At 42.3% G+C, this 72,089-nt stretch overlaps 3 protein-coding genes, 1 long non-coding RNA gene and 1 pseudogene across 9 annotated transcripts; 2 read left to right on the forward strand and 3 right to left on the reverse strand.

The window, feature by feature from the left end:
- The first annotated feature begins 7,496 nt into the window (after positions 1-7,496).
- hook2 (hook microtubule-tethering protein 2) lies at positions 7,497-24,475 on the forward strand. Its single transcript, XM_083780004.1, has 22 exons — positions 7,497-7,676; positions 8,643-8,725; positions 9,423-9,495; positions 10,303-10,353; positions 10,501-10,633; positions 11,232-11,299; positions 11,508-11,573; positions 11,775-11,855; positions 13,266-13,429; positions 14,065-14,205; positions 15,454-15,655; positions 16,803-16,913; positions 17,421-17,508; positions 17,659-17,719; positions 18,299-18,436; positions 19,149-19,236; positions 20,053-20,087; positions 20,180-20,262; positions 21,158-21,261; positions 21,524-21,631; positions 22,013-22,084; positions 22,266-24,475. The coding sequence occupies exons 1-22, from the start codon at positions 7,632-7,634 to the stop codon at positions 22,392-22,394; spliced, it is 2,124 nt and encodes a 707-aa protein (XP_083636130.1). The 5' UTR covers positions 7,497-7,631; the 3' UTR covers positions 22,395-24,475.
- Positions 24,476-31,017: 6,542 nt separating this feature from the next.
- On the reverse strand, positions 31,018-33,129 carry LOC310869470. The gene is made up of 3 exons (XR_014570161.1): positions 32,530-33,129; positions 32,053-32,188; positions 31,018-31,135 (listed from the first exon to the last, which is right to left on the reverse strand). It is a non-coding gene; the product is annotated as an uncharacterized lncRNA (long non-coding RNA).
- Positions 33,130-35,807: 2,678 nt separating this feature from the next.
- On the reverse strand, positions 35,808-44,962 carry gcat (glycine C-acetyltransferase). Its single transcript, XM_083779456.1, has 9 exons — positions 44,676-44,962; positions 42,274-42,404; positions 42,077-42,178; positions 41,678-41,824; positions 41,301-41,455; positions 40,806-40,888; positions 39,996-40,167; positions 36,565-36,686; positions 35,808-36,189 (listed from the first exon to the last, which is right to left on the reverse strand). Exons 1-9 carry the CDS (start codon positions 44,905-44,907, stop codon positions 36,038-36,040), a joined length of 1,296 nt encoding a protein of 431 aa, XP_083635582.1. The 5' UTR covers positions 44,908-44,962; the 3' UTR covers positions 35,808-36,037.
- Positions 44,963-45,432: 470 nt separating this feature from the next.
- LOC310868612 (ubiquitin-like modifier-activating enzyme ATG7) lies at positions 45,433-47,093 on the forward strand (annotated as a pseudogene). The gene is made up of 2 exons: positions 45,433-46,164; positions 46,256-47,093. The product of its transcript is annotated as a ubiquitin-like modifier-activating enzyme ATG7 (transcript).
- Positions 47,094-48,226: 1,133 nt separating this feature from the next.
- tom1 (target of myb1 membrane trafficking protein) lies at positions 48,227-55,381 on the reverse strand. 5 transcript variants are annotated; one of them, XM_083779415.1, is made up of 16 exons: positions 55,255-55,381; positions 54,535-54,619; positions 54,360-54,438; positions 53,822-53,971; positions 53,423-53,551; positions 53,113-53,226; positions 52,726-52,842; positions 52,293-52,423; positions 52,115-52,178; positions 51,892-52,021; positions 51,702-51,768; positions 51,270-51,339; positions 50,769-50,834; positions 49,502-49,564; positions 49,274-49,313; positions 48,227-49,178 (listed from the first exon to the last, which is right to left on the reverse strand). In XM_083779415.1, the coding sequence occupies exons 1-16, from the start codon at positions 55,304-55,306 to the stop codon at positions 49,084-49,086; spliced, it is 1,452 nt and encodes a 483-aa protein (XP_083635541.1). In that variant the 5' UTR covers positions 55,307-55,381; the 3' UTR covers positions 48,227-49,083. The 5 variants fall into 5 exon arrangements, with proteins under 5 accessions (XP_083635541.1, XP_083635542.1, XP_083635540.1 ...); XM_083779416.1 differs by having other exon boundaries at positions 52,136-52,178; positions 52,293-52,426; XM_083779414.1 differs by having other exon boundaries at positions 52,293-52,426.
- Between the last annotated feature and the right edge of the window lie 16,708 nt (positions 55,382-72,089).

Raw genomic sequence — 72,089 nt, forward strand, 5'->3', positions numbered from 1 at the left:
TCCAAAATACGCCTACTGCATCGCTACTACCTTGCCTACAGTAATGCTTCCAGAAGCCACAATAACTGGGGTAAATGACCTGTGGAGTGCTAAGGTGGAGCGCAGGGAGATTACGACAAACCTATCTCTGCGAGGTGGAGTGCATGCGGTTCTATTGTTCGGTTCAAATGTGTGCATGTGAAGTGTGTTTGCTAGTTTGTGAACACGTGCTAGCGAGAACAGGCTTAAGTAGAGAACTGCCTAGCCTGTCATTAGTCGTACTCTGCAATTATTGCATTTATAATACCTAAATAACAGTGCACTCCAGCTCCATTTAGGTAGACGTTAAGATGTGTTATTTGTAACCGATGACAGGGTTATCATCTGCGCCCTTCATACAAATAACATAAACAAACAAGAACCTGTTGTTTTTTTGTCTCTACATTAAACGCTCTATGCGTAGTAAACTAGTACTTAGATGAGCGGGTTTGGCTCTGTACTTGGTCTGCTCTCCCCCTTTACACCGAAAATAGCCCATCTACAAGCTCACAACACGTTGTAGATGTGCTGTCATCAAATTTCCCCCCTAAAATTGGGATGCCTGACTGATTAAACAAACCAGAAGTTTCCATTAATCAAGGGGATTTGACATGAACATTAATTAATAGTATACTAATATCATCAATATTGGCCAAGTGCCCATACAGTAGGTTGTATTTGTACAATGCTCAGCTATAATCATCATCCTGTCAGCATAGTGTGAGTGACATTTGCCACCATGGTTGCTACTACTACTGGTTAGGTTCTGATGGTATCTATCAGACGGTGACCATGTCAGTTAGTACCAGCTCCATATTCACAATGCACACACTTTGCCCGGCCCAGGTGGCAGGGTCCTAAAGTCTGTTAGAACCAACATCAATTCAATATCCCCATTATTAGATGCACTGCAAACCACACAGCACACCAGTGTGTCATATGACAACGAAAGCGCAACAGCAACGAAAACGCGATGGAACTAGGCCAGAAACAGCTGCCTCTTGGTTCTGATACAGTTCAAGTTCCAGAAAAAAGAAGAAGCGCCTTTTCATCTCTCGAGGTGTTTGTATCATCTTTCAAGTGTGCTTGGCATGTGCTCGTTTTTCATTGTGAGCCTGGAGACAATGGATACCATGGGCTCACGTTGCCTTAAGTGGCAGTGCACCTGATGCCCTCTGGGGCTTTGGCCGTAATCACAAGGACACATGGGGGGACTCTCCCAGGACGAGGCACTTGCTACTAGGCTGAAATGACTCACCCCGCTAGCCATGTGCTGCCTCTGGGGGGGGGGGGGGGGGGGTAGAGAGAGAGAGAGAGAGATAGCTTTCTACTTGTTTTTTGTTGTGCCGTTTGATTGTTTGTCTTTGTAGCTGGATGCAGCTGCAATATCGTGCCAAACTGCCAATAATGCATAGAGAATAGACTGCTCGACTGTCAGTAAGCTTACTCTGACACAGTATGATATCTCACCTACATGTGAAACTACAGTATATGCACACAGCTCTATAGGTTCTATAGTTGTTGGTATTCTACCGCTGCGCCTGCTTGTACTGTACTGTGTAGATATCAGTTACTATCTGCTGCTACGCTAACTGCCTCATTACATTTTCTTCTATCCATGTACCGTGTGTACTGAATGCATGCCATGTACTGTATATCTTTTACTCTAATCATATCAGGAATATTCTGATCTGTTTTCTTTGTTCATTCTTTCTATCGCTATTGTTCTTCCCTTTTATGAAAACTAGTGCAAATGATGAGAGCTTGTATGAAAAAGAATTTCACATGCTGTAAAACCTGTGATGCGGCAATACAGTAGTTGAAGAAGTTGAGATGAATTCAAATTAATTGAACTGAACTGACAGATTGGGAGAAGACAGTCAGAGAGGATCACTTCAGTATGTAACACTGAAACCAATCCCCTTTTTTCATTCGCAGTGAGAGTAAAAACCAGACGAAGCACACCTGTTTTCTTTGTGTACAGATGCCGCGACTGTGGTAGGTTGATCCGCTGTCACTGCCCACTCAGCACAGCTGATCGCATAGTAGCCCTCCTCCTTCTGCCTCGCCTGTTCCGGGGGCATTTGGGGTGGTTTGGTGCTTCTGTGGGTCAAGCCCATGGTCACGCCTGAAAAAAACAGAACAGCCTGTGTTACAGTGCTGCTGTCATGAGTCATGTGTGGATACTTAGATCGATAAGTTCGATCACCAGCTCATGCATTATTATTACATAACCGTGGCAAAGCTTCACTGTATTGAAGTGTCCTAGACGTAACACTGACTAATCACTGAGTCACCAGTGGTGTTCTGAGACCACTGAACCACCCTGATGTATACAGTACACACTAAGCACTCTTATCATCGTACAGCATCATACATCATCTCATTCCGGCCAATCAGAATTTGCGTCCTCACCTACACTAGGTGACGTAAAATGTACACTATGACGTAAAATTGTCCATTCAGTGTCAATGGGAATTTAATGTTTGTGTAGGATAGTTTGTGTACACACTAAACGCTGTACAGGGCCCCTCAAAAATGGACCCAAATGGATCCGTAAGAGTCTTAACAGCTTAAAAAGCCCTTTTCTATGTCTCAGCAACCAGTTTGGCCCTGCCATCTGTAGTTGTTCATGTGCATGCACTTTGTGATAAACACTCCCTTTCCCAGTTTCATAGGCGAGGTTATCGAGTGCCTGCCAATGCCAAACACATAAATGTGTGGTTATAGGTGGTGAGGGAGGAGTGTGCTGATAAGCATGAAAGAGTCTTAAATCTCAGTCGTTTTGTTTGTTTTTCCCTTTTTTCCCCCCTCCTTTTAATACAGGACAATAAAGAGCCAGGAAACAAAGGCCACAGAGGGAGAAGTACATGCAACACAGGTCTCCAGCCAGAATCAAACCGGGGACTTTGTGATTATGTGGTTGACGCACTATCCGGTCAGATACCGGCATGCCCCAGTGTTGTCTTATCCCCTCTGTGTTTTTCTCTGTATCCACGTGTGTCCCTGTGGATGATCTAATGTCTAGAAATGGCCGTTGTGATTAACCTTCTGTGCATTCTTCATAAACTGCCCCCCTCTCTTGTATTCACAAGCCCCACAGTGTATTCCAGATTTAGGTTGTTTTCCTGCCTTTGTAACACCTGGGAAAGCCGTAGGGAATAAACCTCTGCCAACATTCCATCAGATTCCAACACCAAATGCCTGGGCACAGCAGCAGATTGTTGGCATTCTTTTACTTAAAGGTGCAGCGTGTCTTTGTTCCTATAAACCACAGCCCTCATTCCCATGTAGGCGTTTTTTTACAGCTTTAGAAGGCCTTCACGTTGTTCTTATTTAATGTTTGACTGAAGTCCTGCCAGATAAGTTCTGACACGAGATTCAGCAAGTGAGGACTTTGTGTCAAGTTCTAGGATAAGAAATGTCAAACCTCGATATCGGCTATGGTGCATTTATATTTTGTGCTATGTACATATAAATCATTTAATATTAGATATGATATGATTAGATAAGAACGGAAGTATATGTGACCTTAAATGTTTGATGTAGTATGACATAGGTGATTAGTTCTTTATGAGCCACTATTTGAGGTTTTCAACATCAAGTAAAAAAAAAGGAACTATCCCCAATTTCTTTCCAGGCGAGGAAGTTAAAAGGAATAATTACTCAATCTTAGCTGTTGGCCCTCCCACCTTCCACCCTTCTCTCCAGTTCCCCAGAGCGATGCAAGTGCGTCAGTGCGGCCTCGGAAAAGAGGAGAACTACTGCTTTTTGGACTTTCAGGAGGAAGGAAACACATCTGGTCAACAAGGAAAGAGAGAACGGGTGAAAAGAGGAATTAGCGTGGAGGAAGAGGAGCAGGCCAAAAATAGCCAACCTCATCGCAGGGCCCGGCCAAAAGCCGGGCCACACCTCCCAGCCACTCCAGTGTTAGTCACATAAACCTTCCCTCAGCGGGTGACTAACCACTCCACTGACCCCCCCAACCCCAACTGTAATGACACCCCCCCCTCTCCGGTTATGAACCTCACTTCCTCTCAGGTCTCATAATCAAATGCAGGGCTACCTAAGCTGAGACCTCCCCATTGCTCTCTCTCTGCCACCCTCTCTCTCTTCAATTCAATTCATTATTATTATTTATTGGCAGTTACTTTTTCATAGTGCCAAAGCATTGGCATATAAATAAAGTTGGATATGAGACAAATAAAAATCCATTAAGACAGTAAAAATTATAATAAATTGGAGGGAACAAAAAGCAGGAAATGCAATCATACCCTAAGTGTTACTACTTACATTGTTTGTATATAATGTTATGTTATTACCAGTGTGGGAATAAATAATGTAGAATCAACATCAAATATCAAGATTCAATCAAATCAACCAACCAAGGAACAATGAGATAGTCACATCTGCGACGTGTTGTGAGCTTGTAGATCAGCTATATCCGGTGCATGACACCGCCGTACAACGGAGCATACATTGGCATTACACCTGTGTCGATTGTGCATTGTGTTCACATGTGTTCCGTTAGCCTGTGTGCATGTGTATATAAGCCCTTCCCTGCCCTCTTGCCATGTTGCCCGATTGTCTGTTTATGTTAGTGTACTCCTGTACTCCAGTACTATGCCTGTTCTTGGATTCTATTCTTCTGTAGATTTATAGTTGTTATGCCGCCTGTACAATGCCTGTTCCTAGGCTGTGTATTCTATTCTGTAGATTTATAGTTGTTATCCCGCCTGTACAATGCCCGTTCCTATAGGCTGTGTATTCTATTCATTCATCCATAGTTGTTTTTCTGCCTGTATTATAGCTGTTCTTGTTGAGTTCTAGTCTGGAGATTAATAGTTGTTTTCTAGCCTCTACTATGGATGTTCCTGTATTCTATTCGGTAGATTCCGTTGTTATCCTGCTTGTACTATGCCTGTTCCTGTATTCTATTCTGTAGAGTGTTACTGTATATATGTCTGTTCCTGTATTCTGTTCTGCCTGGTCTGTCTCCTCAACTCATGCCTGCTCTTTGCTGTGCTTGGGTGCAGACTGTTGTGAATGACCCCACGACACTCCCTGCCTAGTCTTTCCTGTATTTGGATCCTGCTTTATAACACTTACAATTAGGCTTTAGGGACATCTCGTTCTCATAATATGGAAGGGACATGCAAGGGACATTTTACCTAGTAGAAAAAGCTTACATGGACAATGAAAGGCCCTCCAGTGGACGTCACTCAACAAGGTGAATCCAAGTGCTGCGTTGAGTCTATATGGGAGAGAGAGGTGGTGGTGTGAGATCAATAAGCTAACAGTTGACAGTCAACAGTAAGAATTTATAACGTCCACACACAAGGAACATAAACAATCACGGACTAAGATCGACTGTTAAACGACAGTGTATGTGTTCCAACCTGTGCAATAACAACCACAGGGAGAGGCATGGGCAAACACGCATGTTGCATTGGCAACACCTAACAGACAAATACGGAGAACGCCACAGGTAAGGCAGTGCTATAAGTAAGCAAGACAGCTCAGTAAGACAGTTCAATAAGGTGTTCAGAAAGCACAGGAACCATGGTGGAAGGAGGAACACAGAACCATGGTGGAAGGAACACCACCGGCAGGCAGGCATGCCGGGCAGGTTTACTTGTTGTACTGGCCAGATCAAACAAGAAGTGGGTGGAAGGATAACATTTTATTTGAATTGTGAGAGAGACTGAAAGCAGGGGAGAGACGTGTGCAGATTACCAAGGAACTCTGTGTGTGTGTGTGTGTGTGTGAGAGACTGTGTGTGTGTGCGTGCGTGTGTGCGTGTGCATGTGGGCGTGTTTGTGCGGCTGTGTGAGAGTAGGCACGTTAATAATAGTGGAGACGTGCAGCCTTGCACAGAGTGTAATAGAACCCGGTTCTATAGCCTACTAGGCTACCCTTGAAATAAATATTTGGTTGTCTTTATTGAACAGCATAATCAGCCTATTTGGCGCTGCACTGTGGCGACATGGACTAGGGCTATGCTTATGCGGGCCCTTTGTCTAAGACAAATTTCTTCCTCGGGAGACTAATAAAGTATATCTCATAATGATCAATAAATATTTAAAAGTCATTTAAATTGATTCCATTTATCTTACTGCACGAGTGAGTACCTCCATGAGATTTGAGGGCATCCCACACCCTGACCTGATGCCATGTAGGTCTGCTGGGGCTGTAGGCTATCTGAGGCTATACAATACTGGCTATTTGTCAACTAGAGCCATCTAGTGGTGATCTAAAATGTGAAATATCGATGCCAAAACAAAAACACATGTGAAAAAGTGCCCTTCCGGGCACAGGTCTCCACCAGGTTATCCACAGATCCGTGCAGTTAGAGGTAAAAACACTTTTCGGCCAGTTATAGCGCCACCTTGAGGCTGAGTTGAAATTGTTCATGTGGCATTTCGTCCTCGGCCTAGTGGGAATGTGGGTGCACAATTTCACGGAAATCACGCGATGTGTTCATGATTTGCAGCATTTTGTTTGAAACTGAGCACTCCTGTGAACTTTGGAAGCCAATCTTAACCAATCAGGATGGAGTCTGATAAATCTGAAAGACCCGTTTCGTTGAATGGCTCTAGAGAGACTGTGTACCAATTTGCGTGATGTTTGGACAAAATCTGTAGGTGTACTGTGCAAAAACGTGTTTTGCACAAAGCGGCCTCCTGGTGGCGCTATAACAGGCCGTTCTGGAAAGTTTGGGGCAGAGGTTCATCGTTGGCATCCAGGGAGTGTGTGTGCAAAATTTGGCATCGACCGGGTTGTTTTGCACAAAGCGGCCTCCTGGTGGCGCTATAACAGGCCGTTCTGGAAAGTTTGGGGCAGAGGTTCATCGTTGGCATCCAGGGAGTGTGTGTGCAAAATATGGCATCGACCGGGTTAACGGTGGCCGAGATTAGCTGTTCACGGACACACGGACGGACACACAAACGGACGGACACACAAACGGACGGACGGAGTGCAAAACATACTCTCCCCACATGCCTTCGGCCTGGTGGAGACAATCACTGTCCTGCCATTAAAAAGGGGAAATTATACAAAGTAAGAATTCCAGTTGACATGGATTTTGTGAGTGATTTATACATGTCTATTATCCTCATTTCTGTATTTACTCAATGTAAGTGTAATTCATGTCTTTGTCTTAGTTTTCAGTTGTACACAACACAACATGAACAATATGGGTTCAATAAGTCTTAATAGCATTGTGTTCTTTACTTAGTTTTCATTAGATTTAGCCTGCTGAAAGTCTGTTTTCCATCTCCACAAGTGTTTCTCAATGTCCTTTCCTTCAAAAAGGAAAGTTTTCATCATGTTTTTCTTCTTTGTACTGATGACTGAATAACACAGATGACCAGAAAAGCAGCAGACAGACTTGTGTCCCAACTAATCCGTTGCCATGCCAACGCTCTACGGAAACTCGCACGGACAGTTCAAAAGCAAATAAGTCAAGGACCAAAAATTACAGGAGGCGGCCATAGTACAGTCTGACGTGGAAACAAAGTCTAGGAGGCTCAACAAAATATTGTCCAAAAGGCTTGAGATTGGAATCCATCTCTCCAGTCTGCAAGCCGCTGGTTATAAGCGGACAAAACAAGATGAGTTTGGACAAAGCAGAGCTATGCGACTCACTGCTAAACTGGGTAAGTTTGACGTGGCTATAAGCTAGCAAAGCTATGGCTAATAGTGACTGCAGATGTCAACAGAGATGGTGGGGGGAAAATACCATAGTATAATGTGTTAACATGCATTAAATAACCAGATAACTTAAAATATTTAATATACACCTGTAACTTGTTGACTAGTTGCGTGTGAAGTCGACTGTCATTAAGCCCGGGTTGTACAGTTCGCCAATAGTGCATTAAGTTTTATTTTCTTCAGTTTGTTTTTCTTATCTACCAAAAGTTATGTGTCAACATACAGACATAACACAGTTCCGTTCAAGTAGAGTGACTTCTAATGCAATTATTACTTATTATGCTGCTGCTGCAATAGTTATTAGTTTGTCCGACATACCTCGATGGAGTTCAGACGATCAATCCACCTGTTTGCAATCACTGAAATGATGACGTAACAGAACACAGACCGTTTGTAAACTTCTCTGACTGGACGTTCTGTTCAATGCGTATTATTATGCACAATTTGCAGATTACAATTATTGCAGCCTCTGAAAAATACATGCCATCTAATATATGTTCATATAAAATGTATCCAATTATCCATATCTTTGACTGCTTAGAAACTGTTTAGTCATTAAGAAGATTTAAAGAGATTTTGTCCAAAGCCCTTCAATTGACTTATGTTAACTTCTAACTTTAGGATTATGTGCTTTCTCTACTCCATGCGTATAATCACCTTTTGATTAAAGCTCTATGTTTTTAGCTTTAAACCTTTTTGTAAAACTAATTCCTATATTCACGGCAATCCTTGAAGGACTACTTGTTGCATATAAACAGTAAAACACTTGTTCTTGGTTCATGAGTGTACTTTCTGGCAGTGCACTTATGGTTGCAGTGTACAACTAAACTAATGTGTCATGTACTATAACTGTATTCTAGGCCTATGAGGTTCAAGTCTTGTATTCCTTTGATCTTATTCCATCTCTCCAGCTGCAAACGTTCCAGGTGCCTTCCTGTACCAGCAAGTATGATCTAACCAGTGGAGTGGCTGTTGCACATGTTCTACACAGAATGTAAGAGAACAATTATGTCTGTTAAGAAGAAGTTCATTATTGTATCACAAAGTCAACTTCAATGAACAGTTACACTAACCATACAAAGTATGTTTGCTGTAATTGGTTATCTATATCTATGGGATTTGGAAGTATGAATTACACAATAGTATTATCTATGCAAAACAAAAAGTCTGAAAGATTTAAAATTGATTCACGAAGGATTTGTGTGATTTGCATTTACAATCCTAACATTTGAATGTGTTAAAGCCTTGAACCGCTATAGGTGAATTTGTATAAATGGATACCATGTTATGCAAATATCCATATCTTACTGACTTACTGTATGTCCTAGCCGATGACTACACCGTGGTGGTGTTTTTATTTTATTTGTATTTATATTATTATTAATATTATTTATTATGTTTTATTTATATTTATTTTGTCTCAGTACACATATCTGAATGAGAATTGACACAGCTGGTTTTGAAGGTTATTTATCTGAAGGTCAGTTTAGTTTGGAGTAGAGCGTTCTTCATGTTTGAGTGTGTTCCTACCAATCTCATGTGTGCCATAATGGTAATGATGACCTGTCCTAAAGAAATGCCCCTGGGCTCAGTGGAATGGAAGCAAACTGCTGTATATGATCTACTGTAGATGTCCAGAGATGGTGGGTCATCCTCTTCATCAATGCCGTTTCCTGTTCTCTCATTAACAGAGACCCCTCCTGGTTTAATAAGACATGGCTGGGCATGATCAAGGAGGAGAGTGGGGCCAACTGGCGCCTCAAGGTAATTTGTGAAATGGTAGGATGGGATATGACGGGGTAGAGTAACCATCACAGCTAATGACTAGTTGTTTTGTTCCCCGTTAGCTTAGACAATACAAGTTCAACTTTATTGTGTTCATAATAATACTTCTGCTCTGGCTCTCTCTGCCTTAACACAAAGGACACACCATCCCGAAACCAACAAAAACACTACAGATATACATGGGCCGTGTACTCAATGCACTTGTACTCTACAGTATATACACCATGTACAGTACACGATAACATGTACTCTACAGTATGTACAGTACATGATAACATGTGCAGACTACCTACAAAAAGAAACTGTTACAGATTTTCTTTTTTTTTAACAATATATTTATTGCATTTCTTTTTTTTGACAAACGGACAATACAACAAAACAATACATAATACAGACAATACAATTACTTAAAATGAAAAACAAACAAAAAACAAAACCAAAACATACAATACATACATATATAAATACAGTATAATAAAATAAGGGCACTTAGAATGGTAACAACAACAGAGTCCTTATGGCCACAAGACCAAACAGCGTTACAGAATTTCTTTAGGTGAGATGGAGCCCTGGTGTCCCTATTTTGGTCAAATATTCAAAAGATTAAAAAAAAAGAAAAGTAATTGTTTTTATGGCAAATCTCTGAGCTTGTAGAATAGACTTTTTTTCTATTTGTACTATGACGAAGTCTATAGGGCTTAGGCTTATGTTGGGCTTTACTTTTGCAGCAACCTGGTGAAAATGTTACGTACTGTAGTATGTACTAATGGACATGACTAATTTCAGGTGAGCAACTTGAAGAAGATTCTTCAGAGCATGCTGGAGTACTACCATGATGTAAGAATATATCATATTTCTGCTGTTGGAAATTTCCCTCACTGACACTCCCCCTATTCCTTTCCATTTTACTGACTGCTTTCAATCTAGTCCCGGCACCCAGTGTCCTATTAAATGTCTTCCCTCTCTTCGTCTTGTCACTGATAGGTGCTCGGTCACCAGGTATCGGATGAGCACCTACCAGACGTGAACCTGATTGGCGAGATGGGAGATGTAACGGAGCTGGGAAAACTGGTCCAGCTGGTGCTGGGCTGTGCTGTCAGCTGTGAAAAGAAGCAAGGTGCTTAGAGGACAAGGCCTGTCAGGCCTTTAATGCAGTGGTTCTCAACTAAGTCATGTCAAGGACCCCCTGGATAATGTATTTGGCCCAGGAATGTCATTTGATACGTTTTTGTGCCACGGACCCCATAAGAGAAGATTTGTGTTGTTAGAAATGTTCTAAATTATTCCACATTTTTCACAATTCTCAAAAATAGACGTACAAAACATGGTTAAAGAGATTTTGATGGTATATTAACAATTACGCATCACATACATTCTTCTGAGGATATAAACCATACCATGGGACATGGACAGAGACTTTAAATTCCTTTAAAGTCTCTGTCCAGCAAGAGGCAGCCATCTGTGGGATTAAAGATGAGGGATTACCTCCCGACCTCCTTAAAATCATATGACTTGTGGAAAAGTTTCATACTGTATGTACTGTGAACATGGTTGATTACATTGCATAATATCATGCAATTATATTCAGACACAGTAAAAAGGGGTTGTTCAACAAGCAGTTTATGTGGAAAAGAGGGCCTCACTGGTGGATCTCCATCTAGTAAATGTGGGTTTGGCTGAGTCGTAGCATCTCTCTATTGTCTTCTATTCCACAGAGCAAATCCAGCAGATAATGACTCTGGAGGAATCCGTCCAGCACGTCGTCATGACGGCAATTCAAGAGGTGAGCTCTGTCACGCTTTTTAGTCACGGTTTTATTCAAAATAAATCGTATCCGGATAAGCACAAGTCCTAGTGTCTCTGCTCTCAGTGTCTGGCAAACAATATTCTTCAGTGCTTATGCTCATAAACATGCAATAGATCACCTATTGTCTGACAGTAACACTGATCGCGTGATCCTGTTGTCGTGTGTGTGTGTGTTGCCATTACAGCTCTTAACCAAAGAGCTTTCCTCCGAACCGGGAAGTCCGGAGACTACTACAGACTTCGACTACCAGGTGAAACCTGCTCTATTTTTCCACCCAGTAATTTTTCTCAACCCAACGCTTTTGTAGCCCTCTGTGTACACCGTTCAGCATATCACTTACGCCTGTCTTTTGTTCTTCTCCGTCTCTTCCTTTCACTCCTGTTCACTCCCTCCTTGCTATGCCTGCTGTGACACCTCCACTGTCTCTCATGTCACTTCTGCACGTCTGCAGTCCAGGAAATATTACTTTCTGAGTGAGGAGGCTGGCGAGAAGGAGGACATGAGCCAGCGCTGTCGAGACCTTGAGCATCAGGTAAGCACAGGGAATGTCAAACATGCTTTGGGAATAATGACATCAGCCACTTGACATCAGTCCAGTGCTGCAAATAGTTTAGAGGCGTAGCCTAGTTATGCTCTAGTGCTCTGCATGGCAGTTCATGTGTGTGTCTGACTGCTCTGGCCCATAATATTGCTTAGCTTTGCTGAAATTGGGTTGTTATTGTTTGCTATGACAGTGTGTTGTGTAAGAGAAAGAAATAGAGTCCGCAAGACCGCAACACTGGTAAGGAATAACTCGGCTCCACTGGTTTTGGCTCCGTTTCTTTCTCTTGTACTGCCATTTGTCCAGCAGATTTTTTTTAAACAGTTTTCTAACATCATGATGACATTGAACTGATTTCAATGGCATTGAACTGACTCATTTCTCTTGGGAGCATGGGGTCACATGAGTCACCAATAAACGTCAATACTGCTCTGAAGTCTCAACCCACCTATTTGTTCTTTCACCTGCAGCACATGCAAAAACTAGCAATTTGTGTTTTTGTAATGCGATTAACTTGGACTGGTCCTAAAGCATGCAATCTGTCCTTAAAGTTCAGTGAAGGGTATTGCTGTACTCAAACAGGAGAGATGGCCTGCTGGTAAGTATACAGTATACTCACCCTCTTTATAATATGAATGACAGCGTCAGCTTGCCTAACTGCAACCCCACATGTGACTGCAACATGTATTGAAGGCCATCTGCAATCCCAGAGCTCACTCTGCATCCTCTAAGCATCAGTGTTGAAACTATCCATCTAAATCTCTCCACCTCAGTCAGTTCAGTCTACATCAACCATCTACAGTACATTCATAACGGAATGTTCTACAACCATTTGTAACATTAACCAGTGTCATCTGGGGTCCTACTGTAAATGGACCTCCAGTACAGTATGTGTTCCTCCCCATCGTCCTGACCTCAGGGAAATGCTAACAACTGCACCATTGAGAACTTTCCATCTGCCTGAGACCACAGCATACCAGCTGACTAACCGGCCATTGATAATTTGCGCATGTGAACTGGCAAAAAAACATCTCATGCATGTATTTTCTAAATGTGTCTTGCACCGAGTGCTGAATTTGTCGCTGTATGTTTCTCTGAATGTAATCTGTTTGTCGTTCAGCATTTTCTGTAGGACGTGTGAGGCTCCTTTTCGCCTGACCACGTTCAGTGTTCTTCTGAAGAAATGTGCGCGCCTCTTCGTCAGCCCATGGCACTTTATTTTTTCCGACCTTGAGGATCTGTTCTTCATCTGCACCTTGCCTCGTCTTTCTCTCTTTTTGATTTTGTGCCACTCTGCGTTTGCGTTTGTCGTCAAATAACTGTAAAATCTACCCCTCTACACATGCTTTAGTTTACACCTTTCTCACCCTGTCTTCCTCTCCTCTTGTCTTATCTGCTCAGTTGTCACTAGCCCTGGAGGAGAGGTCGTCCCTGCAGGTCGAGACACGTTCGCTGAAGGAGAGACTCACTCGCTCGGACTCCCAGGAGGGCACCACCGCCATCACGGGCAAGAAGCTCCTGCTGCTTCAGAGCCAGATGGAGCAACTCCAGGAGGAGAATTACAGGTCATTAATAGACGTTTTTGGCCTAGATTGTACAGTACTAGTCACAGGGGGGCCCCAGACTGCGTGTAATATACAGATTTTTACATGGGGAAATACATGAGGCATGATACAAATGTAGATAAAGTGTGGGTAAACGCTAAGAGTATAAGTATATGCACACTTTCTATGACTTTCTAGGACAATGTATATTTTCAGTGCTGTCTTTCTGAAAAGTTGTTACTTCTGGTCATGGAAATTAATTTAGAAGCTTATGGAGAAGTCGTTGCAATGCATTGATTGTAGGGGTGCACGATTATGACCGATATCCGACCTCTGATTATTTGCAAGGTCATATCTGCCGATACAATTCTGACCGATATTATACAGGGGACCACAATGGCAACAAGCCTACACCTAGAGGCTTGGCCCAAAGCCTGTTAATAAAGTTTTCAATCAATAAATAGCCTATACCCTTTTCCAAGTGTCTGTTCTCACAACTGAATGACTACTGAATGAGACGAGTACACAAATTAAGTGTAGAAAGTAGAAACATGTATGTTTATTTTTACTTAAGATTTTACATATTTGGCTTTTGTTCTAGATTGCATTTTTCATTATTTGTTTTGCTGGTGAAAACCGATTTTCCGTTTCCTCAGACTGGACACCAGCAGAGATGATGCACGAGTACGAGGGGACATTCTGGAGCGTGAGGTATCTGAGCTGCGCCACCGCAACGAAGAGCTCACCAGCCTCGCACAGGAAGCCCAGAACCTCAAAGACGAAATGGACATCCTCAGGTGAGTCCTACTTGCCATCGCTGGTTTACTTCCCGTGTCTGTGTGAGACCTGAAGCAGATTGGAGTCTATTCATTCCAACCGAAGAGTGAACGTAAACACGGCAAAGCTTTCTTTAGCCCCATGGTGACTGAACTAAATATCGTCACAAGCCACACAATCTTTCTAACATTTTCATACTGTGACAAAGCTAGTCACAACCCAGGGCAAGGAAGGACACAAGACACGGCAGCTTCCTTGAGTTGACAGTTTTTATTCCTTTCATGTGCCGAAAATCATACACAATAATATCCTTTTACTGAGTGTTTGTGGAGGTGACTGATTTAACCTGTTGTGCCTTGATCAAGTCCATGCACAACAGGTGCGCAGCCACACCCAGCTCTGAGTCCAGTTCTAGTTTGACTCAGGCCAGGTGTGACTGCTTAAATCAGTCACTCTCCCTCTCACACATACGACAAGATTTTTCAGAGACAAGATCAGGTGAAAATCAACTTTATAATCGACCTTTCTCTGTCCCTGCAACACACACTCTGGATCTAGCACCAGCAGACATTTGCATAATTTGCCGTCAGACACCGGCGCCCACTTAGGAGACCATTTGTAGGATTTGTGTTCCTTTTCGCCTCGATGGCGGATCTTTGTAAATTAACCATCTTTGGTCCAACTAACCATATTCCCACAATGGCCATTTTGCTCTTATATCATACTCTGCCATACAGCCTCTCATATTGAGAAAAGTGATCTCAATTCCCTTTTTACCTGTCATGCTAAAAATCTTGTAATGTGTACTGTATGTATATGATACGTTTCTGAGCGCACAACCTCATCAGAAACATCTGCCGTACTCATCATCATGAATGTTCCATGAATGAATGAATGGTTAAACGCCTTATAGCGGATCAGCATTCTTGCTCCAAGACACTTGTATAAATGGATCACATCCCACAAGGGAATGCTAAACTACCATCATGCCTGTAGCAACAGCTGGGGATTTAACTGTACACTGTGTCAGCCCATATTTCTGACTACTAACTGTGTGCCATACGTCACAATGATCCATGTTAATACGTTGGATTTTGCGTATGGATATTGACTTACACCCAGCTTAGCTAATATTCATTGTTTAAGAAGAGGACAAATCCCGGAGGAGACGTTTTGTTTAACCACCACGTCAAATGCAACGCGCCTCCCACACTCTCTCGCTCTACCTCTTGTCAATGTCTCTCCATGGTCTCTCTCTCTCCTTCCAGGCACTCGTCGGACCGGGTGAGCCGGCTGGAGGCGCTGGTGGAGACATACAAGCGTAAGCTGGAGGACCTGGGAGACCTGCGCAGGCAAGTGCGCCTCCTGGAGGAGCGCAATACGGTGTTCATGCAGCGCACGTGTGAGCTGGAGGAGGAGCTACGCAGGGCAAACGCTGTGCGCAGCCAGCTGGACACCTACAAGAGACAGGTGGGCATTTTTGTACATCGCATCGACATGTGTATTATGTCATTGTACTTTATTACAGACTAGGGTACCTACTGAATAGTGAATATACTGTAGGTTGTCTGTTTTTGATGCCACCACAGTGAAGCCATGTGTGGGCATTATTACCTTTGCCGGTGGAGTTGAATCTGGGTTGTGTTTTCACCCCATTGTGTTTCGTTATCTGTTCACAAAATATCGTTGGGAAGTTTTGGGGGTCAAAGGTCAAGGTCTGTCGGGTAGAAAAATAGTAGTTGCAAAAAGTGTTGCTAGATTTTTCATGAAACTTGGTGGGAATGATCATTAAGTAGACTGCCCAGGAGAAATGTTCACAATCACAAGCTCACAATCAAGCTACATTTGAGTGGATTTCTGTGGAAGCTAGGATCAATAGACTGTCCCAAGAGATAATTAACTTTAGTGTTAACGGTCAATGCCAAAGTACATAATCACTCATCTCTATTTTGACAATTGGCAGCTGCACAATGCTTCTAGTAGTCTGTCTGTTCTTTTCTTGGCTGGAGGGAGGAACGGAGGGAATCCAAAGAAGGAGAATTATTTCACAAAAACCATGCAGTAATCCTGATCTCTAAACTCCCTCCCGCTGGCGTGGGCCGTGGCTCAGCGGTCCAGGCACCTTGGCCCGGTAGTCCGAGCCTGGCAGTGTGCCGCGCATTGCCGGGTTCGACTCCTGATCCCGACGGCCTTTACTGCATGTCACTCCCCCATCTCTCGCCCCCATTTCCTGTCAGCCTATACTGTCTGTCCCTCTATAAATAAAATAAAGGCGAAAGCCGCAAAAAACCCATTTAAACCAACTCCCCCCTGGCCAGCCAGGGAAAGGAACTGGTTGGAATAACGTGTGCCTTCCAAAAAGCAGCTTGGACTCCTCATGCATGGACGGAGGCATGAGGTCAGTTGCCCTCCCCAGGTTGGCATAGGGAGTGTAGCGCCCAGTAAGTGGTAAGACAGAAAGTGGGTTACAAAAATCGTGGGATAAAAAATTGTGAGGGGGAAAAACATTTGAATTATTGAAGTTATTGCAACTGTTTATTTACTGTACTGTATGTGACTATGCGTACTCCTCTGAGAAAGGCAGTGAGACTCTTGTAGTAAATGGCTTCACTCACAGGTACACGACCTTCATACCAAGCACTCTGTTGAGGCCATGAAAGCAGAGAAGTGGCAGTTTGAGTACAAGAATCTTCTCGACAAGCACAATGCTTTGGAAAAGGAGAAAGAGGTGAGTTGGTCAAATGTGTGACTCACTGACAGTCGCAAAATATCAAGCACTTAACAGCTATACTTCATCAGTATTGGACATCTGCATGAATTTTAAGTAGTTAAATTGTTTTGAGCATTTGTGACATTTATGGATTTTATTTATTTATATATATACTTTTTTTTTTTTTTAATACCGGCTGATACTATGCGAGTACGCTGGGTGGGAACTGTTACTTAAAGGGGAATTCCACCCAAAACGGTTTTTTCACCATTTTCTAATGTTATGTCCTCATCTGTTTTACATTCCCCTGGCATGAAAACCGTGTTGTGATTGGTTGAAAAAGACAGCTTCCTGTAGAAATGAATGCAACTGAATTCCCACCCTATAGATTTTTTTTTTTTTTTTCGCAGATAATTTCTGCTAAAAATAAAAATAAAAATCTAGGAATGGGGTCTGGTTACTAAATGTCTTAACACGGTAAGATAGAAATGTCAAAGCTGATCTAAGTCTGTTTTGTTTTCCCAGCGTTTGATCTCTGAGAGAGAGACACTTCGTGAGACCAATGATGAACTGAGGTGTGCACAGATCCAACAGCAATGTCTTGGTGAAGCAGGTCAGCAATTATGGACAGAAAAAACCCACATTTAGTCACAACTTTGAAGTGATTTAGCAGATTTCTCATCTCCTGACTTTGGCTTCTCAGTTCAGTCTGAATGGACCAACAGCAGTCATTCTGACAACTTGTCTCTTTTCCTCTCCGCAGGAAGCAATAACTCCGGTACTGCAGGAAGTCTAGCGGCAGAGATAATGCCCACGGAGTTCAAGTACGTCTGCCTAGTAATTCTTCAGTGTGTATTTGTGCCTCTACGTACACAATGGCAAACAGCATGGTGGCATTAGGCATGACCAATGAGATTTCACCATCCGTTGCCTATAATAGACACAAGATCTCGTTGAAATCACTCACCCACTCCTGCCCTATATATTCATTTATTCTGTAGTCTAGTGTGACAAATTGCTTTGATGTGACGGCACTGGCGCTGCAGATTATTTTTAGAACGAAAATGCGCAATTGGCTCCGAAAATAGAGACAAATGGCACTGCTATGTTTTTGGCCCCAGAGAAGGGGGGGGTGGGGGCTCAACACAACACGGACCTATTGCCTTTTGGCCATCCAACCTTGACCTCCCACTGCTCCTGGTTCCTTTTCTCATGTTACACCTTTTTACACTTGCCTGCCGGTGTCGTGTCAAAAATGGATCTACACATGCCCACAATTTGACACACTGTGGCTTGTACGACGGAGCATAAATTAAGCCTCAGTTTCTTGTGTTGTTGCTTTCCCCCAAATATTTCCTCTCTCTCTTCCTCATCATCCGCTTCGTGCGCCTCCTCATCCCCAGGGAGACGGTGGTGCGTCTGCAGAGTGAGAACAAGATGCTGTGCGTCCAGGAGGTGACCTACAGAGAGAGGCTGGCCCAGGCGCAGGTCCAGCTGGAGGAAGCCCAGCGGAACGAGAACACACTGGAAAGCCAGAACAGGTACTGTAGAGACGAGTGCAGCTGCTGGTTGTTGTTAGGATGGTGGGGTACTGTTGTTTAATTATCATGTTTGCCTTTTCTTCTTTTTGTAGGTCAGCACATCGTGTCATGTGGGCACGAGAGCGCATGTGTCCCCGAACATTAAGACCTGGTTGTGGCTTGTTGATTTCTCACATTTGGCTGATGGTAGAAGTGCTCTAGCTTAAATGTCAGCTCACCCTCTGGAGTGAGAGTGTGTGTGTGTGTGTGTGTGTGTGTGTGTGTGTGTGTGGGGGGGGGCTGCAATGGGAGGACGTACAGCAGAAGGCCAGATTGTCCCTTGGTTTGTGTGTGTGTGTGTTTACAGCACATGCCTGTGGCCATGTGGACATGTGGGTGGACTGTGTACGTGAATGCATGTTGCACACAAGCCCATGGTGTGGGAGGCATTTTGAGCAGCAGAAACGGGAGGAATGGAGAGAGAGAGACTGTGAAATAGATGAACATTGCCCTGCAGCAGATGTACGAGGATTATATGACCTCTGCCTCAGTTTCCAACAGGATAGCTTTCTTTCCCCCTCTTCTATAATCCCCCTCCCCTCCCCATCTACCTTGTACATTGACTTTACTCGTCACGTTTTTCCCTGGCTCCTTTCTGTTCGTTTTGTATCCTCTCTACAACACGTCTCTCACGTACGTACGCACACATTCACAAGCCTGTCTCGTCATCCAGGTTGAACCAGCAGCAGATGTCGGAGCTGCGAACCCAGGTGGAGGAGCTCCAGAAGGCTCTGCAGGAGCAAGGCAGCAAAACGGAGGATGTGAGTGGAGGGGAGGGATGAACCGGCTGACCTGCACCCCAGACCCAGTCCTTTAGTCACTGGCCACAGTGTTCTCTAAATCAAGCTGGTAGAGATGCTAGGAAAAAATATTAAACTGATCAAAGGACGTTGGCACCACCCACGATGCAACCACAAATCGTGTTTTGGACTCTGTGCATATTATTGGTTTGCGCTCATGTTCAAGTCAGTGATGTGCATGGATGCATGGTCTCTTAAGTACTGTAGGTGAAGACACAGCATCTAGGTCTGAAATGTTCTGTGAGGCTTTTGCAATCCTTGAAAATCAACCTATAATCACAGTGGTGCTTCTTCATACTCTCATATGGTGTGTATAACCTAATACGAACCTGGGTAATGATTAGTGAAAATTTTATATATATTTCAGCTGGCACAGTAAACCTGTTGCCACTGTATACATTGAACAGTGGGCCTTTTCGCTGAAAGCTCTTGGCCCTCAAGGATTGCAATGCAGCTCTCCTCCTACTCTGGGTGCTCTTTGTGTGGGATATGTAACCCATATGTTTGCTGTGGTGATTCATCGTTAACGCCTGGCCCTGTCTGTCTGTCTGTCTGTCTGTCTCTCCCTCCGCCTGCCCCCCTCCCCATCGGCCGACACTGCCAAAATCAGGCCATCGTAAGTACGGCCCACTATCTGTGCACCTGGCCAATGATTTGACTCTTGACGGCTTGTGTTTTTGTAGTTTGTTTGTGCATGCACTTAATTTCATTCCAGTACAGCATATACTGTAACACCCATTTTTATGTATTGGTAAATTATTCCTTTTCTTTTTTTAGTCGTCCTTATTGAAGAAAAAGCTGGAGGAGCACTTGTAAGTACTGTCCAGTCTGCTTATACCATTGGTTAAAAACAACCTGCATGATCTATGAGAAGCACAATGTTCTCCTTCTGTGGTCCTTCCAGGGAGAAGCTCCACGAGGCCCACTCCGACCTCCAGAAGAAGAGGGAGGTTATTGACGACCTGGAACCCAAAGTGGACGGCAACAGTAAGGCCCCTTTTCCACCGGGGTTGAACCAGTTTGGTTCTTTTCCCCCACTTGATATTGAACCAGAGTGTTTCGACTGAAAATTAATTTGTTCAGAATCCTAAAAGTTGGTTCAGAACTGGAACAAAAGAATGCCCATCGGTTCCATGAAAGCAACAAGGTTCCAAGAATCTGGAACGGAACATGTTCTAGAACCAAAGTTATTTTGGTGGAACCGGGGCCTAAGGAATCTCCAGAGCTGTCTCTGAGCAGCTTCTGTTCATATTTAACATATTTCCTATCTCCACCCTCCTGATTATGGTTTCATCCAAACACCCATATGTGTATGTAAGGAGATGAGCCAAAACCCGCATCTGTTCAGCTGTTGGTTGGTTAATATGAGCTTGTAGTTAACATGAGCTACCAACTGTACGTTATCTATCATCATCAACCAGTTCTTTAACATTGCCTAACAATACTAGGTTGGGGATAAGAGACCTCTACGCACGTCCTTTTTTCTCATCATAATAAACATTATAGCAAGCTAGCTATAGTAAGCTACATGCTGACTAACGAAGCTATTTGGTATCCAGGAAATGGAACAACGGTCGGTAACCATGCTTATGTGACCCGGTTAGATCACTCCAATGTGGGTATCCCTCTGAGGAGTGACACCCATATTGGAGTTCTTCAATGAGGGGGAAACCGAACAGAAGTTCATACGAGTTGACACATTCACTGTTAAAATCAGTCCGTTTGAAACGGACAACCAACTGTAATTGTGTCAATTTTATACCAAGGCAAATTTCTGCACAGCCATGGTCAAGTAGAATAAATTGATACTGATTTGTTGGTCTCTTGTCCATCCCCTCGACTCTCTTTTTTTTCCGTCTGTCACTCCTCCCTCTTATCTCAGTGGCAAAGAAGATCGATGAGCTCCAGGAGATCTTGAGGAAGAAAGACGAGGACATGAAGCACATGGAGGAGCGTTACAAGCGCTACATGGAGAAGGCCAAGACGGTGGGTTGATCCGGACTAATCCTGTTTTAGTGCAATGCAATCAATGAAATGTTCTGTCTTATTCTGAAGGATCATCCCATTCATATTCAAAATTGACCAGTAGTAGTAGTTTTATACAACATGATGTACAATATTTGGATAGCCATCCATGGCAGGTCTGACTAATACCTACTGTAGACTTGAGTTGAAGGAAGTATAAATCCTTAGACTTGAGGATTAATGTTGTATGTCATTGAAGATGTTGTGTCTTCCCTCTGTGCAGGTGATCAAAACGTTGGACCCCAAACAGCAGCCCCCTAAACTGAGTCCTGATATTCAGTCCCTGAAGAACCAGCTGACTGATCGAGAAAGGAGAATCCACCACTTAGAGGTACAGTACACTGTGCGTGTGTGTTTAAAGGAGTACTCGGCCATTTTTTTATTCTTATCTCCAATTATTTATTGTGGCGTCGTCTGCTGTCCACTGTCCACATCAGTGTTGTATTTCTTAGGAAGAATACTCAAGCTCATACATGTATGACTGTGTACATACACATGTACTCTGGAACTAATGCCGGCATTGGAATCACACGTTGAAAATGCAGCCACATAATTCATTCATGACTAGCTTTCACCCCAAGTGATACACAAAGGCAAAACTTGAAAAGTGCTAGAGTGCTCCTTTAAAAGTTCAGATTGGATTGTTTTAATGGTGATATTGCGCACGCTCCTTCATGCATGATATCCTGTGAGTTTGTGTGTGTTTATTCAGCATGACTATGAGAAGAGCAGGGCCAGACATGACCAAGAGGAGAAACTCATCATTAGTGCCTGGTACAACATGGTGAGTGTGTGTGTATATATTTATATATGGATGATAAAGTGACACTCGCAAGACCATGTATAATAAGCACGCTATACACTGGACTGGACGTGGTATCTTGCCAGTTGTTTTGACACCTGCCTGCGCATCGCTGCGTTGCAGCATTCTGAACACGTCTGTCTCTCTCCACTCCTCGTTTCAGGGAATGGCCCTGCATCAGAAAGTGGCTGGGGAGCGTGTGACTTCATCCAACCAGGCCATGTCCTTTCTGGCTCAGCAGAGACAGTCCACCAACGCCAGGAGAGGTCTGACACGCCCTCAGCCCAGATAAGACTTAAACAGAGGAGAACTGGGTGAGAGTGTAAAGAAAAAGAATATGCTGGAAGGGAGAGTTTCTGTCCAACTCCCAATCACATTGCCTTAATGCCCTTTTTAACACCAGAGGAAACCCTCAAATGTTTCCCACTTCTGCCCCCTGCTGGCTCTCAACAATATGAGTTTTGTTTCCTCTGGGAGTCCCAGAGAATCAGAGGTACTACTGCTGTTTATAAAACTCAAACTGTTTCCTTTTGAACTGAGAGGAAACGACATTGTGGAAGGAACTGAAGAGCTTTTGATGTCTCTGTTCCATGTCCTCTCAAACGTCTGGACTCGTCACTTTTTTGTCTTTAATTTTTTTGTATATAGCGTTTTATGTCTTTTATGGTATAGAATAGTGTGCACTCAGTGCTTGGGGTTCTCTGTTCCAATAGTGCTTGTCTTTTTGCTAGAATTACAGAGAAAGTAACATGTCATGAGCCTTGTGAAGCTACACAGATGTACCCAATACCTCTCGCATACAGACAGAACAAAGACGCCTCAGTCCATAACAATCTCATTTTTCTTTATTTAATCATTTCTTTTGGAGTTTTTCCTTAAAGCTACTGTTTTTTTTGTTGGTTTTTTTGGTTTCTCACTGGTTGATGTTTTGCTAATTGAAGGACCTTAAGAATATGGGATAAAGATACAGATGAGATGTGAAGTGGCTTTAGTCTTGATTCTGTTTGATTTTTCACAAGTTTTCATTTACACTGCATTCACCAAAGCACTTTACTGTACAAACGGTACAAACAGTGGTTCTGTTTCAGTGCCTCACAGAAAGACCTCGGAAAATCCCCCTCAGTTATAACAAAGTACTTATAAAGAACGCAATTCTGTTTGGAAATGACTCAGTTAATTAGGCTTAAATCCCCCTCACCACATGAATTTATCTTTTCAGAGATATGGTGAGTCAAATAAACCAATATGGAAAATTGCATATACGCTGAGAGACTTTGCCAGCAATGTCTCTCGGTGATGAAATATCAATGTCCCTATGAATTTTATTAATTTTTTATTCCTCCCATAGATTGTAAACTTTTTTTTCACCATAGTTGTGTGTAGCGCCTAATCGCACTCACCACTTTCTATGCTGTCTGATTTGAATGTATTTAAATATCGACAACGGCCTTCAGCTTGTTGTTCTCAGAGTCCATAATGGCATGCATTAATTCTCAGCTCAACATTAAAAGTGAAACTTCCCCCAGTGGAAGTCACTGGTGCGTATATGAACCCAAGCTGCTCAGTTAAACTGGAGAAAATGTTTCCTGTGCAATACACTGGATTAGACCTGGTGCTTGACTTGGAACTCTGGTGTCCTTATTTTGGGCATCTCATTTATAGGCAAACATTTCAAAAGAATGTCAGTCTTTTAGTTTTTTCACAGCAATATGCAAGCTCGCAATATGTTCTGAGTTGCTGTTTTCATTCACCAAGCGACTACGAGTGTATAGGGCTTAAGTGGATAAAGCCAACAGGGCTTTTGCTTGTTGGATTGGGAGTGAATCATGTTTTACCTGAAATCAAACATTTTGATATCTAATTGATTGTGTGATAGATTGCACCTTATGTATAACCTTATGTATAGACACTACACGTAGCATATTTTATGTTAATCAGCTGTCCCCTTTTCCAGATGTGCTAGACTCTAGTCTGTGATCTCTGCTGTATTAGAGCTGCGCTCTTGTGACTTGACCCCCTGTGAATACAGTATGTATGTCATTATCTGTACAAAACTGAAAAACTACAATGCATGTACACTTTTTAATGTTCCAGTCTGCTCTTGTTTGAAAGTAGATGGTTATGTTGTATTTTTAAGTATTTGTTTTCACTGTGCTTTTTTTCGTGGCTTTATTGGGGTTTTGGTTTGGTGTTTGTTTGATGTTTAGGTTATATAACCTGTTAAGATTATGGCATACTACAAAAAAGGGGTTTGGAACAAGTTGTAGTAGTTCTGACTTTTTTGCACTACAAATAAATGGGGACATTTAAGTGATAAGTGTCTGGTCTTATGTTTTTAACACTCACATATGATTAAAAGAAAATCTCTAACCAACTTTTTATACCAATGAACTGTTTGCCTACAATGTATATTTTATAAAGCGTTTAGGAGGACAGACCTGTGTGTGTGTGTGTGTGTGTAATGAGGGCTTGAAAAAGTGACCATGGAAAAAGAATATGGTCAAAATGTACTTTCTAAAATAAAGTCCATCCATCTTCAACTGCTTGAAATAAAATCTAGTCATGGTCAGTATCTAATGTCACTCTCGGGGTCAGTGTTATGGTTAAGACCCGGCCTAGGGGTCATCCTGGTGTAATACATTATGTACTCCGTCCTTTCCAGTCCCCAAACAGCCAGTCAACAAATCCAAAATACCTCAGGGTGGCCCCTGGACATAAACTACATACATATTGTGGGGTCTCGTGAGCGACACCCCGCGATGGTAAGTGCGTTGCCAGGGCAACCAGACACGCTGTCAGACAGAAGACGCCTCGGGCCGGTGGGAACGCCCTCGGCCGCCTGACAGGGAGTGTGTACGTCCCGAATCACCTCCTCCGCCAGATTGAGCTGATTGACGGACCGCGCCCAAGTCAGCAAGCGGCCACACCCGTCATATAAAAGGCAGAATCAGTCTGCGTCTGACAGCGGCTGGTTCACACACACGCTCACGGAGGCACGCACACCGTCGGGGGGTAAGCAGACACACACACTTCCACCGAACACACACTCATGTGTATAGCTCTGCATGTCTTAACTGTCACTCTCGTCACAGGCTTTTAGGATCCGTCCAGGATTATGTCCGAGGGACAGAATCCACGGGACTGGATGAATGAAATATAGGATCCGTCCAGGATTATGTCCGAGGGACAGAATCCACGGGACTGGATGAAGGAAATATAACATTGAGTTCCAGTTCTCACGTATCGGGCTCCGGGAGGAAGGCAGCCCCGCCAGCGACGGCGACGTGAGAACTACAGATAATAAGGTCGGGAAGAAACCTATAATTCTTTCTATAACATTGAGTCCTGTCTGGCATACAGGACAGGAATCCCAGTTCCACGTATCGGGCTCCGGGAGGAAGGCAGCCCCGCCAGCGACGGCGACGTGAGAACTACAAATAATCAGGTCGGAAAGAAACGTATAATTCTTGATAGAGGAACGGGAGTTCCAGTTTCCACGGAACACGGACCATTTAAAAATAAATACTGATGACGTCACGAAGCAAGGCATCGCCGTCACCTCTTATCATTTATTAACAACCATAGCCCTCGAGTGAGGAGAAGAGCTATAAGAGACTGCATAACCTGAGTTGAAGCTAACATTTGTTCTCATCCTTCTCCAGGCTGTGGAAGACGCCTGTGAAACAAATAACACTGTCTGGAATATAATTTGCGGAGAAACCTATGTGGGGTTTCTCCTGTCTGTAAATCTCCTTTTATTTGTTGAATTGAAATAAACCAGCGTTTGAAAGTGCTGCAATCCCTTGTTCCGCCTGTTGATGACCACAGAGACGTCACAATATATAACCAATTATATCGCATCACCTAAAGGAAAAACAAGGAACCAACTGATAGAAGGTAGGCCACCCACCCAGTACTGGCAGTACCAAGAATGTATACCAATCAATCCATGTTAACCCAAATCAGTGTTGTTGCCAGATGGGAAATGTTCGTACCGGAGGCTTACAATTATCATTTAAAAGAGAATTATCGTACAGACAAATAAATAAAAACGTGTAAATATGTAATTTCACCCAAAGAAATGCATATTTAGTTGTATTTAAGGTTTGTTTGTCTTGTTTTCTGTTGTCCTTTTTCTTTGGGGTGAAAATTCAATGTGTTTACTCTTTTATGTCATACTTGTGGGGTTTATTTAAGAGAAGCTGTTAATGTTAATTATTATTTTTCAAACTTTCAATAATGCTTCTGTGAAAAAAACCAATAAACAAAGTTATAAAAAAAAAAAAACTTTTTTGACTCTGTGACAAACGCATCACATGCTAATGTGGTAACAGGCAATTTCCTGGACCTTACACAAAAAAAAGCCTGAAACTGTACTTGAAAGACGCAACTGATGTTTTTAATGCCATAAAGTACGTGATCTAGGGTAAGATTTCCTAACTTATTTTGGAAGGCAAGCCGGATCCCAAATCAACAGCCAGGGTTTAGTAAATTCACACTTTTGTGATATGGTGAAATTATGAATTAAGAATTATGTTGATTGATCGATCCAAATACATTATTGTACATCTGACACAAATTTTAAGTGCCGACACAAACGGCCACAGAGCTGGTGTGGTTGGATGCTGGCCAGTGTGTAGCAATACTCCAGTAAAGTAGAAATAAATTGTGCCTTGAGTACTATTGTACTATTGTACTTAGTACAAATTCAATGTACTAATAGTTACTTTCCACCACTGGCACTTGAATTGATCACAATATAATTTAATAATAAAACCCTAATTGTGTAAAACAAGCCTAGTGTTATCTAATTCATCTAATCTAAAGTACCGTAATATGGAAAACAGCAGATACTGTAGGCTAATGTTTTAATGTTGGAATTTGTGTACAAATAGCCAAATAGTTTGATAACCACTGCATTACTTGGCACGGCTTACCCCTGCCCATAATAGCCACCTGGTTGTTGTATTGCTCCAATTAATAGAGTCCAATGCAGTACATTATCACAATAGGTAGTTGACAGCACAGTGTTGCAATTTGACATCAGATGACACCTGCTATCACAACAACAGAAGAGGACAAAGCAATGTCTGAAAGAAATTATTTCAATAATCTCAAAGTTCACAGGCCAACATACGTGAGTGTGGAAATATAGTGGCCCTTTGGAGTGAGTGGTGAAATATAGTGGCCCTCTGGAGTGAGTGTGGAAATATAGTGGCCCTCTGGAGTGAGTGTGGAAATATAGTGGCCCTCTGGAGTGAGTGTGGAAACATAGTGGCCCTCTGGAGTGAGTGTGGAAATATAGTGGTCCTCTGGAGTGAGTGTGGAAATATAGTGGCCCTCTGGAGTGAGTGTGGAAACATAGTGGCCCTCTGGAGTGAGTGTGGAAATATAGTGGTCCTCTGGAGTGAGTGTGGAAATATAGTGGCCCTCTGGAGTGAGTGTGGAAATATAGTGGCCCTCTGGAGTGAGTGTGGGAATATAGTGGTCCTCTGGAGTGAGTGTGGAAATATAGTGGTCCTCTGGAGTGAGTGTGGAAATATAGTGGCCCTCTGGAGTGAGTGTGGGAATATAGTGGCCCTCTGGAGTGAGTGTGGAAATATAGTGGTCCTCTGGAGTGAGTGTGGAAATATAGTGGCCCTCTGGAGTGAGTGTGGAAACATAGTGGCCCTCTGGAGTGAGTGTGGAAATATAGTGGTCCTCTGGAGTGAGTGTGGAAATATAGTGGCCCTCTGGAGTGAGTGTGGAAATATAGTGGCCCTCTGGAGTGAGTGTGGGAATATAGTGGCCCTCTCCATCGTCAATGTTGCCCACCTCTGTACTAGAGGAACACTAGCTCCATTTGGAACCTCACTCTACGCTTCAGCTCTGAGAAGAGGTTCCGTCCGTGTCAGGATATCCCTGCATCGGTGGAACGGGGGTTGAGCCGTCCAAAAACAGTGGCCAAAACCCTTTTTCGCAGTATCGTTTCCAAAAAGTATAGATATGTCTGGCTAGCTACTGAATGATAAACTTAGGACATGCACATACATTTTTGAGACAACTGCTTAAATAAGGCTTAAATTGCACATTTGCCGATTGCATTGGGAAAACATGGTACTGGCTGACTTCATTGATTTCGCTCCTATGGCACCAAAAAGTGGAATTAAGACATGTAAATCCCTTGACTCCTTCCAAACCGCTCTCAAAGGGCACCTATACGGACGGCTGCAATTCGAATGTCCTTGACATGAAAAAGTTTGGGAACACTGCTTTCCACCACTATGTTATTTCCTCCCATATGTGTCTCTGTGAACACTACAGCAGCAGTGGGTGGAGAGAGTGAGTGTGTTGGTCCAGCATGTAAGCACCGTTCTGTCCTGTGTTGATCTGGGGGAGAGTTTAACCGGGAAACAGAGCAGACGTGGACCTTCAGAGTGGACCGAAGAAGGAGATATTAAACTATTTGGGCTTTTTAAAAGAGAGATGTCGTCCGACAGCTTTCAAGCTGCAGCATCAGAGAAGCAACAGATGGACCAGGGAGCCATGCTGAAGCAGCCTGTGATAGAGTTACACAGTATAGGTGTGTACATGTTTTTATGTCTCTGTACACATTTATTTCAGCTTCAACAGAAAGCAGATACACAGAAATGTTGTCGGTACTCGGTGGAGACTAGTAATGCTTCCTCCCAGCATGAACACACTGTGCGTGTGCGTTTGCGTGAGTGTTGATAGGGAATGTCACTTTAATTCTATGCAACTTTTAAACACTGTAATTTCTCTTTTACTCAATCCACTGATATGCAAGAGTGGACATTGTGTGAGTGTTAGTTAGTTTCAATTTATTGAAGCTGTCATAGTGTTTGTGTAAAGCCAGCTACAGTAAGTACCTTCTAAGTGCCTAGCAGTGTCACCCAGTGCCTAGCTGTATCAGATTCCTTCTACTGCTCCTCCTTAACCTCAAGGTCACTGCAGGCACCAGTGGTTCCTTGTTTATGCCCTGTTTATCTCTATGTGAGCAACCCCTCCCATTCTATGATCCTCTCTCCTGGGAACGATATATACTTTGTGCACTCCTCTGTTCTGTGTGTTACTCACAACAGCTTCGTACTGAGTGCGACTTCCATCATTTGTATGCATACAATCCTGCGTATTAAAGCCACAAAGACAACTTGCTCCGATTATTTAATTTTTCTTATCATTTCTGGTATTTACATCAAAGATTGCCTCCACAGTGTGCGTGCGCGCGTGTGTGCGCGTGTGTGCGTGCACATGTGTGTGTGGGGTGGTATGTGGGTGGGTGTGAGGGCCCGGGGCGGCACAAATTTAGTCAGAAGTTATAAGATCTGATATGATTTTCTTTTCATGAAACGTCTATGGCCGTTTTTAGCAAGGAGTGTTTTTGTGTGAAAAACTCTAATGCTTGGAATGGATTCAGAATCATGAAAACCCCCTAGTTTGACATGTCACATGCTACTTGAAGCATACGGAAAGTTGGACATTTTTGAAAATTTTGCCATAGGATGTTAATGTTAGGGTCACATATAAACTCCTATATAAAAAAGCTCAATGCTGACAGCCGGTCAGCAAGTGGACTCATGAATTTATGTATATAGACAATATTTTAGGCCAATAAAAAAGACAATATACCGAATTTTGCACTTTAAACAAAAGAAGCCTGTTGGCTGCCAGACTAAAGGTTGTCAATACTGGAATGAGCTCCCTGTCACACTGAGAGATCCCCACTTTCACAGCTTTTAAAGGGCAATTGAAACAGTGGTTAAACAACCAGTCTTGTGATCACATAGTACCCTAGTAATAGTTTAAATCTTTTCGTATTCTTCTCAATTTCTTATTTTCTCTTTTTACTGTGTTTGAAATGTACTCTATTTGCTGTCCTCTCGTGTCTGGTTATGTAAGTACTGTTTAGTGTTAAATGTCTGGGGACTACGGATGGAAATTAGCATCGCTTCTAAATCCGAAAGGTGTATTTAGGCTACATTTGTATGTAATGTTCATTAATATGCTCTGACCCGTCCAAATAAACAACTAAAGTAAGGTAAAGTAAAGTAATTTAGAACATTATCAGTTGGTATTACAACACAGCTTGCATGTTATTTCAAAACATTTTATGTTTTTTCTGTCCTCATTCTCCATCCCAGATGTCTTTCCTGCCCAACTCAAACATATCTACAGCAGAAATAGACATCTCAAACAACACCAGAGAACTCAGCCCTACACTTGTGACCAGTGTGGGATAAGCTTCAGCCAGAGCAGTACTCTTAAAAATCACCAGAGAATCCATACAGGACAGAAACCCTACTACTGTGACCAGTGTGGGATAAGCTTCAGCCAGAGCAGTCATCTCAAACAACACCAGAGAATCCATACAGGACAGAAACCCTACTACTGTGACCAGTGTGGGATAAGCTTCAGCCAGAGCAGTCATCTCAAACAACACCAGAGAATCCATACAGGACAGAAACCCTACTACTGTGACCAGTGTGGGATAAGCTTCAGGCAGAGCAGTCATCTCAAACAACACCAGAGAATCCATACAGGACAGAAACCCTACTACTGTGACCAGTGTGGGATAAGCTTCAGCCAGAGCAGTCATCTCAAAAGTCACCAGAGAATTCATACAGGACATAAGCCCTACACCTGTGAGTGTGGAATAAGCTTCAGCCAGAGCAGTAATCTCAAACAACACCAGAGAATCCATACAGGACAGAAGCCCTACACATGTGACCAGTGTGGGATAAGCTTCAGCCGGAGCAGTCATCTCAAACGACACCAGATAATTCATACAAGAGAGTAGCTCTGCACTTTCCTCTTATGTTAGATAGATCAGGTTCTTGAGCTTTACAGTGCTGTTACAGTAGCTAAGCTGTCGTGCTGCAGTGCATCTACATAGTTGGCTCCCATAGTCAGTTTACTTGCCTCTAGTTCTGGATGCCTGACACAGTGTCCAACCAGCCTCATCCTTCTCTGTCTGTGACAGTCCATGTGACACCTTGTCCATCCATCCATCTCCAACCGCATATTCTCTGAATGCTATGAGTTTGAAAAAAAAACAAAAAAAAACAGAGCTGTTGATTAAAGCCAAAGGAGCAGAATATCTGACTTTCAACTGAAGATGGTATCACCATATATCAGTGCAGGTGTAACAGGCTGTATCAACTCTGTATAATAATCTAGACGAGACTGGCGTGTATCCTTATGTGTGGCTTTATTGACAACTCTTATTAATGTTAGGTTCCTATGCATATCTCCACAAGTGGTTCCTAAACTCTTTCCATTATTGTCAATCCTTTATTGATACTATAATTAGCCCACGGACCCCCATTTGATTTTCACCCCCAGTTTGACATGTATTAGTCCCCCATTTAATGGCATTTCTATCTTTGGGAGTCTGGGACCCCCAATTTATATTGTAAAACCAATGTTAATTTAACTCTGAACCCCTGGAACTCCCTGAAGTACCCCAGGTGTCCCCGGACCCCACTTTGGGAACCACTGGTTTACATGACATCACGTGTCAGAGCAGGTTCAAGACAGCCATTTAGCAACTGTTCTGTAACTTCTGTAGCTGTCATGTGGGCTATTTTTACATAATTAACCATGACAGTACTCTATTAGTAAACTAATCTATTCAATACCCCTGTTGTTGTGTGTTGAATAGAGTAGTTAACCTTTCGACCTTTGTGTCAAGTTCAAGGCCTTCTGTTTTGAACTTGACACTAGGGAATCTGTGGGGGGTTCAGGGGAGGCCCTACTCAAATAATTTATTTGAAAGACAACAGATCAACAATTTCACAGGAGGGGTAAAATGCAGAGGACGCATTTCTGTATATAGCCGCCCTAAATGGTGCATTTATATAGCACCTATATCCAAGGCGCTTTACATATATTGTGCATTACATTCACCCATTCATACACTGACGGCGGAGGAAAACATGCAAGGCACCAACCTGCTCATCGGGAGCAGTTAGGCTATTCAGAGTCTTGCTCAAGGACACTTCGACACTAACTCTGGGGGAGCCCGGGATCGAACTGGGGACCTTCCAGTTCCCAACCGGCAACTCTGCCCCTGAGCCACTGCCGTCCCTGTATAAACAGGATAATGACACAAAAAACAGCTTGTAGATTGCTATTTAAAAAAGACGTGACAAATGAAATGAGTGAAATAGGACTTCATTGGGCTTCACAACTTCACCTGTTTGTGTGAATAGTCTTCTTAAAACCACAAAGAGCATCAACCAGTTTGATAACCATTTTCATTACCAGATTATCCCCCCCGTCTCTGGAAAACAGAATGCTCCCTCTGATCCAGCACATTTCTTTGTCAATGTGAACTTAAAAAAAGTAACTTACTTAAACTTAAAAGTCCACTAATCAAAGTTTACTGGAGAAAGAGTACAAAATTATTGGCATCAAAATATACTTACTTAGTTCTGGGATCTTGCCCTTGCACCTTGAGACTGGGAGGTATAGAGGAGTTACAGAAGAAGAACGTATTTGCACCTATTGTGATATAAATGATATTGAGAATGAGTTCCATTTTCTTTTCTATTGCCCGTTGTATCATGAGCTACGTCAAAAGTTATTTAACAGATGTAAAAATATAGATCTGATGTGGTTAAGTGATGCGGAGCGACTGAGATGGATTTTCGAACAGAAGATATTTGCATTAGCAGAATATATAGAGAAAGCTTGGGACATACGGACAAAGAAAACGTATATGTGATGTATTTTATTTTTATGTTATTGCTTATTTCTGTTTTTGTTTTATCAAATACATGGTGTAACTTCTGTGTGGGAAGTGAACGTGATATTGTTTATTTATGTTGTTGGTGTCTTTGAAAATGTCAGATCTACATGCTCACTTCAGCAATTTGAAAATATCTAAAGTGAGCTTGTAGATCTGATCATTGAGCTGATAATCAAAATCTACAAATAACAAATGGTCAATATCATGATCAGTATGACCATATCTGTATAAAAGTATAGTTTGCTTAAAAGTGTTGTTTTTAATTAATTACAATCAATGAAGTTTGATTTAGCTTTTAATGGCCAAGTCCTCATGCCAGATGAAAGGAATTATAAGTGAATTTCTGTAGTTCTGTCCAGTATAATATACTGTACATTTCCTTTATACTATACTGCCATCTAGTGCTGACATCTTGATCACTCTCTTCAAAAAGTAAGTGTAATAAAACAAGGAGTGTTATCATTTAGAATAAGTTTCACCCCACTTGGTGGGCCACTGTGCTGCAGCCATTTGTCACTTCCATGTGTCACTTCCATCCAATAAAGTACACAGCAGCATGGCCTGAATTGTGGGGTAGTGGAATAATGGGCATGGTTTCCCAGTGGATGGGCACGTGGCCTATTTAGTTATCTATTATGTGAGTACTACAGTGTCATAGTCATCTCCATATTTGGGCAAAGCATCAGCCCACCTACTCCACATTCTCTGCAATTGACTTCAACTGTAAAATAAAATAATTCTCTGTCCAGTTTCTGGCAAGACTTCCTGTACTGTTCTACATAGGTTTTATGTACAGTATTTGACTCTGTATATTGCTATTTATACAGTGGAGAAAAAAAAGGAAATAACAGTTCAACCAGCATCTTGGAAGCGAAGAATCACTAGTCAACCAAATTGACAGAATGTACTCTATTTGGCTTAACGGAAAGAGTACTGCCATTTTAAAAACATGAAAACAGTATATTTATGCAAACCACAAACCCTCACTATAGTCCTGCATGTCAGGACTATAGTGTTTTGACCCTCTGGAATAAGAGGACCACTTTGCTCCTCTCGGCTCCTGGCAAGCATGATGGTGCCACAAAGGGAGAGGTGCCATCCCATTATTCCTGGGCTCTGCCCTTGATTTTGATTTGGATCTCTTTTAGCCTTTCGGCTAATCTTCCAAGAGTCCAGAAATAAATTAAAACATAACAAAACAAAAAACATTATATTACATTACAAAATAGTACATTTCATTTCAAAAATACATTTCAAATTGCACTGATGCTAAACGACAGCAGTGAGTCAAATGTTACAGCATAATAAAAATACGTATACCTCTAATCCTCAACTCATACAGCTGCACACTCACGCACACACAGGCACAGCATATGCCTGCCCACAGACAGATACGTACAGTTCATTCACCTATCTATGGTGGACTATGCATGGCAGGGTCGTCCTCTTCCCTGAGCCAGCTGAAAACCTGACCACATACCAACACATAAACTAGAACTAAAAAACAAAGCTTAACAGAAATCACAACATAATAGTGTATCAATAAAATCAATCTCTGGTGGTCTTCTTTGGACATCACCTGGAGAATTTAACATAGAATCCCTCAGATAATTCCCTTTGAAGTTTGCAACACCTTGAGAGCTTGATCCAACTCCCTGGAAGTTTGATCAAACTCTTTGAGAGCTTTATCACTCTACCTTGGGTGACCACGACCATAAAAAGGTTAAAAAAAAGACATTTATATAAAAATATATGAAACAATGTATAGAACTGTAACACACCCTAAATACGTATGTTGATGACCAAGAACATCAACATCTCAACAAAGGTGTCAACACCGTGACATCATTATTGATGACATCAGTATGGATTATGATGATGTCCGTTTCTAATCTGTTTTTATTCTGACCTGTAATTATTCACCAGTGTGACAAACATCTCATCCTCAGGAGGAATACATTCCTCCTCCTCCAGGTTCTCCAACAAGCAGGGAGGCACAACAACGGGGAAAGGCTTCATACCATGATCGTCATTCAAGCCAACATGTTCCTTAGCGAGGCCTGGGTCAAAGAGCACTTGTAACTCGGCCGTCTCTCCCCTGCCTCTGTTCCATATAGATGTAGACTGACCTCCACCAATCAGAAGACAGATTATCAGGATGATAATAGTTAACCTTTTGATCGATAGCAGTATCATTGTCACGAGAGTTAATCTAGGTATACTACCGTTTATAAAAGGAGGTTTGTGCAGCAATACAGAGTGAGAAAGCCGGCGATATAATCGGCTATATATTCTACTGTATGTTCAACAGTTACGTCACTATGGGAGCTTTACGTCAGTCTTATTATAGCCCAATAGCAATATGCTTTTAAGTATTTTTTACTGTCAATGAAAATGTGGCCGGTGGGTGGCCGATTGTGCTCAAATATGCACATGACAGACTAACCTAACGTCATACATCACTGTTATACTATACTTTGTTGTGCTTGACACTTAACACATGTCTTTTGTTTTTCAAATGTTTTTAAGTTGGTCCCTTCCTTTCCTTGTGCTGCATTCAGACCTGAATATATATATTCGCCTCAGTTCCTCCAGTTTGTGCTGCGCCAGGTCGCGCCGCGCCCGTTTGCGCAGTTCTCGTCTTTGCACTGACTTTGTATGCAATCGCGCCGCTCTAACCATCCAAGTCTGAACGCACCTTTATGTAATAAAGCGACTTTAGGTGACTAGAAAAGCTCGGAGTCAGCGCAAACTGGCCCGACATTTGGTTTTACATCAGAGATGTACTTGTACAGTTGGAATTAAACATTTAAACAGTTACAGTCTATGTCCAGCTTTATTTTTGACAGTAGCGAGAGAGAGAGAGAGAGAGAGAGCTCTATCCCTCTTAAGCAACTGTTCACTTTTCCACTATACCTTTTTAAGGAGGAGAAGAAAGGCAAAAAAAGACCTCACCTTGTTAGCAAAAGTCCTTTATTCAGCTAAGTAACGCGAACACAAAAAGATCACGTTAATGCCAACTGACCTTCCAATGTAACTACATTTTTACAAGTCTTGTTAGTAACAGTCCATGCTCTGTAACAGACCAAATGTTCTACAAGCGCAAGAGGATCCATTTTTCATTAGAATCCTGTCGATGGATGCATCAGCTTCCTCAGTAGTGCTTTGTTTAGGATACAACTCATTTAGGATACAACTCCATGTTTTCTGCCTGTCTGTATGAAGGCGTCAACGCAGCGGTCAATGTCCTCGTTAGTGTGGGCTGCTGAAATCTGAACACGGATTCTGGCCTTGCCTTTTGGTACCACGGGAAACGAAAACCCAACCACATATACACCTGAGAAGAGAACAAAACCAGCTATAAAACTACTATTGGCATTATAAGATCACATACATGATCATAGTTTACGGCCCATTTCCAATACATGAGTTTCTATGTGATGCTATTATTGAAATATGTCACTGTGGTCAAGGTTGGAAATTTGTAATGTTTCAAACAAAGAGTGAGTTGCTAATCTGTGCTTATTTTGTGAACCAAGTCTCCCTCTACTGGTCGACACAGATCAGTGCATTCATGAATCCATGAAAACTGGCAGAGCCACAACACCTTCCACTGCTAAAAAAATAAAACAAAACACAACACAATGTCCCATTAATTTATAGTTCAAAAACACACCCAGCCCCACAGGCCAAATACTCATAACTGTCTCACCCAGCTTCAGCATGTCATCAGCCATGAGAGAAGCCAGCTTCGCCTCCCCGAGCATCACAGGAGAGATGGGGTGAGCTGTGCCCGAGATGGTGAACCCAGCCTCAGTCATCCGGTTCCTAAACCTGTGACAGGGAGAGAGAGAGATACAGACACAGGGAGAGAGAGAGAGAGAGAGAGAAAACCAGGAGATTGCTGCAGGAGATATAGACCATTTTGTAATACATGTATCATGTGGTAGGTACTGTATGCTTGTATGAATTAATGTGAAAATTTGGATTGAGGGTTAAGCAAAGTTAACTTGAGATGCATGAGAAACAATTTATTATAAACAATATAACAAGAGGAAGGGTGTGGGTGTTCTTGACTCTTTAACTTTGACGTGGTTGAGTCAGATAAGAAACAGAGCGATTCCTCCCACATGCTTACAACAACTCTGGCCTAGCACAGTCACATATGGATTATGAAGTTCCCTTAACCCTCTGAAGTGTTCAAGTCAAATCCCATGTTGTTATTGCTTTTCTCTATGGAAAATATGCGTTTTTGAATGATTTATTGAAAATTCTCTGTTGTGACTCTGCGACAATAAAAGACCTTCAGAGAAAGCTTGACAAGTTTGCTTCCAGGAAAAAAATGAATTGAGTTGATACAATGTATAGTTTTTGTGTTGGAAGCCATTTAAAAAAACGTGCGCTTACACCATGTAGTGTTTTTAGCACATGAAAAAAAGATACAGCGATTTTAAGGTTTATTTTGGTAACAACTTTTTTTCTACAGGGAGCACATACCTATGACATATCTCATTTTAAAGGGTGAGTTGTCTAGTTCAATAATAAAAAAATAAAAAGTTTGCCACATGTACCACTGTAGATATTTTGCCATCTATAAATAGCATAGTCACTCCTGACCAAACTGCACCAACCCATATAAAACTGCCTACTGCCCCCTACTGGAACAAGATAGAAACTCATTGTTCTTTTTTCATCAAACTTGACTAAATTACGCATATTTTGATATATAATATGTTTACATTGTCTTACCAGTACCCTAGTCTATTCATTCATGCATCTCAAAAACCTGTTATGAAGAAACACAGTTTTGATAAAAAACACATCCAATGACATAGTTTTCCGGACTTGGTACCTATGATATGTATAGAAATGTAGACTTGAATGTATACTGTATTATATTTAAAAAAAATGGGTTCTTACCATCTACCGTTACAGAGTAAATCACAGTTGAAACTCGCTTAGTCAGAACATAAACCTCAGAATAGTGTAAAAAAAATGACATGTATCTCGGATTGAAATAGTGCATTTTTATTTATTCTGACTACCAACATAATAAAATTATAATACATATTACAGAAAATAAATAGGCCTACAGCCTAAAACAATTTAAAAAGAGGCTCAAACAGGAATTATTGCATAGATATAACCTGGAATGAGGCGGGGAGCTGAGCCTTGTTTATGCCATGTATAGTGTTGGACTAAGGTATAACATTGTAGCTGTTTGTCTTTTTTCCCCTCCTTGTTTTGTTTTCTCGTTGTCTGTTTTGTTTTGTTTGTTTAATTTTCTATTCTTCTATAAATGTCATTTGCTTTTGTTGTCATGTTGATTGTTATGCATATCTTCAACAGTATTTTGGAATACGTTGAGATAAGGATAGGCACTAATAAGCTTTAACTTCTGCCTATGCCTTTTCGATCACAAAAGAAAAAGTAAACTGTTTTTGTGTAATGTCTCCCTCTCAAAAGATCGAAATAAACTATTCATTCTACATACAAAACAGTTACGCCTCCCCCAGTGTCCCCAAACCACTGCAGTCCAGTTATTGACGGTGTGTACTGTGTAGGCTAAATAGAAATCACAACTGCCCCCTGAAATGAATGAATGTATCTGGTTCAGTGTCGAAGTCCATCCCAGCCTCTTTTTCTTCTTCATCATCATCATCATCATCATCATCGTCGTCGTCGCGACTCGCCTGATGTATATACAAATAAAGAAACATTTAGCTGTAGTCAGTGCTCGATCGCTACGATGTCCATTACATGGTGTTTTTTACCCGCCTGGTAGCGATCAAATACATTTATTGTGCTGCCGTGGGCCGATGCTACAAATAGCTAATAGTAATGCTAACTAATTAGCAGCTACATGGTCGGTTTGGGCTAATACCGACCCTTATATATTCTCCGATGACTGCTAGCGATCAAATGATTTTATTGTGCCGAGTCGTCGCTACAAATGGATGATTGTATAATTAGTATCACGTATGTATGTAACCATTTGTGCAGCGTTTGTTTTTTTTAACTTTGCAGAGCTTCTGGAGCGCAGGCCGCAGCCTGTAACGCTAGCTACGCTCCAGAGGCTCGGCAAAGAAAAAAAAACAGCGATCTTAAAATAGCGATCTGAATATATGGGAGGGGAGGGGGAAGTATTTCTCATAATATATAGCATATAAACCACGGTACAATACGTTCATTTGATCATGTAAGCTCAATACAGATCTATTGGTTATTGGTTATACATTAGCTCAGCGGCCTGCCTTACCCCAGCGGCGCGGCAAACAGCGATTAGAAACTATAATACACACTGAATAGATATAGCATATAATGTTTCAGACAATAAGATTCTTACCATAGAAAAATCTGGTCACCCGTCCAGATCGTAGTACGGTGTCATCGCTCGAGCCAGGCCGGGAAGAGCGAACTCGGAAAGCCCGCAAGCAGCTGGCTTGCTCCCCATGCAGGCCAGGCATGCAGATCCCCAGGGGGCGGGCACGTTTTATAGCCAAGATGTGCGCGCGTGTTACGTGACACGGGATTTCTGGGTATTGTAGTTGGAATTTCAACAAAGGGACTTCACACAGCGATGCGGAGGTTATTAATATATCGATATTAATCAAGAAACAGAATCACGGGTTTTCCAGTGATTCCCCATTTACGGAACGCTATTACTTCACGGGTTTTCCCGTGATTGCTCTTCTAAGGGTTAAACAGGAAGTGAGCTCAATATCGTTGGGGAAAAAACATAAATGGACTCCAAAAGCGGTACAGTTTCTCCTCTTAACCTTCCATCTTACCTTTTCATTCCAACTTGTCAATATGTATTCTGTGCAAAAACAAACTCAAGTGAGGCTTATCTGTTTTTGTGGGCCTGTGTAAACTATCGCACAATAATGCCGTCAGGGAAAAACTCCATATCTGTCCTTCTCAAGATAAACATCTTAAAAAGGACAAGAATGGCTAATGGGCACATGAGCCATTCATGTTTTCACCATAGTCATTTGATACAAAACATGAAGATCAACAAAACCAAAGTTAGGTTTCCAGTTCCACCCATGGCAGTGATAAACTGTGAGCTAGCGTCTTCCTCCTTTCACCAAACCATAAAGTTCTGCCCGCCACTCCCCCACCCTGTAAAACCTACTGTACCTCATGGTTTTGGCCGTCATGCTCTGGGCGATCTCATTGGACGCGAGCAGCAGGTCCACGGCCCTGGTGGCACAACCCACCACGGGAGGGGGGAGGGAGTTGGAAAACAGGTATGGCCGAGAGCGCTGTCTGAGGAGGTCAATCAGTGGTTTGGGGCCTACCGTGTAGCCGCCTGAAAGAATGCAGAAGGCCGTTATGTTCACATGAAATGTAACTACTACTGATATTTGGTGGCAACAGCAATTCCCACTGATAAATCAGCTGATATTTGCACAATTTAGGTTTGGTTAACTCAAGAGCTACTGTACGTGGCTTACAACTTTTAGCAGGTGAGTGTGAGAAGCATGGGTGATATTGATATCATATCACGGTTATTGTTGGGATTATACTGAAAAGGGAGTAACTTGTAAATGATAGATTTGTTTACTGACTTCCCATCGCTCACTGACAAAATCCATGGAGAGGCTCTTTGTTTTTGTTTATTATTTACATAGTGGAAAGAGTTCTGGACTCTGGTCAAGAGAGTATTGCAACCAATATTACAAATGGTAATAATGGTGACACCGTTTTACAGAAGTGCTTCTTTCTGTATTAGGTATTGCATTTTATTTCAATATCATACAACATATTCACCACTATCGATTTGCAATAAGCGAATATCAGCTGATAATATAGCGACCTGCCTCTTGCCTTGCCACGTAGTCAAATCATTGTTACAGTGATGTTCCTTGGGCCTCATGAGCAGAAAAAGGAATAGGTTGTGTTATGAAAAGTATGGTTATTTATTTCAAGTGAAAAGGAGGCACATACCAGCTGCTCCTCCCAGCGCTTTTCCCAGAGTGGAGTTTACAATTTGAACTCTGTCCATCACTCCCAGGAGCTCATCTGTTCCTCTGAAAACAACATTTAACACCACTGTTACTGTACCGTGGATCTCCTTACATTAGCTTCTGTAAAGATTGTGGTGTGTGGCATATCATATGCCATTGATTACAATACGGTTAAGTGGTTTAACTAGTCAATGTATGTCCCATGCGCCTTGCCTGTTCTGGGCAATAAATGTACATATGTACATATTCCCAAAGAAGCCATTTTGTTATAATGTCACATACCGGTACATATGGCCAATACTGTACTATACAACATTTTCTATAATAGTCCTGTTATTCCTCCTATGTAACATAATGAGGTCCCTGCAACAACATTGCCAAGATACATTTCTGTATAGTTACTATACAATACAGTGACCCAGTAGCATCACTATGTGAAATTGTTGTGAAATAATTCTCAACTCAAATCAATTACCTGCCCCGGGGCCCCAGGAAGCCGGTGGCATGGCATTCATCGATGAAGACCATGGCTCCATACTGCTCTGCCAGGTCACAGATGGCCGGTAAAGGAGCGACATCTCCGTCCATGGAGAACACACCATCTGTCACCACCAGGCGCATACGAGACGACTGCGGAACAAAACACAAATCAATGATGTTCAAACTCATAAAAAGGTCAGATCACATAAGTAAATGTAAAACAATAATTGACTCAGACTATCTCTCCAGTTCACATCCAGATTATACCTCCTTGTGTGTGATTTCCAAAATTAAAAAACCACACAAAAGATCACATTAATTTCCATGACTGTTTCTGCAAAACGTAGCAGTGGACCCGTTTTGTTTCATTACCTGGGACTCTTTTAGTTTGGTCTCCAGATCACTGAGGTCCATGTGTTTGTAGCGGAACTTCTTGGCACGACAAAGTCGGATCCCATCGATAATGGAGGCGTGGTTCAACTCATCAGACAGAATTGCATCATCTGGGCCCATCAGAACCTGTATAGTGACCAAGGCTCAAGCATTACTGCAGGTTATTTCAAATGGATGAGATGAAGCCTGATGCAAAACACTTCTTACAAGTTAACTAGATCACTGGACCACAGGTATGTCCAACTCACTAGCTGAAGTATGTAGTTACTGTACTTTACATTTAAACTGTCAAAGCATACACCTGAATACAGTGATAGATATATATGATTATTTGTTAAAATGCTGGCCACACAGTGGCAAACAGTCTTAAAGCTGTACCTCAAACAGCCCAGCATTGGCATCAAAACAGCTGGCATACAAGATGCAATCCTCCCTCTCGTGAAACTGTGCCAGCTTCTGCTCCAGGTTTTTGTGTATGTCCTTGAAGATCACACATGAATTATAAATGAGGCAGTCAATAAACGCCAGCGCATGAAACAAAATGTGCTGACTGGTCAGTATTGAGGGCATCACACCTGCGTGCCGCAGATGAACCTGACGGAGCTGAGTCCAGCGCCGTGCGTCTGCAGCGCCTCAATGCCTGCCTGTATCACATCTGGATGACTGGAGAGGCCCAGGTAGTTGTTGGCACAGAAATTCAGTATGCCTAAGAGTTAGAGTGTGCGTGAGAGAGAGAGAGAGAGAGAGAGAGAGAGAGAGAGAGAAAGAGAGATTAAGACTTAGATTATTTTCTTTCCTCCACATGATGCAACACCAATGCACGTAGGTTGCACACATACGCATATTACGAATGACCGTTAAAAACAAGAAAAAACTGAAAACCAAAAATACAGAGAGATGTGAAAGCAATAGCAACCTACAAACAAAACAAAAAGAGAAACAAAAGAGAGAAATCTAAAACAAAAGTTATGTGGAGTTCAATTACCATATACTGTATGGCCTGGCATCTAGCTGTCATAGATATAGACTAGACTAGAGCGCCCTCAACTTGCTGAATGACCACCCCCAATTCTCCCATTAACGGTGTTTAAGGAGGATAAGAGGGAATTTATACATGAGGTGACTCAGGTGAGTTGTTCTAGTGGGCCAGTGTCAGATTGAGTCTAAGTTGTTAAAGTAAGTGATGAATGGTTGCCACTTAATTGCCAGTAGGCCTACTTGAAAAATGTGTTAGTTGAACCCCTAATTGTAAATTGGATATTTTTTTCAATTTCAGGAATAGCATGACATCTTGTAGCCAAGATGAGGTTGGTGGAAGTTCGCTACCTTTCCAATGGAATAGAATTTGGCGAAGGGCAATGAGAGAGCAGAATGAGATGACACTATAGCTTGTTTAGAGGTTATGTGTACTGTAAGTCAACGGAGAAAAAATGTTTTAATTACATAGTAGAGAGAAAACATATTTGTATTTACATAGTATAGGAAACACATGGGCAACATATACGGCCCGGCATGTGTGGCCCTTCGCTCACTTAACAAACTCTGAGGTAAGAAGCAGGCCATTGTCAGCATCAGGTGTCCACTGTCTAAAGGACCTGATAGTGGTACTTGCTATAACTGTTATTGGACAGGGATACAGTAAGATTTATCAGCAAAGGTTGAATGGCAATGACGGAACAATTAAAGCCAGCACGACATAAAAGATGATAGGGAGACGTAGTGTCAGCTGACTTTGTGTTGACTTTGTCTATTTTGTGTCTCTGAGACAGACAAAAGACAAATTCACCAAAAAGTCAGCTGCATGAACTTCATGACATACCATTCATCAGAAGAGCACTGTCAGTTTTTCTCAAAGGTTTATGAGTAAACAATGACTGTATGGCACGTTAGCAAGAATGCTGTCTATACTCTCTGACTCAGTCACTCACTGACTGATTACTCTGTAGCATCCACCAACCTAAGTGGCAGTCCTGAATCCCAAAACATGACTGTCAAAGAAGCACGAGTCATGTGAACCATATGGCTGACAGGATGGTTTGTGATGTAATATTGCCTGACTGGATAAATTAAATAAGACTGTCATCTGGTGTGCCGTGTACGTACCTGATTTTAGTCATAACAATAAATGGAAAAAATGTTTGCTGTATAGTTACAGCCAGGAGTTTGTTGTTTTATCTGATGCTGTGGCATGGTCCTATAGCTCCTAGCTCTGATCTATAGCCCTAATGCAGGGCAGAATTAGCATTAGGGCTATAGACCAGAGCTAGCATGGTCCTAGCCCTGTAAACATGACCCTCGTATTCATACGAGGGTCATGACGTAACTTCACCCTGGTCTTTGCAGACGCTACATTTACAAATAATTAAAATATATAAACATTCGCATTTCAAATATAAAGTACTCACAAAGTTTCCCACGGGTGTTAGTTAGTAGCAGCGCGAGCGATTAGAATTTCTGCATCCCGCGTTGTTTAATAAAAAGCATTTTTATCCGAGGTGTTATTTTGCCATTGGCTTTCAACTACGCGCCCCTATCGGTCGGGAGGATGGTGGCACTCGGTGTGTTCGATATAGGTACGCTGACCGCCCTGCCAATACAGACTAATAGGCGAGTGCGCTCTCGGTGTGCAACTGTGGATTTCCCAAACGAACCCCGTTTGAAAAAAGTAGCCGGAGAGCTCGGACAAAAATGCATTTTATTAAAGAACGCGGGACGCAGCAATTCTAATCGCTCGCGCTGCTACTAACTAACACCCGTGGGAAACTTTGTGAGTACTTTATATTTGAAATCTGAATGTTTAAATATACGGAAATCTTGTAAATGCAGCGGCTGCAAAAAACAGGGCAAAGTTACTGCATGACTGTCATGATAATTATCATGGCAGTCATGTTCCAGGGCTAGCATGGTCCAAGAAGTGTCAGGAGATCAATGACAACAAGAAGTCAACAACGCTTCCACCATTGGAAGCTATACTCACTGCCACGACTACCGTCCACGCTGATATGAGGACCTTGCTGGGACGTGATAATTCTCTCTCCCTTCCACGTTCCCGCAGCTCGGATCGCGTCAAGTTCATTCTCCAAAACCACTCTCGCCTCTGCAACAGCAGCGGCGTAACCCCGTTTCGAGGTAGCGGCCGCAGAAGACCTTAAAACACACTTGAGGGGGTTAACAAACCCACGGACAGCTGTGCGGACTCGGAGAGACATGATCTGTCAAATATTGCCCACACACAACGAGGAAGATTACAAGCGCATGCCGTGCCTGACGTCAGTCACGTCACAGGATACTAGTAACTTTAGTGGGCGTACCGTGGTCGTCCAATTAAAAGCCAGAGAATCTGCCGTTTCCCTTTTTTTGTCCAATCACATTTCAGAGAACAGTGTTATTCAGTGTGCCGGGGACCTGTTGCCAAGAATATTTGCGTGCATGTCTAAAATCAAATATTGGTAGACTGAACTGGATACTACACTACACCAGACCACGTTGACTGCACTTGAAGTCAAGAGAGGTCAACTCAATACACTATACGGCTTTCTGGTTTCCTGGCTTTTCTGGTGCTCTACACCAGACCATGTTGACTGCACTTGAAGTCAAGAGAGGTCAACTCATACATAAGGCTTTCTGGTTTTCTGGCTTTCTGGTTTCTTCCTACTGTTCAGTCACACACACACACACACACACACACACACACACACACACACACACACACACACACAGTCAGTGACGTTCCAATGAAGCAGCGTCCTCCCTTCTGCAGTGCTCTGGTCACAGGCTTCTGGCCCCAGCTCACCCAGAAGAAGCTAAATGATTACAGGCTGGACGAGAGCCCCAAATGTATCAAAGGATACTATACTAACGGTGACGCAGTTTACATGTCTGACTTTGGACTCGGAGTTCAGTGATGCAGATGGTCGGACCCCAGGTCGTTGCTGTCCAGCTGTAGGAACCCTGTATAACACAAACACACTATGCCTTCAAGACTTCAGTTCAGACAAGAAGGCTTCATTGGAGAAGGAGGCAAAGGAGATATGGGATGCTGTGCAGTCTGGGGCTGCACTGAAGGACACCTCGATCCTCTCCAAATTAATTCTGCTGACCTTCGCAGATTTGAAGAAGTATCATTTCTACTACTGGTTCTGCTTCCCTGCACTCTGTTTCTCAGAGGGGATACGGATCGTCCAGCAGCTATCTCTGCTAGAGCAAGTCTTCTCAGCTAAACAGGTCACAGCATTACTAGAGGCCTATAATGGGCTGTGCAGCCAAAGTGGAGCCAGCGCTGTTCCATACTTCCTGATGAAGTACACAGAAGACGACATTGAGGTGGCTCCCCTAGGGAACTGGCTGGGACATATTCTTCACCAATACCAAGAAGGTTACCGTGGGTGTACATGATCCATGCACTCTGTCACAACACCCGGGCTGGCCTTTGAGGAACCTACTGATCCTTATCACATACAGATGGGGTTCCAAACTGAGACAGAATGAAAGGAAGCCACTCTATTCTGCACAGCATTTTCTTCCAGGTCAAACTGCCTCAAATCTTCCACAACACAGCCCTTGGAATGAATGCAGAGGGCTACAACATGAGCATCCCTATGCCAGACTCTGTCCCAGGCGCAGAAGGATGTGGAGCAGCTGGAGAAGCTCATCTCTGAACACGACGTGGTCTTCCTGCTCATGGACGCCAGGGAGAGCCGCTGGCTGCCTACGGTCATAGCCGCCAGCAAGAGGAAGCTGGTGGTCAACGCAGCGCTGGGCTTCCACACCTTTGTGGTGATGAGACACAGACTGAAGAAAGCGTTGGCCAATCAGAATCTCTCTGCGGACGGAGAGTCCTCCCCTGCGTTCTCCTCCGCCTCCTCACTCCCGTCATCTCTGTTCTCCAACATTCCAGGACACAAGCTGGGCTGCTACTTCTGCAACGATGTGGTGGCAGTCTATGGGTGGCACCAGGGGATTCAACCAGGGATCGAACTCTGGACCAACAATGTACGGTCAGCAGACCCGGTCTGGCCATGGAATCGATGGAGCCCTGGCTGTTGAGATGATGGTGTCCATTCTACAGCACAGTGAAGGAGGCTATGCAGTGGCCAGTGGCAGAGATGACCGAATGAATGAGCCCCCCACCTCCTTGGGACTGATGCCGCATCAGATCCGAGGCTTCCTGTCCAGGTTCGACAACGTCCTTCCAGCCAGCCTGGCCTTTGACAAATGCACAGCCTGCTCAGACATCGTCCTGGAGCACTACTCCACTCCACTCCGCTTCCACTTCCTGTCCCTGGTGTTTAACTCCTCGCACTCATTCCTGGAGGACCTGACGGGCCTCACGCTGCTGCACCAGGAGACACAGGCTGCAGAGATCTGGGACATGAGTGATGATGAGAGTATCTGAGGAGGTTGAGGATGGACCCCACCGTTGATGTATACAGAAGAGAAGACCTGATGTGACAGACTGGACCCGCCTCCGTCCTATATGTAGTCTAGTATGATGGGTGTCGCTGGCCGAAGAGAGCGGATCTGCAGGCTTGCATGGCATGGCGGTGCGTTGTGGGCTTGTGGATCCGTTGTGGGCTTTGTGGATCTGTAGTTTTTTGGCGGGCGACACCCTCATGAAATGTGGAGTATAAATTAAGCGTAACATCCATTATTTATTGGTTTTGTTTTCTTATTTTCCTTCTTTTTTATACACAGGAGATGGGAAATGTTACGTGTAAAACTAAAAGCACGCCTGGGAAGTGACTCTTTTTAAGCACGGGGAGTGCAGTGGGGTCCAAGTTAATTATTATCAAGCAGTATTAACAAAATGGGTTTATCAGTTAGAGCTTGACAAGAGAACAAAGCACATGCATACTGATAAAAGGAAGAGATTAAATGAAAGTGCTTCACAGTCTCCCACAGAATTGTCTTAAAAAAACTGACGATAAGTGGACTGCACGATAAGCAAGCATGTGCATTCTCATCATGTCTGCATCCTCAGCTGAGTTCAGCCAAAGATGTACAACAGTAGACTTTCACAATAGTGTAATACTCCCAAAAACATTGTCAGTGAGTGATGGTATATCTCTTAACTATTAATATATTTGTTAAAATAATTGTTTATCTAAAGTGGAAGCTGAAGTCTCACAACTGCAAGGCAGCACAATATAGTGTAAAAGCAATCCACACCAAGCACACAACTATTAACATCTGATCCATGCCTAGTTGCGCATCTTGTCGCGCAAGTAAAATAGTCAATTCGGATATGCTTGGTAGAAACTCTGAGTAAAAGCTTTTTACAAGGGAATGTTTCATATTTATGTGCCTCTTGACTGTGGATGTGTCAATGAGCTGATCCTCTTTTGTAGCTATGCTTGTAGTAGTAGTTTGTAATTGAAACACAAGCCTTCTCAGATGACAACTGATAATGATGATGTCTTTTAATTCATCTACTGTAAATTCTCCTAAAAAATAAACCTGAATGCATGCATGGTCACGGACCACACGCAAGACCTTCAGGGACCACCAGTGGTTCACAGACCACCAGTTGAAAACCCCTGTTTTAGAGCATCACACTAACGTTTTAAAGATATATAGAACAAATCATGGTATCAATCATGGCAGAATAACATAACAAAAAAATAATCTGCTTTTAATGTGCTTTCATGTCGTCAGGATACCATTTTCCCTTGTTTACAAAGCCATGACCTGCATGAAATGTCCTATTACAAAGTATTAGCAATCACCCAGCCATCCCATGGAATCATAACACAGTTCTCAATTAATACTTTCTGAGTTTAATATAAGCTGTGACATTGTGTAAAATGTTAAACTTCAAGTGAAGTAACTTGATTACATTATGTTAGATGTGAAAATTCTTACTTGGCTTTTTATTCTTTTCTTAGATCACTATGTGATTAAAAGCCTCATATACTATTAACATTACAGCTTAGTTTATCTCAAATATACATTTACAGTATCATTCTGATAGTGTGATGCAACTTCCTGTGACCTGTCACAATTCCTGACCTTTTTTGTTTAAGCAACAGTACTTATTCTTTAACAATATTCTCTCTTTCAATAGCTGGAACCTTATAAAAATGTGCAAATATTTGCTTTCCACACAAGGATAACCCCGCATACAGCAGTAGTGTCAAGAGTAGGGCCATGCACTTGGTCCCAAATAACTTACCCTTCATATAAACAGACAAAACAATATAACAGCACAGTCTGACCAAACAGCACTATACTCCGATGTGACTTCTTCATCTGCATAGGTTCAGGGTGGCATTTCACATTTCAAGATGGCGTGCAGCATGGGTCACTTTTATCCACAGTAATAATAAACTTTCCTCAGTCATCAGGGCGGCAGGATTCATATTAGTGTTGTACAGAGACAGATTAGCCTAGGATTGAGAATGGTAGGCATCATGGGAAGATGATGTGATTGAAGGCAATTTCTCTGCTGCTTGCGCTCTTTTGGCCAGAAATCTGTCAAACTCTGCAGAGAAATAGAAGCAGGATTAGTATGGGAATATTCCAAGATGGAAGCTCTACTGTACTGTCTGATGCCAGACAACTAGGCAGAATATGTACCTTCACTGATCACACCGTCTGAATCTTCAAAACTGTCATCCTGTGTCATAAACAGAGGAAAGCCACACGTCATCAGGATACTGCACTTTGGTATAGCTTTTAAAACATCTGCCCTTTATTGTTTGTAACATTATTACAAGAGTACTGTCAGAATATGTGCATAGACTGTGCATGCAATAAAATAGAATAAGATATATGCTGTGCATGACACAAGTGGTAGCCACTCACGTCTTCTTCCACAGCCAGCCACTTCTCAACATCCTCCATCACAGAAGACTGGCTGACGGGAATCTAAGAAGGTATTAAGGGAAAACTAAGTACCATACTTCATTTGTTCAACAATTATCACTGTGTAACTGGGATGAGCTATCACACAAACCCACCAAACACACACAAAACCACCAAACACACACAAAACCACCAAACCAGCATTAACAAAGGAACCACTCCAAGCAAATTAACTGAATCCACATGCCATCTGCAAGCAAATTACTTATAAACGGGATGTGTTTCTTTAAAATAATCGAAAAAGATAATGTACCGTCATGCTAAATATAAATGCATTCCCCACACTGTGTAACAGTAGGGTGGCTGATTTAAGCGCTCATCCTTGGCCAGAGTCAACCTGTATCGATGCATAACAGTTGCGTAGTAACACCTGGCTCAGAGTCCACACAGGATAAATGGACCGTCCACACCAAGCACAATTACTATAACTAGTCAGAGTAAGGTCACTACGGTGTCATATTGCATCAAATCGTGCTGTAATAAAATGTATCGTCCCTGAACTGTATCTAGAATACATTAACTATTGTCTTATAAAAGAGATTGACACTCCATATAACAATACATACATTGTTTTAAAATGGTTAAAACTTAAGTGGATGGCAGAGTCCACACCCAAAGTATAACTATGAATGTTCACATAATTATCCTCATAGTTATTGTTATCGTGCTTGCTTGGTGTGAACAACCCATTAGTCAGCCATCCCCACACACATTCAAGAGAGAGAGACACCTTTGTCATGACAAGTCTTGTGTCTTCTTCTTTCCTTGTTCCTCATTACAACTAAGGGCATGGCAAGCAGTATGTTGGTACTTGGAAATAAACACATGACTCGTCATGGTGGTGGAGGCTCTCCTGAATGTGAAATGTGAAATAGGAGTGTAGTCCAGCTCCGACTCAAGAGTCCATGTTGTTTGACTCACACCAGACTGCTTAAATCAGCCAATACCAACCATACAATCTTATAGACATGCTTATTCAAAACAATGCCCTGCTACATACATAGATATAGTTCTGTACTACTGTATATGTAGGTCTGTCTAATACAGTAGAACTGCACTGTATGTATGTCTACTATTAGACATTTGTTACAGATGTTCATATGAATATAATTGTCAAGCAAACCCAAAATTGCACCACCACAGAACTCGTGCACATGGCCAGCAAAGCAACACAAACGGCAAACGTTACACAACTGATGAAACCCACCATTCCCCTTTTTATCATCCAATCTAACTGTGGAGAAGAGCTGCGTATGAAGGCTGAAGTGTCACCCTTCACACACAGACACATATAAAGTCGTTTTAGGTGACAGACAGTGTTTTCAATCTTTTAAACTTCATGATCATTGAGCCACATACAGTACCCCCACTTGATACATGTTTTTTATCTTCAGGCCTTAATCTATACTGTAAACTCTTTAGTGTAAATGTAACTCTGAGACACACACACATTGAAAGGACCATGCTGTCATCAATACATTCACAGCTTTGGTAATATTAACTGAAACTAATGGCTTCCTTAAAAATATAACAAAGCACAGTATTTTTGTTGGAAAACGCACGCATGCACGCACGCACGCACGCACGCACGCACACACACACACACACACACACACACACACACACACACACACACACACACACACACACACACACACACGGCTAACAATTTATTATAATATAATAATAATATAGTATATTTACTGACCGTTCCAGCATTATGTTGCGTGGCGCTGATACCTTGAGACTGGTCATCCACCTCACCTTCACTTGTTTCACTGAAACATATACTGGTATTTAGTTGCAAATTGTCTGCATACACTATGTTGGAAAAATGGCATGCATTAAAAGAAAAAAGAAAAGTAGGACTATAGGAAAATGGCCAATAACTATTCCCAAATGAGGTTTAACATCTCAGAATGACCTAGAATCCTGTCCTCTGATTCAAGCCAAGGAAAGTCATGTGGTTGTACTTTGGCACTGTACCACATTTGGAAAAATGTTTTCTGGCTTTGTTCTGGCTTTGCTATTCATACAGCCTAAAGTTGGGTAGATTTTGTCTCTACCACTCTAATACCTTCTCTATGCACCTGTTATTTACATACATAAAAAGCTTGACTTTGTTGTAAACCCTCTTCACCTTTTTCTTTGTTGCGTCTGTGAGATGCTACATTTCTGCATGTCCAAGTGATCAGCTTCACTTGCACCTTGGAGAAAATAGCAACAACTCAAGTACATCTAATAAACAACACAGCATAAGTTGTTGAAAATATAGGAAAACACATACGGTATGCATGAATGCAATATCGAACACAGCCACACAAACTTACTGAGTCTTGTCATCTGAGCACAAACACTATCAACTGGGGATGGGGTCGGATAGCTGTTAGTGGAAGCTCCCGATTGGCTGACGGAATTAGATGCAAGACTGAGGTCACTTAGGTTGACATAATGTGGGCTCTGAGAATAGAAAAAATATCATTTGGATGTGCATGGTATCGATACTAATTATAAGAGCATAGTCTAGTTACCTAATGAAAAGAATAACGCAACTGTTAAGAGCAACTTCCTTACTTCCTCTGTTGTGCTTTGACCATTTGTCATTTGTCTTTCAAACCTGCATGGAATGGAAACGGCAATTTAACATCACAGATATCACAACCTGACAGACAGGAGAACATCCTCCAACACTGACTTTCATGCCCTGCAGTATAGTTGAATAGAGCAATACCTCTGGTAGCGTGTGAACGTGCTGTTCATCTCATCGTTGGCAGTCAGCAGCTCTTCGATCAGCTTCTCCTCACTGAGTCTTGGCACCAGTTCAGCTATTCTGTTCTGCATGTCCTTACACACTGTGTACAACTGCTATGGACCGAATGACAAAGGAGATAAGAAATGGCCAGCGGCCAAGAGTAGTATAGTGATCGACAAGATCAGGAAAGAGACAGACAGATGTAGTTTAATGCACCTGCATGTGTGACTGAAATGTGACAAAACGGTTATATATGGTGATAATAAACTTTACTATACACTACTATACTATAGCCTACTGTATACAATACTATACTAAACTATATAGACTATTTTATCATGCTTGGATATCTGGATGAGAGACGGCTCAGCACACAGCGTTTAATTTCTGTAAACGTTAGTGGTCAATATACCTGAAGCAACTCAATGTCTGCGCACTTGGCTGTGGATGGATCTAGCTGACTCATCATGTCTGACATTACAGTCAGGTTGCTTTGCACCACTCCCAGATCTGTCTTCAGCCTGTGCACCTGAAATGTCAACAGTATTATCAAAATATTACATACATAGGCTAATATGTACTTCATCGCACAGCAAAAAAGACACATTTTCCTCCTAGAAAAGTGTCGTTTACAATAGTCGAGACTGAAAATAGAAGGTGAAATGTGCAGAAAAAGGAATTTAGACTGAATTTCAGCCGCCATGCAAAAGGTATTAATCAGTTTGTAAGTGAAAGACAATATTGACAGATAAGACAGCATCTCTATAAAACCTTTCTACAGTTTGTCAGGTCCTTTCACCTGCTCGGGTAGGGACACACTGGCTCCCTCCTGGCCATGTTTAGGCCCGGGGAATTGTAGAGGGATGAGACTATGTTTAGAAGTTGCAGAAGCAGGTCCATTCCTAGGCAACCCCTGCTGAGCAGAAGCACGAGCACAGTCCAGATGACAGCAGCAAAATGTTAGGAGAGCCCATTAAAACAGAAAGAGGAAAAGCATAGACATTTGAAAAGGAGTGAATAAAGACATAAAAGTAGTCAGCCCCAGGCTTTCCCAAGCAAGTGCATTTGTATTTCAACATAATATTAGTCCATATGTTAGTTAGTAGTACCCTGTTCGAAGGGTTGACCAGAGAATAACCATCTGGCTCTGGGAACTCCAGACCTTTCCTTCGTAGATGCTCGTACACAGACACCACACCTGTTAGATCAGGTGAGCTACGGAATGCATCTGCCCACGCCTTGTCAACAGAAGAACAACAAACATTACAAAATAATCTATGCTGACAAATTATAGTAATGTCAAATGATTACGATTGTTTAACCACTTAAACCAGACACCGTCATACAATGAAAATACAATTCTACAATACAATCTACAAGCTCACACAGAATTTACTGTAGGCCTAGTCAATTGTTTCAAATTATTTTTGCCTATAATAACAACATGCCCAAAATATGGCGCCACAGTTATATTAGGCGTACTGTTGAGATGTAATCAGACTACTGACCTGTATGATGCCTAGCACTCTGTCATGCAAGACCACCGGAGGGTTGTTCTTCGGTATAATCGCCCGGACCAGAAACCCCTCTATAAAGTCCCGGGTCGTCACCAGGATATGGAACCTGTGGCCACAGTTCTTCACACAAGCCTCCAGAACCTATGTCCAGGTTGGGAAAACAACAACGACATGGAATGTAAGCAGAGGAGTGGTTCTGCTTCTCAAACCGTTCTGAATCATGGCCCACTTGAAAATCGTGAAAGCGTTCGTGGCCCACCCATCTGACCACTTAACGTGACAGCCGTTCGGCTGCCATGTGGGCCACGGCCCACAGGTTGGGAATCATGCTGGTTTACAGACACAAAGGGATCACACCGAGCTAAAGAACATGCCGACCTGCAGACTGCAACAATGACTTCAGCAAGGATTTCAAGTGTTTACATTACATCTACATTGAATGTAGATGTTTACATAGATAGAGCTAGTGGCTGCAGTTTTAATGGTGCATTGGAGGAGGAAGGACTTTGCGACAGGAAGTAACACTCACGGTCAGTGCCAGCATAACCTCCCTGAAATTCTTGTTTCCTGAAATCCTTTTCTTTATCGCTCTAACAGCATCCTTTGGTCTGAAAGGAGAAGAAGCCATTGTTATGACTGAAAAAGAAAAGCCAAGAATGTGATCTCCAAAAGACGAGCCTGGGCCGAGGTAAAGAGACGCTCACCCCTCATCTGTGCTGTTCACCAGGTCACAGATCTCCATGTTTAGGGACCAGTCTTCTGACTGGAGACTGGAGTTTGTTGCAAGTTCTACAGGAAACAGACATACAATAGTCATGAACTGAGCAATGTTTGCAAAGAAAACAATGTGTATTAATATGAATCACCATAATTTTAGGAGTTTCTGTGGGGCAGTTACTTAACTTGCAAGCAAGTTCTCACTAACTATAGGTTCATTACTGCCTGAAATTGATTGACAAAATTGAGTGTTGGGAAATTAATAGGGCAAATTTGCCATGTTAAAAACCACTGTTCTTTTTTTTCTTTTCTTTTTTTGCAGATAATAAAGGGATATCTCTTTCTTGGTTCCTTCCAGCATGTTATCGACAGAGACTGAGAGCAACACCCAACCATTTTGAAGATTAGAGAATCATCATCCCGCCTATGTGATACTGTATCATCATGATAACTGCATCAGTAAAGCAATAACCGTTCTATCACTGTCAGAATTGATATGGATTGGGCTGCTTCTTTTATGCGTTTCTTGATCTTGAGTTAATATCCGATTATTTTTTAAATATCTGCAATAAGGAGGAGTGCGTGCAACCGCACAGCGCTGCTGCAGTCCGTGAAATTCAGCAGGCTATACGATCGTCAGTCAATGAGCTAGCCTACTTTGTAATTATAACGTAATAATAACCACTGGATCCATCTCGACATCTCACCTATTCGGTGTCCAACCGGTGTACTGAATGGATTCCCTGTTAAAAACTCCATCTTCGATTTCTATTCCCCCTGACAGCCAACACCACACGACGTCCCTGTTGCATTTACAATAATAATATAGCCCAGCCTCCTTTGCACAGCAGAAGACAACCGGAGCTACGTCGCATTTAAAGGGCAAGCACAACATTACGGCCCGCGGTCATTTGAATGGCTCTGGGTTTTGTTTGTTTTTTTGTTTTGAATTAAGAAATCTTTATTTCACAGTCAGTACATATACATACAATACATTACAATACAGTACAGTACAATACAATATTTTAATGGCTCTGTGATGCGACTGCAATTTGAATTTTGACGTTTAAATTGGATACTGATCCATAGTTCTAATGCAGGGATTTTCAACTGATTGTGAACGACTCACGAGGGACCACCAGCCACCACCCTATTATGGGGACCACTGTTGTGCATCCCATGTGTCAATTGTTGTGTATTGGAACCACTTCAGTAGATCCTCTGAAGGCAAAGTACAGAAGACATGACAGTAAGTGCCTAGCTATATGCCCATACCATGAGATGCACGAGGTAAAAGGCACGAGTTTTGTGTTGTGCTGAACAGATTGATTCGGTTCCTTGGGGTGCGTGTAGTAGTGAAATGTGTATGTGCGTGCTTGTATGTGCATGCATGTATGCAAGTGTGTGTGTGCATGTGTGTGTGTGTGTGTGTGTGTGTGTGTGTGTGTGTGTGTGTGTGTGTGTGTGTGTGTGTGTGTGTGTGTGTGTGTGTGTGTGTGAAGTCCCGAGATAAACCTGTGTACTGTGTGCTGTCTTGTTTCAACTGTATGTCAGGTGTTATGTGTGGAGTCATGAGATATAGGCCTATACCTATGTGTGTTTACCTGTGTTGTGTGTAGAGTCATGGGACCGACCTGTGTACTTTATGTGTGCTTAATTATTAGTCAATGTGGCTAGGCCTTCCATTGATAGACCTTAGGAGTTAGCCTGGGTCTTAAACTGCATGACTATATGACCTATATAACCGTTGTGTATCTCAGTATCAAACTATTTATGCCAATATTGTCATGGAGTATGTGAACAGGATTGTGTTACGATGTGGGTGCGATGTGTGTGTTCTGCAGTAAGAATGTGTATTTGACTATTTGTGAAATGGTATAAAGGCATGTTTGCAATGCATACATACACACATCACAGCATAGCGTTATCTCACCAGGGTATGGAGAAGGGGAGATTCCTAGACTTGCTCAGGCTGTCTGGAGTTACCATCGTACCGGTTCCACATGATATAGGGCAGGCTACATGATATATGTGTATTGGGGTTCCCAGATACTACATAATCATTTCCTAATAGACTCAACCAGACAATCTGTTGCACTTCCCCCTCTTTTTCTGTTGAATTGCTTGACCTCCAACGTGTCAGTAAATGACTACATGGACGGTCATGGGTCACCAGGTCATTCAGTTCACTGTTTCTCAACTAGTGGAACGATATATATTTTTAAATCAACAAATCCTACATTACTAAATGAATGGTGAATTGAATTGAATGTGCCGTTCATATGACACAAAATACATTAACACCCACTTTTATATGAATGTAAATGTTATTTAGGGATGTGATTCTGCTGAAGCACATCGATATGCAAGTGCAAATGCTATTTCATGATGTTTGAATTTGAAAATAAAGTGTTGAGTTTTATTCATGTCAATTTTCTTCATTCAGCTATAATGCGACTTATTATTGGCTCCACCAATAATTGCATTAATAACAATTCAATATGGTCTTATTATCCATCTAAGTTAACATATTTTAATGATAGCCAGTGTTCATAATTAGGTTTATTATATTAAAATGCTGGTGCATAGGAGTAGGTTTGTTGTATAGGAAAATTCTATTTGTATGGGTCAATTTTACACTCAGGTCTTATTCAACATTTTACTGGTAAATGGTGCATTTATATAGCGCCTTTATCCAAGGCGCTTTATAGAGATGTAGATTACATTCACCAATTCACACACCGATGCCAGAGGAAACCATGCAAGTGCACTGTGCACCAACCTTCAGAGTCTCGCTCAAGGACACTTCGACACTAACTCTGGGGGAGCCCGTGTTCGAACTGGGAATCTTCTGGTCACTCTACCCCTGAGCCACTGCTGCCTGTGTTGCCTGCCGCCCTAATCTTATCCTTTACCTAGTTTACTGTACTCACAATGCAGGAGGTTTCTTGCCAGTAACATGATGAAAATAAACTATATAGATTATTATCTAATTTCAGATAGACTTACTACCATGAAATGTTCATTGTCCCTGTAGGAATACAGTATATATTATGTCTCACTGTCAAAGCCGAAGGAGCACGATCATATCTTCATAAGATTTCCTTAAGTCTCAAACCAAAAATGTTAATATTCAAAGCAAGAATCTGAAGACTGGAATGGTTTGATTCACATGTTCAGTGAAGTACTGAATGAATGAATCATCACTAGATGGCAGTATAAACCTTTAGAATCACAAGTCACACACAGTTTGACAGACAGGTAGAGAATCACACCCATCCATGTGAAGTGTTGAGGTAAGGAGATCACTTATACTCTTAAGTCTAAGGGAGATCAAGGCAGGAATAGAAAGTTTGAGAGCTTTTACCACATAACGTAGGCCTACAGATAAAGTATTTTTCTTCTGTGTGGTCTAGATATTTACATGCATATGTAATACCTGTAACAGCTGGCAGGACATGGCAGGCAGGACATGGCAGTGAGAACCTATTTTATGTTGTACTGCATGTACTGCATGTACTGCATGTCAAGCAATAAAAGAAAATACTTTTCATATTTGTATTCAACACACACACACACACACACACACACACACACACACACACACACACACACACACACACACACACACACACACACACACACACACACACACACACACACTCTCTCTCTCACCAGATGCACAACTGGTGTTTTAAAAATAGGCTTAAAGATCAGAGGAAACCTAGAAATGTTAGGTCACCAAAATCTTTATAGGTTCCAACTTCCAGCCATCAGAATTCATGATGCTATTAAGATATTTTGTGTGCAAGTGGACAAAAAAAAGAGTCTAGTCTCCTTTGTGTCTCCTATAGGGAACCACTGTTGGTCATCAAATTATTAGCACAGGAATGCGACAAAAACAAAAGAATATCTGTGAATTCAAGTGTCCATGGGGTGAGTAATCAATATAAAAAAGTAATTATGGAGGTGAACTATACCTTTATAAAGAATGGGCTTACATGCATGAGTTTAACATCAATTGAAAACCAGACAGGTCTACCAACATCAAGGCCTGAGAGTTGTACCTGAGCAAGCAGTTAGGCGAGCGAGTGCTTGCACTGAGCAGCTGATGCCTGATGCCCTCGTACATTATCAAGCATGCCTTCCAAGTTGACAAGCCATGGTGCATGGAATAGAATAGATTATGGCATGTTAATGCCCACCTTAATGCCTAAGGTGGTTAGCCCTAGAATGCAGGCCAGAGGGAGGCGGAGCACTTTATTTTGTTTTACTTAATGTAAGTTTCAATGTTCTCAGTCAGTGTTTAGCAACAATATATTAAAGGTTTCTCACACTAGAGGCTAAATTAGCCTAAAATGTAATGCACCTGTTAGGCTTTACATGTATTCATTGTAATAATCTACTAATGATCTAAATGATTGTTGTCTGCACAGTGTTTTCATTTCTCTTTCAAATGGGGGCACTGTTTCATTGTCTCCACCAGGCCGAAGGCATGGGGGAGAGTATGTTTTGCACTCCGTCCGTCCGTCCGTGTGTGTGTCTGTCCGTCCGTGTGTGTGTGTGTCCGTCCGTGTGTCCGTGAGCAGCTAATCTCAGCCACCGTTAACCCGGTCGATGCCAAATTTTGCACACACACTCCCTGGATGCCAACGATGAACCTCTGCCCCAAACTTTCCAGAACGGCCTGTTATAGCGCCACCAAGAGGCCGCTTTGTGCAAAACAAGTTTTTGCACAGTACACCTACAGATTTTGTCCAAACATCACGCAAATTCGTACACAGTCTCTCTAGAGCCATTCAACGAAACCGGTCTTTCAGATTTCCAGAACGGCCTGTTATAGCGCCACCAGGAGGCCGCTCCAGGAGGCCGCTTTGTGCAAAACAAGTTTTTGCACAGTACACCTACAGATTTTGTCCAAACATCACGCAAATTGGTACACAGTCTCTCTAGAGCCATTCAACGAAACCAGTCTTTCAGATTTCCAGAACGGCCTGTTATAGCGCCACCAAGAGGCCGCTTTGTGCAAAACAAGTTTTTGCACAGTACACCTACAGATTTTGTCCAAACATCACGCAAATTCGTACACAGTCTCTCTAGAGCCATTCAACGAAACCGGTCCTTCAGATTTCCAGAACGGCCTGTTATAGCGCCACCAGGAGGCCGCTTTGTGCAAAACAAGTTTTTGCACAGTACACCTACAGATTTTGTCCAAACATCACACAAATTGGTACACAGTCTCTCTAGAGCCATTCAACAAAACCAGTCTTTCAGATTTCCAGAACGGCCTGTTATAGCGCCACCAGGAGGCCGCTTTGTGCAAAACAAGTTTTTGCACAGTACACCTACAGATTTTGTCCAAACATCACGCAAATTGGTACACAGTCTCTCTAGAGCCATTCAACGAAACCAGTCTTTCAGATTTCTCAGACTCCATCCTGATTGGTTAAGATTGGCTTCCAAAGTTCACAGGAGTGCTCAGTTTCAAACAAAATTCTGCAAATCATGAACACATCGCGTGATTTCCGTGTAATTGTGCACCCACATTCCCACTAGGCAGAGGACGAAATGCCACATGAACAATTTCAACTCAGCCTTCAAGGTGGCGCTATAACTGGCCGAAAAGTGTTTTTACCTCTAACTGCACGGATATGTGGATAACTTTGTATGCCAACTCCCTAGAGGCCAAGGAAAAACCTTTGCCTGGAATTCTTCACATCTGCTCATCCTTGTGGAGACCTGTGCCCAGTAGGGCACTTTTTCTAGTTTCATGTCATATCGAGCAGGCACATTTATGACCTCCTGCATTAATCAATATTTACTTTACTCCTGATCTAAAAGGTTATTAGACACATCAATCTTAATAGCAGCATTGAAATGTTTATAGTTGTTAATATTTTTATGAAATCTATGTCTGACAATATACTCTGCTTTGTGTAACTTGAGTTATGTTTAAAAAGGGTAGGCATAATAAGCCTCAGCTTCTGCCTTCACCTTTTCGGTACCACTAGTTATTAGTGGATTTTATGTATGTACGTTTGTATTTACCGTCTGTCTGTCCGTCCGTCCGTCTGTCATGTCTGTCCATGCAGTATGTTTAGTTTCTGAGGCAAAGATGTCAACAGAATGACTCAATGACTCTGCTGGTGTATACAGCCCAATCCTCTGTGCACCATAATGACGATAGAATTGTGCCAATTAAAATGATTCTGTAAGGGATTCTGTAGATAAGGCAATGGCACAGAGACAAATATCACACTACTAGTGGTTTGCTTTCAATATTGGCATTTAACAAGACCATTTTACACCATTATTTTATGTCAAATACTTTGTTGCATCAAAGGTTGTATTGTAAAATACATCAGGCGACTTTGTACTGCTGAAAATCTGTGTTGTTTGCTAATGCTACACGGTGAGCCACCGCTATATGCACTGCATGGGAAATATCCTCTGCCTGAGGTTAATACAATGTAATTCCTCACGATCAGTGCCAGACAGTCATGGTTTAATATCCGGGCCTCGTTGCTCGTTCAGGGAGAACCCTGCAGCACATTTGCCAACTCCTTCACTTCAGCTGCTGGTAGTTCTACTGCCAAATTTAAATGACAACTAAATAAAGTCCACGGCCATTCATTGTGACATTTCATAAACTTCTCCTGGGTTAGAAAATGTGAAGCAAACGTCTTCCATCTGGCGAAGTGAGGTTAAGATTTGTCCCCCGCTCTTGAAGATTTAAAGGTTGCAGATGTATGATGTTATGATGCCATTTGAAAGATCCATTATTTTTCAAATGCTGGCACATACTTGCTTCATGTTATGAATGACATGTGTATCTGAAAGATTATATCATAAAGATTACTGGATCCAAATGTTTTGGTACAAATGCACTGTGGAAACAAGACTCACTCTTACTAGAGTTAATTTCTCCATTTTACCCTGGCGTTTCACCAACATTTGGTGAAAATAGCCTATACAAACTCACAACGCATTGCAATGAAACACATTGTGAGCTTGTAGATCAGCTATTATATAAGGTAGCCTATTTAGTGTAGAGGGAAAGGGAGTAGTATAGACCCCTAGGGTACTCCGATCAATGACATATAAAGGGTTTAAATCCACTTGCCTCTGCAGTTGAAGAGCAAAAAGCGTGTGCCCTCTTACATCACTCTGTGATCCCTGCCTCAGCATCCAGCCATCAGCTCTGATCGTCCCTGTGTGGCTGGTGTCATGCTGGCTGGCTGTCCTTTCAGCTGTCACTCTAACAGTGTGCCACACATAAGGAACTGCAAATGTCGATGTGTTGTTGAACCAGGCTGAAATGGCACAGATGTCGCAACACCACTGTCAATGTGACAAACATCAACAACTGGCACCGTGAAAAGATTCCATGCAATCTGGAACCTGCTCACTGTTTGGCAAATGCATTTTCTCCTCTGTGGATATTATGGCAAAAGGGCCTTTGCTGTGACTCGGTGAGGGCAGAGTAGTTTATTGGATTGGATACTGACTCCATGATTAACTACTTATCCCTCTTTCTCTCTATACAGAGAGAGATGGATAAGCCCCCAGGCCTATACAGGCCGGTTCCCTTTTTCCCTCAACACTAAATATCCTTGCCGAAAATAGCTGGCCTATAAAGCTCACAAAGCGTCACAATGTGGGGTTGTTGTGAGCTTGTAGATCTGCTATCTTTGCTGAACATGCATGTCCCAGTATAGGGACACAACGCTAGATTTAATGTGGTTAAAGTAGTAGGAGGTGTTGCAATATGGAACCATGCAGTCAAAACCAAGTTAAGATGTCAAAACCTCATTTGTCCTTAGTTTGGAGTGCTACTGAATTAGCAAATCACATTGAAAATCAGGGAATAAAAAGCTGAGGTGTGACCAGCATCTATTGAATGCATGCATTCAAGAACTATTGTGCCCCTAACAATGTATAGTAGTAAGTACTGTAAAATATTCAGAGAGCTCAGTTATCTCATCTCACCCTTTGTTGGGGTAATTACTACAGTCTACAATATGTGCACCTGCCTTATTCTCTCTCTCTCTCACTCGCACGTGCGTGCACACACACACACACACACACACACACACACACACACACACACACACACACACACACACACACACACACACACACACACACACACACACACACTCAAATCTCTGTTCTTGCTATTATGCTCTGCACAACTCCCCTCGACTTACACTATTCTACCTGTAGGCTACCTCTTTGACTAATCGGAAACCTTCTTTCCTTTCATGCACACGTGCTGTCCAGCTGTCTCACACACCGACCAACCAATGGAGAACAGCCTCCCATTCTGTCCAGCTGTCTCACACACACCGACCAACCAATGGAGAACAGCCTCCAATTCTGTCCAGCTGTCTCACACACCGACCAACCAATGGAGAACAGCCTCCCATTCTGTCCAGCTGTCTCACACACCGACCAACCAATGGAGAACAGCCTCCCATTCTTCACACATGTTGGAATCCACCTGGAATGGGCATGCAGAGTTTCTGGTGATGTACTTCCTGCTCCCATACCAGCTGATAGCTGGATTTGCTTTGGATTGGCTAGCTGTCCATTAATGGACATCTCGATTTATCATCGTTATAATGCCATGCTGCTGTCTGTGCTCGAAGTGTGTGCCCTGTGGAGACTCTGGAAAGGATCGAGGATAAGGACACTGCCAAACAGAATGTGTGCAGTTACTTGTAGTGTTGGGGAAGTTACTTTTAAAAAGTAAGGAATTATAGTTATCGTTACTTATCTAAAAAAGTAATTTGTTACTTTACTTTACATTAAATTATGAAAGTATAACTACTTTACTTTACTTTAAAAAATAATAATATAAAAAACGATTTAAAAGAAGGTTTTTTTGTGATTAATTAATCTCAATTAATCGCATATCAATAGGCCTATTTAACCTGATCATCAGTGAGCTTTTTTTTCGAATGGATTTGGATACGAGTGAATCAATGAATAGTGACTACATAAGCATAGGCAATTAAAAAAAGTAGTGATAATACTACTAATAATAGTGATATTATTATTTATATAATGCTTCTCTGAGTACTTAAAGACGCTTTTCAAGGGGAACATGAGAAAACAAATAAAAACTACTTTATTATAGAAAAACTAAGACTATGGAATAAAATAAATGAAAGTGGAATGAGATAGCTGGGGAAACAAATATTCTAGAGGTGTGTTTGAACTTATAGGTGGTGGCTAGCATGTCTTGTGAAGTGCATAGTTTTGACAGGTCTGCCTGCTGTGGACAGTGAAACCCTGACCATTAAACACGGGCAGACGCAACATCGAGTGTGAGGGTTGGGGAACGGATGGAAAGTACCAGTGTTATTAGGAGGACTCCTTGGCTTCTAACGATATGGACCAGAGTTAAACTAATGTTAGCTCCCATGCTAACTAGTTGCTACCCTCGTCAGAAACAACACCACCATCCAGATCGGGTGGAAGCTGCTTGTGCCCGTGGATGGGAAATGAGATTTAAAAGGCTATAGAAACGTAGATGAAAGGCAAGCACAGATGTGCAATAAAGTTGTGTCGTGACTCGTATTTGCGTGTGTATTCCGTCTGACGACGAGTGGTTTATGCCGCTAGTGCGTTGTCGTTGCTGGCTGCTGAGTGCTGATGCATATTTAAGAGCGTCATAAGCATGCGCCCGTCCTGCGCTGGAAGTAGCAGATCTACAAGTTATCTACCGGTCGCAATGCACGGTGCTTTGGGCTTGTACATCTGTGTTTTTCCCGCAGTTAGTTGAGAGGCAGAGCACAAACGAAACTGTCAACACAGAGAGCGCTCTCTAGTCTCTGCACTGCAGTCAGCAGCACAGTAGCCTCGGTGCCAGGCTTTCATTTTTGTTGGTGCAAAAATTGAAAGCCTGGAGGAACGCATTGGCCGCTCTGGTCTAAAAGTGGGAGTCAACCCTTCCGGGTGGGCGTCGCTCCAAATGATGTGACGTAGCGCTGCACTAGGGGGGAGAGGAGGGGCCGGGGGTGACGGACAGATTGATGAGATCCAATCAGGGCGTGCGCAAATCTCAGCCGCGACCCGCCCCTCTAGACCAGAAACCTAACACGTTAGCTCAGGCTAGCAGCACAGAGACGCCTGTAATATGATAAACTCACGGAGCTGCGAGACTTTTCACTGATCACTTTTCACTGATCACATAAGTTGACAATAACGCCATAACGCGGGTAACGCTCGCACAATAACTATAAGGCCGTTATGGAATGGGGAAATGTAAAGCGTTAGGTTACAAGTTACTGCAAATAGTAGTTACGTTATGTAACTTAACGCGATGTAAGGGCGTTAGTCACAACACTGCTTGTGGAAGATCTCATCGCAAGGCTTTGCCTTTGCCTTTTTTTGGCCTCTCATCCCACAGTTTGTATGCAATTGTCTGTTTTACTGGGCTCTCTACTTCAACCCCATTATGAATATAGACCTGGTGAAGACACAGTTGCAGTGGAATGCACATTAAGTCTGCATCCCAGTAGATGATGTTGTTGTTGCCAAAATAAATGGCCATAAATGCAGTTTCTGTGGAGGATTTAGTAGTGACCCAAAGGGCATAACATAACCCTCATACAAGATAAGATACAATAATATTTATTGATCTCTGGAATATGAGAGGTGCTCTACCTGTTGTTTCATGTCTCTCTGCTAGACCGTTGAAAGTCGAACAATATAGAAGACGCTAAGCTAATCCAAAACACATATTTGTTATTTTGCAGAATGACTTAAAGATAAATAAAGTAATTTTTTTAAGAATTAAAAAAAATAACACTTATGCCACAATACAAGAACAATATCCAAAATCACAGACAATATTCAGTCTAATATGATCCCGATCACGTCTATTTTTGCTCCCGATCCGATTTGAAAATGGCGCGATCGGCCCCGATTTCCGATCACGTGATCGAATCGGGACAACCCTATGCGTACATATAACTACCTCTGACAACAGGTACAAGACGTACCCTGATTGCTAGTTCAATGGGTACAACGGGTATAAGTACCTCTGACAACAGGTACAAGACGTACTCTCACTGCTAGTTCAATGGGTACAAGCAACCTGGTCTGACCATGAAGGTTTCCCGTCACAGTGGACAATTGTGCACATCCGTAGTGTCCCAGTAACGCATGATACAGGCTTTGCAGTAGTTGTGTCCACACGGAGTGGTGATCGGATCAGTGAACACATCCATACAGATGGAACACAGGAACTTCAGGAAGTGATCAGCTGACAGGAGAACGCTGGCGGATGCCATTTCTATTGCCACGCCAAGAGAGAGAGAGAACACAACCGGTGATCACTATCGTTGAGTCTTCCGGCAAATTATGTTCGATGGCGCTCCACGAGATGTCGTGAAGGCTGGAGGATTCTTCTAGTGGGCAGTGAAGAGTCCAGTAGGAGGCGAGGTTTCATCCGCACAAGCTAGTGAATGGCGTCTCAGTGTGGGCTCTACTTTTAAACCAGGCACTGTGACATCATCACTGCAATGTCACTGTGACGACAAGCGACAACCACCACCTCCCCCCACACACACTGATCGGTAATGTTAGGTAGCCACTATAGCCAGGGCACCGCAAAACAAATCTACATGAGATGAAATCTCATGCCGGGTTCCGGGAGGGAAGAACGATACATTCCGTATAGTCCGTCTTCTCAGTCACCATGCAGTCACAGCACTTTGAACGAACAGCGACATGTTTGTATGTAGTTTATCTACAGCACTACCAACTGTGCCACCGTGCCCCTCAACGATGAAGAAAACACCATATACAATAAAGAGAAATCTAATGTTTGTGTTGAGGACTAGAACAAACATTAGTACCCGTTTCTTAAACATCATGGTGTAATTGATGTTGTAAGATGACAAGAGCACCCCTCACTTCACACGGGTGTGATTTTTTTTAATTTAATTTTAGACCCATGAGGTTGAAAATACTAGTAAGTCAATACCTGTGCTTGACTCCAAAGGCACCGCTCACCTCACATCATGGTGTGATATTTATTTTATTTTGTCACCAAACACATTGTGAGCTTGATGAACAGTAGATCTGCTATTGTTTTAACATTTTACTTTTCTACATTTCTACATTAAACTCTCCTGCCTACAATGTACTGCTTATTTAAAGTCCATGCTGTTCTACAGGGTGAGACAGGAGAGATGATCAGAGGAGCAGAGTTTGTACCATTACGGGAAATATGGCATGCACAAATAACATTTTGGTCTCCCTAAGTAGAAGTTTGTCCTCGGAGACCCCACACATGAACACGGATAGACATTGACCGTTGTCCAGTCCTTGGTGGGTGGAGGGGTCTTGATGGAGGTGAAGTTCTCCTTGGTGGGTGGAGGGGTCTTGATGGAGGTGAAGTTCTGGAGGAGGTGGTCTTCAGTGAGTGAGAGCCGTTTCAGCTCAGAGCTTCTCTTCTCCAACTGAGTGACTTCCTGTTTCAGTTCATTGATGAAGTCTTCAATCACACCAATGAGCTCAGCCTGGCTTCTGCTGAGCTCTACCAAGCGTTTGACCTCCTGAATCTTCATTTGTCTGTGCTGGATCATCTGCTGGATTTCATCCACAGTCTTTGCTTCGTATTCTTTCCACTGAACCATCTCAGAAAACAAAGTATTGACAGATACTTTCGGTCTGACCATGAAGGTTTCCCGACACAGTGGACACTTGGGCACATCCGTAGTGTCCCAGTAACGCATGATACAGGCTTTGCAGTAGTTGTGTCCACACGGAGTGGTGATCGGATCAGTGAACACATCCTTACAGATGGAACACAGGAACGCCATTTCTATTGCCACGCCAAGAGAGACAGAGAGAACACAACCGGTGATCACTCTCGTTGAGTCTTCCGGCGAATTATGTTCGATGGCGCTCCAAATCCAACGTCAATCGGCGGAGATGTCGTGAAGGCTGGAGGATTGTTCTAGCGGGCAGTGAAGATTCCAGTAGCAGACAATGTTTCATCAGTTACAAGGTGGTGAATGGCGTTTATCTCAGTGTGGGCTCTACTTTTAAACCAGGCACTGTGACATCATCACTGCGATGTCACTGTGACGACAAGCGACAACCACCCCTCCCCCCCCCCCCCCACACACACACACGCACACACACAAAGTTGCGTGTCAGCCATAAGCCCAAATAAGGAGTTGAATTTTTTTCTTCCTGTCACGCTGACCTCCTTCTACAGTACACTGATCGATAATGTTAGGTAGCCACTATAGCCAGGGCAACGCAAAACAAATCTACATGAGATGGAATCTGAACGAACAGCGACATGTGTGTATGTAGTTTATCTATAGTTAAATGTTTTGTTTTATGAACGCCATTGACAATGCAGGGAAAGTTTACGTATTGTCCCTCATTATATGTCATATTGTTTCTTTAATGTTAATAACATTTCATGTTTGTGTTGGCACTGTTTGTTTTTACATCACCATTACATCACCTAATAAACATGAGTTAGACTTTAATTAATATATTAGCGTGCCTGCTCCAGTACCCATTGGACCGGTCAATAATGATAATAGCAAAGAATAAGTGCAATATAACTTATTTTGTTGCATACATAGACAGTATATACTGGGTTGCTCCGGGAGAATTGCATCTCAGAACAACTGCTTAATTTAATATTAAGGTTACAAAATGTCGATGTAATATTCTATTCTGTAAGAAGTTTGTTGTGGCCTTGCATCTTAAGCACATTGACAAACACCACAGCGGCAAACAACATTTTCTCCATCCTCATTGATGTTCTGGCCTGGACAGATTTTGGCGTTGAGTAGTCACAGATAGTGTTGTCCCATTAAAACCGGGAAAGCATCTGTGTCATTTTAGAGTTTAGCGTTGGCGTTATTACACGAGCTCACAGGCAACGCGTCATTTAGTGCCGTGCTGCAAGCTTTGCAAAGTGTTGAATACCTTTGGTAGAGTTATATTCTTTGAGGTATAGGCAGGCTCCGAGGTCTCGAAGGATTTCCGCGCACAGGTCAGGTTTGGATCTTGTCTACTTTGGTATACAGGAATGAACTACATCATGGTTGACTAATAAAATGTAAGGGTCAGACTCATAGGGAATACATTTACCTAAAACCATAAGTTTACTGCCACCACACATCAGGATAAAGGTGGATTGTAAGGGTACTATTTCACTTTTTTTCTTATTGCCCTATGGGAGAGAAAAAGAAAACACAAATGAGAACACCATTGTAATGTATTATATTATGTATCCATCTGTACTGTATCTTTACTCCCTCTAAAAAGCTTCTCTATTGATTATTTAACTTTTTGGGCAGTAGTATGCAAAACCTTTTAGCATTTCTTCAGTAATCAACAGTTCAAAAAATTAAATAAAGATATTGTAGCTAAATTTTGGGAGAGGTAAAGTGTGTATACTAGTCTGTGTACTGTGTAAACAAATACAATGAACAGTACATTGGGGAGACTTGAGTGAAAATCAAGGAGGTTTACTATAGCATTAAACAACGTCACAGACATTCATCCAACACCTCAACAAAATCATAAAGGTTTTGACCGTCTTACATTATTTCAGACTCTTAAGTCCAGAATTGAATTAATAAAGACGAAGAGAAAAAGTTAGTTGTTCTATAATAATAGTTAATTCTATCGATACGTAATTTACTATTTCTATCCAACTTCCAACCATGTATTGGGGGGGGAGGGGGGTTTGCTTTGATGTAATAAAGCAGTGGTTCTCATCCGGATCAGGGCCCCACTTGGAAATCTCAAAAGCGTGTAACCTGCTGTAACTGTCATAAACGTCATACGTGGTTGCCCCATGGCAACGTCCGATTTCAAAGTTCACTGAGATTTCGTGGCATTAAAAGCGACAGCAAAATGGGATTACGTTTGGTACTTTGGGCTGTTTGTCTTGTGCATTGTCAGAGCATGTTCAATTCAACTGATTGTGTTCTGGCTCGCATCAATGGAACTAAAATAGTAGCCTATAGTTCAAAAAATTGAGATGCTACAATATTGTGAGATTGTATTTCACCCATTTTAAAATATTAAAACCTTTCATAGTTTACATTTGGAAAATATGTCTTATTTTACTTTATGTTCATCTGACGAACAAACAGTGACAGTAATTATTATGCAAGGCACTTTTCCAGTTGTATATATACACAGCCACACCCATACTGTACAGTACAGTATAAGTGCACAGAACTCTTTAAATAAAATGATTATCCTGTAACTGTCTCCTCATTATGGAAACTGTCTGTTGTGTTAACCATTGACCGCAGTGACAGTTGTTTATCTATGACATTTTCTCTTGGCCCGCATGCATAACCACTGGATTATGGTCTGGCTCTGCTTCTAAATATCTGTAAACGATTCATATATCCAACACTACAATTAGAATTTGAGGAAAATTGTGTGCCGTACGTGCCTCTAAGTGTCTTAACTGGCTGTATCACAGTGTGGTACGGTAACACGACCACTCAGGATTGCAATATGTTGCAGAGGACCATTAAAACAGCAGCTAAAATCATCTGCACTACAGAATTACCCAGTCTCCATAACATCTACACCACTCGCTGTAAGGAAAAAGCCCATAACATCATGGAAGACACCAGCCACCCCGCAAATACCCTGTTCAAACTACTCCCTTCCAAAAAACGCTACCAGAGCATCAAATCTCGTACCACCCGTCTCAGTAACAGTTTTTACCCCCAGGCAGTCAGGCTGCTGAACAGCTGACCTTGAACTGTATTGCACTTCACTTCACTTGCACTTTTCTTTTCCTGTTTTTTGTCTTTTCTTGCACTATAGATGTTTGTTCATGTCCTGTGTATGTAAGACTGAGAGTGCTCTGAGCAAAATAATTTTCATTGTATGTATACTCTGTATCTATACAAATGACAAATAAACCTGAACCTTTAACCGAATAACTGCCGTTGTTGTCAGGCGCCGGCTTGCTGAGAGACCTGGCTAGATTGTCAGAAATGCTCTTCGGATGGGATAGAGAGGCGGAACCGATCGGATGGTAGAAACCGGCCAAATTCATTTTTGTGTAACACACCTGCGTCTCGGAGGCTTCTCAGAAACTACTTAACCCATTCTGACCTGAGATCAGTTTCTAAGAATGTCTTCTACATCCTGACATCCATCCAAAATAGCAGACCTACAAGCTCGTAGCACGCCACTCGGTGGCGCGCTATGAGCTTGTAGATCTGCTATTTTTAAATAGCTAAAGCATAACAAAAGGGGTTCCCGCCTAAAATTGGTTAATTGTTGCCGTCTGATTACATGCCAAGGCATAATTTCTGATCCCAAATCGTCCCTGCTTATGGCAATATGGCAAACAAATAAATAGCTCAGGTGCAGGACACATACATTTGCATAAAAAAATGGAAGCAGCATGTCGTTTTTTGGTACATGAACTGCTGGACGTGCTGGTATCATCAAGCCCCGTCTAAAAACCAGCGGAAACAGAACTGGGGTAAAATGATATTCCGTCATTAGTAAGTAAGTAAGTAAGTAAATTTTATTTGTAAAGCACCTTTCAAGACAAAGTCACAAGGTGCTGAACAGAACACAGAACAGCAATCAACAAGTTAAAACAAACAGGAAAACATAGCACAATAAAGTAAAAAGACAATAAAGAATTTAACGAAGAATAAACAAGGCAAAAACTGAAAACATAGGCATGTAGAATGGTAAACTAGAGGCGGAATCACAAAAACAAAGGTATGTAAAAATAAATCAGGTAAGAACTACATGGGAAAATAAATACGGAATAAATGTGTCTTTAACTGTCTCTTAAAAGAGTCTACTGACTAAGCATTTTTTAGCATGAGGGGCAGGGCGTTCCAAAGAGTAGGGGCAACCACTGCGAAAGCCAGGTCGCCCTTTGTTCTTAGGTTAGACCCCGGTATCTTCAGTAGATATTTGTCTGAGGACCTAAGGGGTCTTACGTTGGACTTTGGGGGCAGTAGGTCACAAATATATGACGGGGCCAGCCCATTTAATGCTTTGTAGGTGGTTAACATAATTTTAAAATCAATTCTGGCCTTAATTGGAAGCCAGTGCAAGGAGGCTAATACAGGGGTTATGTGGGCCCTACGGTTTGTGTTTGTGAGTATTCTGGCTGCAGTGTTTTGAATCAGTTGAAGTCGGGATAGAGATGAGTGGTTAAGCATGGTGTAGAGACCGTTACAGTAGTCTAAGCGGGAGGATATGAATGCGTGTATGATTTTTTCCAGGTCTTGGGGTGACAGAATTGACTTGATTTTTGCAATGTTGCGCAGGTGGTAGAAGCAGGATTGGGTGATCTTTTTAATGTGACATTCAAGGTTCATCTGGGTGTCAAAAAAGACACCCAGGTTTCGTGCTATGGGTTTGACGTTCGTTGCCAGTGGACCAAGGGATTGACGGATTGTGTTGGAGATAGTTTCAGGGCCTATGATAAGTATTTCTGTTTTGTCTGCGTTTAGTTGAAGGAAATTTTGTCTCATCCAATTATTTATGG

Source organism: Protomyctophum parallelum, assembly GCF_964188405.1.
Source record: "Protomyctophum parallelum genome assembly, chromosome: 13".
NCBI lineage: Eukaryota > Metazoa > Chordata > Actinopteri > Myctophiformes > Myctophidae > Protomyctophum > Protomyctophum parallelum.

Coding starts and splice junctions, on each gene's coding strand:
- hook2 (XM_083780004.1), top strand. CDS start 7,632: ATGAGTTTGGACAAAGCAGAGCTATGCGACTCACTGCTAAACTGG. Junction 10,354..10,500: donor TGCTGGAGTACTACCATGAT/GTAAGAATATAT, acceptor TGTCACTGATAG/GTGCTCGGTCACCAGGTATC. Junction 14,206..15,453: donor GACGAAATGGACATCCTCAG/GTGAGTCCTACT, acceptor CTCTCCTTCCAG/GCACTCGTCGGACCGGGTGA.
- gcat (XM_083779456.1), bottom strand. CDS start 44,907: ATGTCTCTCCGAGTCCGCACAGCTGTCCGTGGGTTTGTTAACCCCCTC. Junction 41,825..42,076: donor CCAATGCTGGGCTGTTTGAG/GTACAGCTTTAA, acceptor GTCACTATACAG/GTTCTGATGGGCCCAGATGA. Junction 36,190..36,564: donor TGATGACATGCTGAAGCTGG/GTGAGACAGTTA, acceptor TTCTCTTCTCAG/GTGTATATGTGGTTGGGTTT.
- tom1 (XM_083779414.1), bottom strand. CDS start 55,306: ATGGAGTTTTTAACAGGGAATCCATTCAGTACACCGGTTGGACACCGA. Junction 52,843..53,112: donor GTGTGTCCCTACCCGAGCAG/GTGAAAGGACCT, acceptor TTGACATTTCAG/GTGCACAGGCTGAAGACAGA. Junction 49,314..49,501: donor GGCTGGCTGTGGAAGAAGAC/GTGAGTGGCTAC, acceptor TTTATGACACAG/GATGACAGTTTTGAAGATTC.